General features: G+C 46.5%; 2 protein-coding genes and 1 pseudogene across 2 annotated transcripts; 1 reads left to right on the forward strand and 2 right to left on the reverse strand.

Moving 5' to 3' along the window:
• Positions 1 to 11,545: 11,545 nt before the first annotated feature.
• Positions 11,546 to 43,185, forward strand: OTUD3 (OTU deubiquitinase 3). Its single transcript, XM_056122809.1, has 8 exons — positions 11,546 to 11,853; positions 21,436 to 21,584; positions 27,842 to 27,954; positions 30,735 to 30,857; positions 38,513 to 38,644; positions 39,296 to 39,392; positions 41,880 to 42,064; positions 42,875 to 43,185. Exons 1-8 carry the CDS (start codon positions 11,630 to 11,632, stop codon positions 43,049 to 43,051), a joined length of 1,200 nt encoding a protein of 399 aa, XP_055978784.1. The 5' UTR covers positions 11,546 to 11,629; the 3' UTR covers positions 43,052 to 43,185.
• Positions 20,256 to 20,356, reverse strand: LOC130032189 (uncharacterized; annotated as a pseudogene).
• Positions 43,186 to 61,475: 18,290 nt separating the features above from the next.
• PLA2G2E (phospholipase A2 group IIE) lies at positions 61,476 to 64,462 on the reverse strand. The gene is made up of 4 exons (XM_056122924.1): positions 64,423 to 64,462; positions 63,538 to 63,676; positions 63,329 to 63,435; positions 61,476 to 61,624 (listed from the first exon to the last, which is right to left on the reverse strand). The coding sequence occupies exons 1-4, from the start codon at positions 64,460 to 64,462 to the stop codon at positions 61,476 to 61,478; spliced, it is 435 nt and encodes a 144-aa protein (XP_055978899.1).
• Between the last annotated feature and the right edge of the window lie 6,581 nt (positions 64,463 to 71,043).

Consider the following 71,043-nt stretch of genomic DNA (forward strand, 5'->3'; position numbering starts at 1 on the left):
ATTGCAGAGCTTCTGAACTGTATAGATAGAGGAGAAGAGAATAAACCAACAGTGGGACACAGTGGGTGTGTCCCTTCAGTCTTCCCAAGAGGGGGTCAAGGGCAGGTTCTAGGTTCACAGAAAAGGGCTGGCAGCTCTCTAGAGTCTATAAATAAGTGGACCCAGTCACCCACATGATGACCATCTCACATTTCTGATGCCACAGCAATGCTGATGTCATAGCTCTAAGCAGAAGTATCACCAGGGGGAAGAAATTGTTGTTTTTTTGTAAAAACCTGGATTCCTACTCTTCCAGCTTCTTTTGGCAATCCCAGGCAGGGGTGATGGCAGGTAGCTCCCCCATGACTAATACTAATGAAGATGCTAAGATAATGTCAAAAGTGACAAAGCTGGCATGAAGCAAAAGTAGAGTCTATCCTGGAGATGAGAGAGTTGTTCTTTTCCCCTCCATAAGAAGCAATTCTAGCCTTGGCATTGTGAAGTCTGGAGCTGAAGGAAGTGTTAGAGAACAGAATCAGAGGAAAGAACCAGAAAAAGATCCCCAAATTGTATAATATGTGATCTCTGGCACATGGAAACCAAGTGTGGAAGGGCAACACAACTAAAATATGTGCCACCAAGGAGGTGACCTTGGACATTACAACCACAACAAAGAGAAGGGGAAGGTTTTCTTCTTGTTTGTGTTTGGGGCCACACCCAGAGGTTACTCAGGGCTAATTCCTGGCTCTGTGCCCAGGGATCACTTTTGGCGGGTCTCAGAGGACCATATGTAGTGCCAGGATCAAACCTGGGTCACCACAGGCAAAGCAAGCTCCCTACATCCTGTACTATTTATTCTCTTTGTAAGTTAAAAATGGCTAGGCATCTGCCCGGAGGGGAAAGGGTGTTGCCCCATTCGCCCTCTCCTCTCTGGAAAGAAAGATGGCGGCTGCATGGGAGCCTGGTGGAGAGCAGATCTGAGCCGGTGGTGGGGGCACGATGGATACCTCATGGGACGGGGAGCGCTCCAGCCCGTCCTTCACGCCCGACCGAGGTCACCAGTTGCCCCCCATGAGCGGCTCTCCGGCACGGCCACGGCCCCAGAAGCACAGAGACCAATCTCTTAATTATCTGACTCTCATTAGAAATACTTGCAGGGTTAATAAATAAAATAGCAGAAATTCAAAACTGCGTGGCCGCAATAGCGGCCACGCAACATCATTTAATTCTTGAACCCAGCTGTAGAAAGCAGATCATTTCACAATGCTTTTTCAACATGGCTGAGTTTGGGGGGGGGGGTAAAGTCTAAATAATAATGGTGCAACTTTTATCAAAACAATGAAGCTAGTCAAAGTAGACAGAGTGTTAACTAGAATTCATCTACCCCACAGACATTGGGGGGGGGTTGGGGGGGTTTATTGGGGTTCTTCGTGGTGAAAAATAAGTATTGGTAAAGGGAATTGTGATTGATATTTGCATGACTGAGACCTAAACTTGAAAGCTTTGTAATTTTTCCCACAGCAATTCAATAAATAAATAGATAAATTAAAAAAAATGACTAGGCATCAGTCATCTCTTTTGGTTCAACCCAATTTAACAAAATGGCTACAACGATGTGTTTAGGAATGGAATTATAGGTGATTTTAAATTTATTTTCTTTTTAATAAAATAAGAATAAGGATCTTCTTAAATATTCTCTTGAACCTGTTGCATATTTCATACCAGAAAGTGTCTTTGTGTATTGTCTGAGGGAGAAGGGAGAGTCTTCTTGCTGCGTCATAGCATAGTGCGCTGCCCTCCCCCCACTCTCCCTACACCTGCACAGCCCCTTTACCTGTGCCACAGGGTGGGTCTGGCACAGGTGCTGAAGGTGTGGTTGTAGGTACTTTTTGCAGGATGACTAAAGCAACACTCTGTGGCCAATTATAATCTCTGGCACAGAGACACCAAACAAGGCAAAAGCATGTTATGGAGCTGTAAAGATCAACCTGTGCCTCAGGAACGAGTAAAATCATTGAGTGAGAACAAGCACTGCCCCCAGGAATAGGAGTGCCTTGTCCCCGTTCCCACCCCCCATTGAGAAGATGTGGAACTCAGCTGAGGGATGTATGAAAACAGATGCTGACATCTTTAATGCCCCCTGTGAGAGGTGGAAATGTTCTGTTTAGTTGCTAAATCCGAAACGAAAAGGAAGGACACGATGCATTTTATAGATATAAATAATTCAGTATGTATTGAATATATTTCCATTTGATAGCCTCTTTGGGGAAAGTGGAGAGAATGGGCAGTGATGGGATAGGAAATGGTGGGACATGGAGCGAGGAAAGATCTCATAGCTACTGAATCAGAAACCTGTGAGCATCAGGATTGCAGCAGCTCAGAACAACTCTGAAGGCAGGGCCGTTTGCATTTTTTTCACTGATGAAGTATGATGGAGTTCAGAAGTATGACGGAAAGCACTCTTGGTCACAAGGTTGGAAACAGCAGAAATAGGATTTGGACTAAATTCAACCTGAATGCTCCAACATTCTTTAGTTTTGTCCAACAAGCTAGGAGGTGAACAAAAAGGGGCACCCCAAATCCAGAGAAAGAGGGTGAAGCAAGAAGGGGGGAGGGGGGACAGACACAGACTCATAATGGAGTCAAACATTGTCATCAGCAGGAGCCACAGATGGCAAGAGACAAAGGAGTGACAGAGTGCACATGAACATATGGACTCTTGGATGCAGAAACACTGATTGACCAAGGGCGGGATTGGGGAGAGAGAGAGAGAGAGAGAGAGAGAGAGAGAGAGAGAGAGAGAGAGAGAGAGAGAGAGAAAGACAGACAGAACAGACAGACACAGAGAGAGACAGAGAGAGAGAGACAGAGAGAGAGAGACAGAGAAAGACAGAGAGAGACAGAGAGAGAGACAGAGAGAGAGAGACAGAGAGAGACAGAGAGAGACAGACACAGAGACACACAGAGAGAGAGAGATCCAGAGAGAAGACTTCCTGCATAACATACTTCCCTGGCCTACTAGAAGACCACACAGAAGAGAAACCATGGGTGCCAGAGGAACAGTACAGCCAATAAGGTGCCTCCCTTGCCAGAAGAAAGCCCTGAGTGCTAGGTGTGCCTCAGCCCCAAACATACAAGCAAATAAAGAAACAGAAGAAAAACCATGGTAAATGTTTCCAACCTTATGCACAAATGATGAAGCTAAAGGTCTGGCTTGGTGTCAGAGGCTCCCCACCTTGAACTCGTCCTTCACAGACTCGCTGAGCACTCACCCTGGTCAACTGCACTTACAGAGTGTGTCTATGTGGTGAAATGATGTTCTTTGTCTTGGAGATTTGATTGCCTCCATGCAGCCTCTATTTCCCCCCAAAATAAGTACATGCCATTAATTCAGGCTTAGTATATATCGTCGATGGTATCTTGCACATGGCTGAGTTGATATTCAATTTTGGTTTTGTCTTGTCTTCACAAAAAGGGAAAAATTTACAGCAATGCAAGTTTGATTCAAAGGTGTTGGGCTGGGGCTGGAGCGATAGCACAGAAGATAGGGCATTTGCCTTGCATACAACTGACCAGGGTTCGATTCCCAGCATCCCATATGGTCCCCCAAGCATGGCCAGGAGTAATCCTGAGTGCAGAGCTAGGAGGAACCCCTGAGCATCGGCAGGTGTGACCTACAAAGAAAAAAAAAAAGGTGTCGGGCAAGAGAAACAAATATGCAAGATGCCAAGAGCTCTAAAGGACTTTGGAAATGCCTACTCCACAGGAAGAGCAATCTGCTTATTCCAATCTCCTTATGTGCTAGCTGACAAAGGAGTTCCCCCAGAGATCTCTGGTATTCTATTAGAAGGAAAGACTACTGGGGCCACAGAGTTAGTACTGTGGGTACGGTGATAGACTTTCATGCAGCTGACCTGGGTTCAATCCCCAGTACTACCTATGGTTTCCTGGGATCAGTGCCAAGAATAAGCCCTGAGATCAACTGGATATGCCCACAAAACAAAATAGAAATACTATATTTTGGAATAATTTTATTAATTTTAATTGTAGTCATGATAACAGTTATATCACTCTCATTCAAAAATATTTAATAGAGATAAGGGCATTTTCACTCTTTTTCTCTCTCCTTACTCTTATCAATTTGATATCTATCTTTCCAGACTATTTAAACATACATGTATGGCTGAAGAAAAATGACAGTTTGACTTTTTGTCTTGATTTAATGCTGTGTTTCACATAAAGGCTACTTCCTTTTCATTCTACCATGTCTAGGAGAATCAACAACTTGAGTCCATCTACATTAGAGGTACCCAAGTATATTTGGCCTATTGCCTCCTCTTCAGGAAATAAAATTACTCAGCACCCTCTGGAAATCTGCCATCCTTAGACAAACAAACAGAAAGTCTCCCCACCCCATGCTCCCCTCATCTAGGGCCAGTTTTGCCCACTTAGGGAAAGACTGATCTGGAGATACCTAATTTTCTCCACCACTTACTTTTCAACTATTGTGCAATATTTAATAAATGGCAGTTTCATGGTTTAAGAAGCCATTTTCCTTGCTGAGGTTATTTTTTTCTTTTTCTTTTGGTGTTTGGGCCATACCCAGCACTGCTCAGGGTTTACTCCTGGCTATCACTGTGGCCGCTCCTATTGATGAGATTAAAAAATTACTTTTTATTGAAATAAATTCAGTTAAATGTGAAGGGAGAAAAAGAGAAGGATCTGTGTTCAAAAAGGAACATGGGCTTCTCTACTCTCTGTGTGTGTGTATGTGTGTGAGAGAGAGTGTGCATGCATGTGTGTATATATTTCGTATTTTGGGCCACACCGGTGGTTATCAGGGCTTATTCCTGGCTCTGTGTTCAGGGATCACTCCTGGTGAGGTTTGGGGACCTAATGTGGTACCGGGGATTGAATGTGGGTTGGCCGTGTCCCAGGCAAGTGTTCTACTGGCTGTACTCTCTTTGAGGCCATGGATATTTACATCATTGTTAATTATTTACATATTCACTAATATGCTTTCAACTTTGGTGGACTTACCCTATGCACACAGCAAGATTTGGTTTAGGATGAATAAAGAGATGTGGTAGCTCTGGGTCACTAGCCCTTAAACACGTAACCAGAGAGACACAGGAATAGCTCAATAGTAAAGCTGAGCTATTGCAAGCTGGAGAGTGTGAGCTGGATTCCTGGTCCTACCCCACATGCACTAAGCCTGTAACTCCAGCAGCTCTGCACTAGAGCAAAGCATATCTTCTTCGGTCTACCATAACCAAGTGTATGAGCACTGTAATCCCATGCATGCATGCAATCACAACTAAACAGGAAGGAAAGGGGAATTAAAAAATAAACAAAAATGTAATCAGATACAGTACAAATAGCCCTACATGGCTGCACACGTTTTCCTCCCAGGACCCAATAGCGGTGGGTGAGAGTTTTTGTTTCCTCATGTCTTATAGTTGCATTTAAAAAAAAAACTTAACTAGTCTCACGTTAATAAAAAGACAAACAAACAATAACCTAATTGGTACAATCTACTTCACAATGACATTTGGTATATATTTTAATTAGCTTTGGGGAAGCTGGGAAGGTAATCAATTCACAAGAACTCCTTTTCGTTGACGCTTAGACATAATTTAGAAGCAATATTGATCAGCGTTCAAAAAGAGACATCGTCTAACACAGGCTTCCGCTGAGAGTCAAGAAACCAGCTTGTTCAACATTCTAAGCAGGAGCTGAAAGGTCAAGGGCTTAAGCAAAAAAAAAAAAAAAGTTTAACCAGAAAGGCTGGTGTTTGCATTTCTGTCTGCACTTTCACTTATTCTTCATTTTCGCCTGCTTTGTGGTGCCAACTTCTTTCCTGGTTGCAGTGTCAGTCTTTGCCCCTGATCGCACCAGCTTTCCTCAGAGGGATGCTTCAAATGTCTTCATTAAGTTCAAGCACCTTTATTAAGCTGGCACCAACTGAAGGACAGGGGATTTACATTTTATTTTATTTCTTTATTTATTTGTTTTTTGGTCACTTGGTGATGCTCAGGGGTTTCTCCTAGCAGTGCACTCAGGAATTTCTCCTGGTGATACTTGGGTGACCATATGGGATGCCAGGGATTGAACCTGGGTTGGCCATGTGCAAGGCAAATGACCTACCTGTTATACTATTGCTCCAGCCCCTACATTTAAATTTAATCTGGATAACTCTTCCTCCCATTCTTGTCTTTTTTTTTTTTAAGTTAAAGTACTTTCAGGAATATATTTTCTCAAGTAAAGGAGGTGTACTGCAAAACTGTAGCATGGAGGGACTGGAGCAATAGTACAGAGGGTAGGATGTTTGCCTTGCATGCACTAGGTTGCTAGAGGTCCCACACATGCATGCAAATGTGCATTACGTGGGATCAGAGTGATAGTATAGCATAGAGGGCATTTGCCTTGCACACAGCAGACCTGGGTTCCATCCTGGGCATCCCATATGGTCCTCCAAGAACTGCCAGGAGTAATTCCTGTGTGCAGAGCCAGGAGTAACCCCTGAGCATCGCCAGATGTGACCTAAAAAGCTAAAAACAAAAACAAAACAGTAGCATGGGGGAAAAATGTAGATATGAAACAAATCATATGATTAATTTTTTTTTTAAATATAGGAGTTAGGAGTACTGCTATTTATTCAGCCATTGATTAAGCTGATTGAAGTGGGCATGAACTCCACCCATTCTTGTCTTTTGGGTGGTTTTAGGTACACAAGTACACACAGTAGTTTTAGGTACAATTTAACACTTGTTATTATTATTACTATTTTATTTGGCCTTCACAGAACAACCACCAACTGGGAGCTCTTTGGCTCTATTACGGCAACATGGGAAGATGCCGTCATTGACAACATTGATGAGGAATACGATCGAATGATTCAGCACCTCCATGATTGTGCAAGGAATGCCAAGAGAGAGATAACCACAAAAAACCGTCTTTCTTCGAACACTCTTGAACTTATTCGCCAACGTGGCTTGGCACGTGCCTCAGGCAACCACAAGCGAACGTCCGAACTGGCAAAACAGTGCAGAGAATCCATCAAGGATGACCTCAAAAACAGGAGAGCAGCAGTACTGGTAGATGCAGCAGAAGCTGGAAAAAACATTCGTAATGCCCGCCTGTCCTTCACCAACTACAAAACCAAGATGAATGCCCTCCGACATCATGATGGATCTATCACATCTTCCAGAAGGGCAATGGAGAAGATTATTCATGACTTCTACTCAGATCTCTTTAATAGCCACATCCACTTGCCCACATACCACATACCACATGATGGATATGTCGTTCCCAATGTTCTCCCTTCCGAAATCCAACATGCCATCTCGTCGGTAAAGAAACAAAGAGTACCTGGCCCAGACAAGATCAGACCTGAACACCTGAAGAACTTACCATCAGTACTCATCAATACATTGGCTCGACTCTTCACACGCTACCTGTCTGAATGCAAGTTTCCATCCCAATGGAAAACCAGCAGGACTGTACTACTATACAAGAAGGGGGACATCCACGACATTGGCAACTATCGCCCAATCTGCCTATTGTCTGTCATCTACAAACTATTCACTCGAGTCATCCTGAATAGGATTAGCAGAACACTAGATGAAGGACAACCATGTGAACAAGCTGGATTCCGAAAAGGATTCAGTACCACCGACCATATCCACACAATAACCAAGCTCATTGAGGTATCTCGGGAGTTCAAGATGCCGCTCTGTCTAACGTTCATTGATTTAAAGAAGGCCTTTGATTCTGTTGAGACGGAAGCGGTCATGGAAGCCCTAGCCAATCAGGGCATACAAACTCAATACATCAGGATCCTTCGTGAGCTCTATTGCGGATTCACTACCAAGATCTCACCATTCTACAAAGAAGTAATCATCCATATCAAGAGAGGGGTTTGGCAGGGTGATACCATTTCACCAAAACTCTTCAGTGCCACCCTTGAGAACATCATGCGATGACTGGAATGGGAAAACATGGGAGTGAAGATAAATGGTCGGCAACTACACCACCTCCGCTTTGCTGATGACATCGTTCTAATAACACCAAACATCAACCAAGCGGCACAAATGCTGAACGACTTTGACCGTGAATGTGGAAAGGTCAGACTACAGCTGAATCTTACGAAGACAATGTTTATGAGAAACAGCCTTGTTCCTGACGCTCCATTCGCTCTCAACGGAACCACCATCTCCGAATGCAACAGTTATATATACCTAGGTCGAGAAATCAACATGATGAATGACCTGGCACCTGAGTTGTGCAGGAGGAAGAGAGCGACTTGGAATGCCTTCAAGAGCATTGAAGAAATAACTAAAAGGACAAAGAACCTCCAGCTACGAGCACATCTCTTTGATTCCACTATTCTTCCTGCATTAACATATGCCTCAGAGACCTGGACCCTACGAAAACAGGATGAGAACGCTATTCGGGTCTCTCAAAGAGGAATCAAAAGAGCTATGCTTGGAATATCACGATTCACTCAAATGAGAGATAGAATCCGGAGTTCTGATCTTCGTCAACGCTCAAGAATCAGGGACGCTGTCTCATTTGCCAAGACATCAAAAATCAGATGGGCTGGACATGTAATGAGGTTTACAGACAACCGCTGGACTAGAGCCATTACTGATTGGATTCCACGAGACATCAAAAGATCACGTGGACGCCCACCTATAAGATGGTCAGACTTCTTCGTCAAGACCCTAAATGATCGGTTTGAGGCTCTACATGTTCCTAAAATGAACAGAAACCATTGGGCTACGCTAGCACGCAACGGGGATGAATGGAGACGTTACTGGCACCAGCTCGAATAAATCGATGAATAACGGGGATTAAGTGATTAAGTGATTAAGTGATTCACTGTTTACTTTGTAATGGGAATTACAAAATTCCCATTTTACTGATGAGAAGAAGAGAACTGGGGCAGTTCAGCAAACTTACCCAAGACTACAGTGGCAGATTCGGACCAGAACAAGACATGTTATCTCCAGGGGATTTTCCACTCATAACATGGCTTCCCAACTTTACTAAATACAAACAAAGCAGTCATTGCAGGATTTGCAATGTCAGCAGGTAGGGCATTTGCCTTGCACGCAGCCAACGTGGCCTAGCCGAGATCAATTTCTCTGCCCCTCTCGGAGAGCCCGGCAAGCTACCGAGAGTATCTCACCCGCATGGCAAAGCCTGGCAAGCTACCCGTGACGTATTTGATATGCCAAACACAGTAACAACAAAGTCTCACAATGGAGACGTTACTGGGCCTGCTCGAGAAAATTGATGAACAATGGGAGAACAGTGACAGTGACAGTGACAGTGCAAGAAAAGGAGGAGCCAGGCAAAATCCATGCTTGCTCTTGCTCTTCTTGAGAAGTAGAGAATAAAAGAAGGGTCTATAGAGGGAAAATTGCAGACATTTCAGTGGAGTGTGAGAAATCTTCCCTAACAATCCTTATTCTGTTTTGTGAACCTTTTGGCACTGAATTTGTCTTTCCATTCAGTTTTTCTTCCCTTCCATCCCAATCCCGGCCATCACTCTCACCTTTGGCTATCTACTAATTGACATCCTTATTTCACCCGTTCTTCCCACTAGAATCAAAACCAGGGTTAGCCCTGGTTCTCAGGAAACCTTTAGCAACTAAGCCAAGTAGGCTTTAAAGGGATGATGAGGGAGATCGAGAAGGACAGGATTAAAGACATGGATATATTAGTTTTTTGGGGGGTTGGGTGATACCCAGCAATGCTCAGGGACTATTCCTAGCTCTTTGATTAGAAGTAAATCATGGCAGGGATAGGGGGACCACATGCAGCACCAGGGATGAATCAGGGTTGGCCGCACTGTCCATGGCTAAAGGTCTCAGTTTAACCTTTATAATGGGCTTGAGCTGGGCCTTTTTCCTATTTTCCACCTAATACCTCTAGAGCTGTATTGCCATCAAGTTGTACTTCTTCCAGTATCTCAAAACTTAGCTTTGTTTTTGGTTTTTTATGGGCTACACCTGATGATGCTGTGGGTTACTCCTGGCTTTGCACCCAGGAATCACTCCTGGCAGAGCAGAGGGGACCATACAGGATGCAGTGGATTCAACCTGGGTCAGTTGCGTGCAAGGCAAGCACGCTGTATTATCTCCCTGGCTCTTTAAGACCAAGCTCTGATATTATTATACAAGTTCCTTTGCTCTGAATGTTATTAATTTGACCAAACACATCTCATCCTTTGAGCGTCAGCTTAAAACTCAATTCTTCTGGGAAGACTTTTATGCATTGTTTACACCACTTTTCCCCTCCACTTTTTCACCTTGATAGTACGTGTCATGCAGCATTATAACTGCTGTGCTCTTGCCTTTGTATCTCAGTGGAATATGGACTTTCTGGGAATCATCATTAGGCTTGGCTCAGTTTAGTTTTTCACCTGGCATCTCGCACAGGATCTGGTGAGAATGATAAAGCAAAGAGAAATGTTCATGCTGATGGAAACTGAGTTAGTAGTTGGTACTGCCAAAGGGAAATTTGTAGGTAAGGATAGGAAATACGAGCATTTAGGGCAATAATAACATTAGGAACGTTACCAGGGATGGTAAAAGAGAAGGAGAGAGGGCCAAGAGAAAGAAAACACATGAGGGTTCCCATAGAGCCGAGAGGAGCCAGGATGAGGGAGATGAGGGCACTGCTGGTAGTGACAAAATTATTGATGGCGTCTCCAGAGTAGGTGGGTGATAGGAAACCCCTTGACCTGGTTTGACTAGGAATGTCTCCTTTTAAAAATAGTTAGCCCTGGTTCTCAGAAAACCTGTAGCAACTAGGCAAACTAGGCTGTAAGAGGACGGTGAGGGAGATTGAGAAGGACAGGATTAAATAAAGTGTGTGGGTTTTGAATACAGAGCAAATCTGGCTTCTTGGTTGTGTGATCTTGAAGTGACTAAAACTCCGAGATTCAGTTTCCTGTAATATGGGGGTAATTAAACAAGAATGAGACAGGTGAAAGTTTCTATCCCAACTACTGCAAGGTTCACAACTTTAAAATTACAATACTTTTTTAGTTTCCACTGGGACATGGAAACCAAACCTTCATCACATCCTCTATTCCTCCTCGTCCTCCTCCTCCTCCTCTTTCTTGTCCTCGCCCTCTTCTCCTCCTCCCCCGCCTCCTCCTCCTTCCTTTGGCCTCCTCCTCCTCCTCCCCATCTTCCCTTCCTCCTCTTCCTCCTCCACCTTCTCTGCCTCTGATTTCCCCCTACACCTTTTCCAGTTTTCCTGACCCTGGTCCCACCTGCTCCGCGCATAGTGCACCACCCGCCGCTAGGGGGAAGAAAGGAACAGGGACAGAGACAGATGGGTGCTCGTCTAGCTCTCCCAGACCGGCTCTCTATGATGCGCGGGTGCCCGCGCCCCGCCCCTTTTCACCCCGCCCCCTCATCGCCCCGCCCCTCGCCGCCCGCCCCGCCCCGCCCGCCCGCCCGCCCCGCCCCGGGCGGTCACGTGGGCGGGGCGCGGGCGCAGGCGCGGTGGCCGCGTCGCCGTCGCCGGCCGGGTCCCCTCGGTGCGGCGCTTGCCTGTTTCCCCCGCAGAGGCGGCCGCCCGGCGCGCTGCGGCGTTGGGGGCTGCGGCTGCGGGCCGGGGCGCGGGGACCATGTCCCGGAAGCAGGCGGCCAAGGGCCGGCCGGGCAGCGGCCGCGGGAAGGCCGAGAGCGAGCGCAAGCGGGACGAGCGGGCGGCGCGCCGGGCCCTGGCCAAGGAGCGGCGGAACCGAGCCGAGCCCGGCGGCGGCGGCGGCGGCGGCGAGGAGGAGTTCGTCAGCTTCGCCAACCAGCTGCAGGCCCTGGGGCTGAAGCTGCGGGAGGTGCCGGGGGACGGGTGAGGCGGGCCGGGGAGCGCGGGCGGCGGGCTCTCGGCCGCCCCCCCCCCCCCCAGTTCATTCATCCCCGCGCCGCGCCGCGCCGGGGGGCCCGGGGGGCGGCCCCGCACACGCAGGCCGCGCGGAGGAGGTGGTAGCGCGGTGCCCGGGAGGGGTCCCCGCATTCCGGCCGAGACCCGCTGGCATGCCTGGGTGGACCGGGTCACTCCCCAGAGCAGGACAGCGCGCGGCTGTCACCAGGACCGTAGGACAGTTCCCGAGACGTGCAAGCCCGCTTCGCCCCTCCACCCCCCCCCCCGCACCCCTTGGCGATTGCTTTGCCACCTTTGGGTCTTTCCTCATGGGTGCTACCCTCCCCGCAACCCCGTTTCCACTTGGGGAATTCGCTCTGCGAGCGCTGCTTGTTGCTGGCGCTGCAGGCAACTAACTCCTCTGGCTTCTCGTGTCCACGCGCCTCGGTTTCCCCGGTGTACGCGGGAGCGCTCTCCCTGGCTGGGCACGGAAATCTGCATTCAGCTTTTCTCTGCTTGTGTTTGGAGACACGGGGTAAACAGAAACGGGGAGAGCGAGACAGTGTTTAAGAGGGAAAGGGAAAATGGAGCCAGCGGGGCGTAGTGGGGAGATGCTAACGGGAAGGGGACCAATTAGCACCCCTCATTCGCTGGGGGGTAGGCAAGAGGGGGTCTCGTGTCCAGGAGGTGCCCCTCTGGCGGGCGGACACTGTCTTCACCCAGCACCAGTCTGGCTTCTGCTCTTCCTCTCTATGGGTGCTCAGCTTAGACATGGTGGGAGTAGGCGGATGCCCAAGACCCTAAGAGTTGCCCTAGCTAAAAGGCTCAGGGAAGAGGGAAGAAAATGCTTTGTCCTTTTCACACTAGGCTGAAGTCCCTTCGGGCTTGTTGATCTTCGTTTAGGAACTGGTCTTAATTTGCCTCCTGCACCTTTCCTGTGGGCACCAGCCCTGTGTTTCCAGCAGTTTGGATGTAGACCTTGATTGTGTTTTCTTCACACCTTTAGTTACCAGACACAGAAGGTATTCAGGAAAGTTTACTGATGGATTTGCTTTTCATTGGTATTAGTGATGAATGAAAACAAACGAACAAACAAACAAACAAAAACAAAACACAGGGAGGCCAGGGAAGCTCCTCGAAGATCTTCTCTGGGCAGCGCCCCTTAGTAGCCACTTTAGTTGAGGGCTGGCTTTTAGCCTAATATGTTAAGCCGCCAAGTAGAGATTTCTGAACTCTTCAGGGCTTTGCTTAACCTAATCAAATGCAACGCCAGTCATAAAAACACAGCGGGTAGGGCGTTCGCCTTACAAGCGGCCAACATGGCCGACCCGAGTTCGATTCCTCCGCCCCTCTCGGAGAGCCCGGCAAGCTACCGAGAGTATTCGATATGCCAGACACAGTAACAACAAAGTCTCCAATGGAGACGTTACTGGGCCCGCTCGAGCAAATCGACGATCAACAGGAGGGCCTTTACCTTTTACCTTTTTACTAGTTGAATACAGTGGGTTGGGGTGGTGCTATTTTCTGCAAATAGTTGGATTGCTTCTCTCTGCTGTTTTGGGCATGGAATCCTTGAGGTCAGAGTGCCAAGGAAAGCGAAGTACTTAACCAAAGGTTTATCGTAAGCAGGAATCACCACACAGAGGGCATTGGGGTTCTGCTGCTACCCTGACCTCCTTCATTGGTCAAGTGCTGGAATAACATCAGTAAAGGTAAAGGCCCTCCCGTTGATCGTCGATTTGCTCGAGCGGGCCCAGTAACGTCTCCATTGGAGACTTTGTTGTTACTGTGTCTGGCATATCGAATACTCTCGGTAGCTTGCCGGGCTCTCCGAGAGGGGCGGAGGAATCGAACTCGGGTCGGCCATGTTGGCCGGGTGTAAGGCGAACGCCCTACCCGCTGTGCTATCGCTCCATGACTTAGATATTAAGAATTCCCAACTCAGTAGGAGAAAAAGTGTGCATCTCTGAAACGCTGGTCTCTTCGTCTACATCAGAGGTTCCCAAACTTATTTGTTCTACCATCCTCACCCTCTTTTCAGAAAAAAAAAAATCTGCTCCCTTCTCTGGAAATCTACCTTTAAGTGAACAAACCAAAAGTGTCCCCTAGTTGCAACCAGAGGCTCTTCTCAATACCACCAAGATGGTCTGTCCCACTTTGGGAAATGCTACTCTACATTCTTAAAAGTACTGAGGACTACAAAGAGCTTTTATTTATGTGGATTATCACTATTGTATTTGCTATATTAGAAGGCAAAGCAGACCTCCCCCTTCCAAGAAGGCAAAGCAGACCCCCCCCCCCCACTCCTTCCAAGAATACATAAACACATTCTATTAGCTATCAGATAACTTCTGGTTGGGGCCAGAGAGACAGTACAGTGGGTAGGATGCTGGTTTGATCCCCGCATCCTGTGTGGTCCCAGTACTGTTGGGCATGATCCCTGAGTGCAGAGCTAGGAGTAAGCCCAGAGAACTGCCCAGTATGGTCCAAGAAACCCCCAAAACAAAAATCAGACAACTTCTGGAAAACTTCACGCTATACTTGTGAGAGTAAAAAGTCAACATCTTGGTTTTAGTCCACAAATATCCAGAGCCCTTTCTCTTCTCTCCCTCCTCCCCCCCCCCCCCCACACATACACTCACACTGAGTCACACTTTGAGAATTGATAATATATCCAATAGCAGTGCAGTTTGATACAGTCATAGTGACAGTGACTGTAATGGTAACAGAGAGAGATGGCCAGTGCTGAGTGCCAGGGTGACTCTTTCAGCCCCTGTGCTATAAAAGCAATCCAACGATTTGCAGAAAATAGCACCACCCCAACCCACTGTATAGGTGCTTCCCTTTCAGATTGGCTCATGCAGGACCTATAGGAGTATAGCACGAGAATATTCCAGGCTTAGTAGTAGAGCAGCTGAAGGCCGAGGAGCACGTTCTTTTATGAGACATCAGCGAGATAATTTCGGAGGGTCCAGGATAGAAGTCAGGGGCTGCCTTGCTGGGATGCGCGTGCTTCTCCCTGCCGAGGTCCCCGTGTTGGACAGTGTTAGCTAACAGGTAATTCCTCTTGCGCGGGCTCTGTCAGGCGAACCTGGTCACGGATTCTTCCCATGAACAGCATGAGGTCAGCTGTGTGGTTCAGCCCTCTTGAGTATTGTGATCCTTTCGGATTTTGTGATCACGGCCTTGATCACTGTGGCAGGTGGCGTTTCCCAGGTAGGTGGTGGCTTGGCAGGTACCTATCAACAGGTTCTTTTATTTGCTTATATTAATGAGCACTCTGGTATTTCCTTTTATGTTAATATCATAAATAGCTGCTATTTGCCATATGTCTCTCTTCCACTCTGGTTGATTATGAGACTAAGTAACTTGAGGTAGCATCTTGCTCTCTAGGCATATTCAGCATTGGCAGTGGTGCACCATCTCTGCCATTCTGGCACCTCCTGGGTGCTTGGGGATGGTCTTACTGGTGTCTTCAAATGTAGCCTTTCCATGAGTTCAGTTTAGCAGAGATGAGTCAGGGATGAACTTTCATCGTATTTGTCACATAGTGGGGGGGGGGGGGGGGGCGGGGCTACAATACATTGGATTGACTTTCAGAACAAAAAAGAGTTTAACCTTGGTATTGTCCTTTAAAACATGGTTGGTTGTATTGTGCCAAGAATCTCTTAAACAGTACTGCATTAGCATTTCTTTGAACAATATCTAGTTGTATCTTATTAAGTAATGCAGCCCTAAATTACATTACTGATCAGTAACATTCTCAAATTGACCTCAAAGAATCACGGGTTTTGCTAGTTATCTCTCCCCCAGCATCCCCAGCATGTTATTTTCTTTTTTTTTTTTAAGGGTTTTTTTTTTTTTTGTAATCATAGGCTTTTAAAGAAGGCTGTTCATGTATCATTTAATGTAATTATCCATTACTACATGTATCACATTAACTGCAACTCTATCTTTTGTATCTAGTTCAGTGGTTTTCAACTCTGCTGTTGCAACAGACTCATGTGGGGAACTTTGGCCCAGAAGGAGCCTGAACTCTTCCCTTGATCAGCTATCCCAGACAGAATCCCAGGCAGTGTGGCTTTATGTTTGATAGCTTTAAAATGCCCATATTTGAGTACTGCTGGTTAAGAGCCTGCAGTCAGTTTTTCCCTGACTGTGGCCCCTCTGTGACCTGGCTTCCTTCCTGTGCCCCATCCCCCAACACCCTGTCCTTCTGATTGACTCCCTAGTCTTCTGCCATGACCCTCCATTTGCTCGATGTTCACTTGTGGTTCCCTTGGAGTATCCTGGAGTACCCATGTGACCCTCAGTTAAGAAACACTTCTAGGGCACTGCTGTCCAATAGCAGTAGAATTGGAGGGGCTAAAAAGAATGGGGGTGAGCTGCTTGTGGTTGCTGAGATCCTGGTTCAGATCTCCACGTCATATCTGGTCTCCCAAGCACTGCCAGGAGTGGTTGACCCCTGAGCACCACCAGGTGTGCCCATCCCCTTCTCCACCCAAAATAGGAAAAATAGGAAAAAATTGTACGGGTTGGGAGATAGTATAGTGGGTTGGACACTTGTCTTGTGTGGCAGACTTGGATTTAATCCCCGGCATCCCATATAGTTCTTCAAGCACTGCCAGGAGTAACTCCTGAGAGCAGAGTCAGGAGTAACCCCTGGCATTGCTGGGTGTGTCCTTAGAACAAACACTCTTCCCCCCCCCAAAAAAAAATTGGAGCATATAAGAAAATTTTCTGGGAGCCACATTAAAATATGAAAAGAGTTCAGCAAAACTGATTTAATATAATAGCTTGTACTATTTTTAGTACTAGAGATCACAGATCATCCTGTTATTGGTCGATTGCCTCGAGCAGGCCCCAGTAACGTCTCCTTCATCCTGGCCCTGAGGTTATATTCAAGGCTCTTTAGGAGAAGGAGACCCATCATTGTTACTGGTATTTGGCATATTGGGTACGCCACGGGGAGTTTGCCAGACTCTGCCGTGTGGGCAGGCGACATTCGGTAGCCTGCCAGTTTGTCAAAGTAGGAATGAGATGTCATAATAAGATGTCGCACAGCCGCGAATGCGGTTCCGGGAGCTGGTTTTTATAGTCTCAGAGTCTTGGCCGCTGATGGGATTACACGGCGCCAGGGGGCCAGTTGGTGGGTGTGACCCCCGCCTACTGGAATTTGGAGGATCTGGGTGGAGGATGCTTGACTCCAATCCGAGTAGGCTTGGAGATCTCGGCCCCGGAACCCACGTGGCTTTGTCCCTCTGCCGGTACCTTCGGGTGTGTGGAGAGTGGTCTCAGCATGGTGGTGGCTGGTCCTGGAGGTCTTCGGCTGCCAGGGTCCTGGCCAGGGCGGGGAGGAAAGCTCAACCCGCTCCCCTCCAAGGGTACTACATCTGTGTAAATTTTAGTGAGATGTTTTAATGTTTAAGTCTGTTCAAGTGATAGAGCATATGCCTTTTGTATGTGAAGCCATGGGCTCAGCTCCTGACATGATTAAAAAAAATGGTATTTTAAAAATCCAGTGTTGTACACTGACAACACTTCACTATGGAGTAAGCACGTTTCAGAGTTCTTAGTAGTCATATGTAGCTAGTGAACATGATACCATACTGCACAGATTTAGGCAGTTCCCGAGATCTGCCGATAAAGAAAATTGATAAAATCTTGAGCCTGTGGAGTCTTTCTCTCTCTCTCTAGACTATTTCCTTTTGTTTGCCAAAATCTGTATCTAGTTCCTGTGTTTTGGTTCAGTTGTGTTGTGCAAATAAAGCACCCTTTCTCCATGACCATCTATCTAGTTGGAGGTAGCTTCCTTTCAGCCTCATGGAAGCACATCACCATTAACTATTTGTATTTTTTACACCACCAAGTTTAAAGCCACATGACTCCTTTTTCTTTTTTTGTTTTTGGATCCCACCTGGTTCTGGTGCAGGGTTCACCCTGGGTAGTGCTCTGGGGACTGTGTGCTGGAGATGGAACCCAGGCCTTCAGCTTGCAGAGCCTGTGCAGTGGCACTAACTTCCTGGCTCAAATCATGCCATCTCTTATATTTGATGGTTTTTGTTTTTTTGCAGTGGTGGGTATTGAAATCAGGACCTCACACATGCAAAGTGAGTGCTCTCTGGCCGAGCCCTATCCCAGACTAAAGCCAGTCTCACGTGAATATGTTTGTCATTACCAGAATGTCCTGTGCTCTAACTATGGCCTGACCTCAGAGAATAGGAGCTGCTCCCCACCGCTGCCCGCCCCCCCCGCCCTTTATGCACATTTACTGTCATTATAGCATCTCAGGAGCCCATTACCTTTTTTTTTTTCCCCTGTATAACTCAAAATATCATCTCATACTAAACTATCAAAAACCAAGTCCCTTTCATCTACTTATGTAGTAACTAGTTGTTTTTGTGAACTCACGAAAGATCAGAACTGATATATATATATATATATATGTATATATATGTATGTATGTATCTCTGTAGTGCAGTGGTTCCCAAGTGGGGATGGGTTTGTCCTCTCCCAGGGGACATTCAGCAGTAGTTGGCGACGTTTTTTGCTTGTCACAGCTGCTAGGCAGGTGGTTGTGGTGATGGCAGCATCCAGTGGTCAAAGCCACAGATGCCTTGATGTGGACAGGATGACCCCCACAACAAAGAATTGTCCCCAGGTGTCACAGTGTGCTGCAGTGTCATGGCAGAGCGTATGGACTCGGGAAACAGCCTGTATCTCCTCACGGTCCTTGGGGCACTGGTTGCCTTGTTCTCACAGGTATCCTGCCAAGTGCTCTCACTGGCTCCCCAAGGGGACCTAGGTTGGCTGCAGTGTTTGTTCACATTCCCTGTGTCACTAACTTGTAGCTCTGTCAAAAAGGAAAATAATTTGTGTATCTTGCATGTTACTTTTTTTTTTCATTTTGACTTCTTTTAGTGAGTTTAAGGAAAAATTGGAGGTATGGCAAGTTATATTAAAATAAGTTTAACAATTACACCCAATTTCACTTCGTAGAGGTAACTGTGTCCACCATTCAGATGCTGGGTTTGAGTCCTGAGTCACGCTACTTGAAAGAATTGTGAGCACTAGACACATTTAATACACAGTATGTTTGAGAATTGTCCCGAGCACACTGGAAAAGCTGTTTAAATAGTTGCTCTGGTGTTTTTTTTCTTTGCATACTTTTGCTGTGTGTTTCTGCAGATGAACGTAGTTGAACTTTATACGTAGTATAAAAATGCAGTTTTATATCTCCTTTTTGACCTACAGAAAGAAAGAACATTTTCTGTATATAACATCTATATACAGAAATGTTATACATTTATATAACATTTCAAAGAAAACATGTTATAACAAATTTTCAGAAAGCATGTTACCTCCTGTAGAACAAAGACCTTGAGTTTCTGCATATAAAAATTTAATGTAAAATGCGCCTAATGTAGAATACAGCTAAATGTGAAAGGACCAAACACATAAATCATGCCTCCTCCTTGGGCAGATTTGAGAATGTGGTGACAGATGCTAAAGGCCTAAGGAAAGTTGGAGGGAACCTTAACATTGAGAATGTTGTGTTCATAATTTCCTTTCCCCTTGAAAACAGACTGCCCGTGTTTAATTTTAGCAATAGGTACCTCAGATGAATGTATAAAGCTATTTAAATTCCTTCTAGAATCTTGCGCCAGACTGATGGAGTTTATTGTTTTCCTATCTTTCAAGTTCTCACCCTTCCCTCCAAAAAATAAAGTTCAGAGGCCAGGGAGATAATGTAAGACTTAAACCAGTGACTTGCATGTGGAGACCCGAGTTTGATCCCTGACACTGCATGGCCCCATGAGCACTGCCCTTTTGCCCCACTGAGTGTGGCTCTAGTGGCCCTCACCATGGCAGAGTCCAAGCAGCATGCTTCTCCAGGCTGCAGCCTTGCACCCCCCAGCCTGCACAGCTTGACTGAGTTTGGGTGGGATGGCCCTTGAGCTCCAGAAGCACAGTTTGGAGGTGATTCTGCCCTCTCTCCCCAAAACCAGTTTAAATCCCCGTGAGACGAGATGCCTAACCTCTAATGCCGTCCCTCCCTTATTTTATGGGCTTTATTTAAGCATAGGGACCTTCATCATCCAACTTTGCTCCTGAAAAAGCATGGGGTTGGAGAGAGTGATAGGGCGCTTGCCATGCACGTAGCTGACCTGGCTTGGATCCCCAAGTGTCCCATACACTCCCCTGTGCACCACCAGGAATAATTCCTGAGTGCAGAGCCAGGAATAACCCTTGAGGATCACAGGGGTTGTAGGACCCCAAATAAACAAACAAACAAACAAACAAACAAGCAGCCTTTCCATCCACTGTTCTTCTTGGTTACCAATCTTTTGTGTCTCTCTTCAGCAATGGTGAGGCAGATACCTTTTCCTAAAAATATAGAACGCTTCGTGAATTTGTGTGTCATCCTTGCGTGGGGGGCCATACTGATCTCTGTATTGTTCCAATTTTAGTATATATGCTGCCAAAGCCAGGACTCTGTAACTTTCTATGGAAAATCTCACTCTTTTAAGTTGAAAAACAGAAACCTCTTTCTCCTCCAGGCCTGCATTTCAACAGTTAGGGGAGCGGTGTATCATCGATTTCATTTGGAAAAAATAAAGTTTCAGTGTGGAGTTGGCCACCATTTGGCTTCCGATAGATATCTTTTCCTTAGTTTCGAGGATCCTATGTTGTTTTTGACTTATTTTAGTTTCTGGGTTCTGTGCATGTGTTACAGTTTGGAAAGACTTTGAGGGATTTGGATACGGAACTTGAAGTTTATTAACTGCATTAAGAGTTTTAGGTACAAAACAAAAAAGTGTTTGGCGTTTGCAATGACCAGTGGTGTGGTGACTCCTGGGTGAGAGGTGAGGAGCTGAGGAAGAAAGTGTCACTGCATAGTGCAGCTTGGTTCGTTCTCTAGGCACTTCATTCACGTGGCTTTCTCCACTTTGTCCAAATGACGAAGTTGGACATTGAGTTGAATTATTTATATTGGGAACTTGACAAATTGTTATCTTCTGGGTAGCCTTTGTTGGGTGAGTAATCAGTTAGCTGGGCAGCTGTTGTGAGATTTGTTTCAGAGAAGAGGCTGTAGCTATGATTAATCATTTGGAAGGGGATCTGGGAATCCTAGCCTGTATGTGTGGAATAGCCTCTAGTCACTGGACCCAGTTTTCAGGTGGTGCTCACCAGCTTCCCTTGTTGAGTTGGCTGAGGCCCAGGCAAGTTGACGGCCCTTCCTGAAACAGCCAGCTCTGAGTGTCCTTGTTTGATGCCCCTCAGGAAGGTACTGTGGTTGAACATATGCCTTTCTGTCCAGTACCTGGACAGTTAGGGTTGAGACTTTATCTCACTAGGACATGCTCGCTTTTCCACAATCGCTCGCCACTATGACTTCACCGTGAAGCGTCATTGTTTTTCAGATGAACCAAGTAGTTTATTTTGTGTGTGGTGCTGGGATCACACTCAGGGTCTCACACATGCAAGGCATACACACAGCTGCTGAGCCACATCCCGAGCCCCAAGTTCATTTTCAAAAGGTCTTGACCAACGTTTGTGTTTTGATAGCAATTGCCTGTTCAGAGCTCTTGGTGATCAGTTGGAGGGACACTCACGAAATCATCTCAAGCACCGACAAGAGACAGTGGACTACATGATAAAGCAGCGGGAAGATTTTGAACCCTTTGTAGAAGATGACATTCCTTTTGAAAAGCATGGTAGGTTAATCGTGGGACACTGGATCCTCTAGGAGTAATGCATTGTGTGCTGAAATCAAGCAGCCCCAGTTTTCTAGCCCAAGATTTGGTTAAGTAATTTAACAGCATTCATTTATTCAGCAAATATTTATTTGCCTGCTTTGTAATAGTTAGCATAGCTGGCAGTTGGGAATCAACACTTTATATGGATATGCCCTTAATTAAAATGTTTTTATTTAACCTAAAAAACTGATCATGGCTTTTTTAGCCAGTGGAGAGAAAAGCAGGCTATAAAATAGTTTGCCATAGATTGATTTTTTTTGGGGGGGGGGGTTTGTGTGTGTGGTGGTGTTGGTTTTGATGGGCAGAGTTGGCCCACACCCATCTGCCCATCTGTGCTCAGGGCTTACCCCTGATTCTGGTCATGGCCACACCACCTTGAATGCTCCCAATCTTGTCTGATTCGGCACTCAGGAACTACTAGTTGGTGGGTCTTGGGGGCCCATGTATGGTGCCAGGGATTGAGCCTGAGTCAGCCATGCTCAAGGCAGAAACCCACTATACAATCTCGCTGGTCCTAGATTAATCTTATTTTTAAAAGGATCAGAACACAAAAACAGTAAAAATCTAAAAAGAAACATTTAGTGGTTAATTCTTTGCTCTGCTTAATTTTCACAAACCATTCTTTGAATATGAGAGGGGATGATACAAGCACCCAATTTATAAAATTTTAAATATGTGTTAAATTAGTTAATACAATTTAAATATACTTTGGGTTGGGGGATTGGGCTACACCCAACAGTGCTCAGGGGCTACTCCTGGCTCAGTATTTGGGGGTCACTCTGGGTGGTGCTACTTGGGACACAGATGGTGCCAGGTGTGGAAGCCAGACCTCCTGCATTCAAGCATACACTAACTCCTTGAGCTATTGTCCTGGCCCTAAAGTAAATTCTTTATAGGTGTTAGCCATTTGAGGATTTGGGACTATGAATATCGGTTATTTATTAAGAGGTTGCCCAGATAAGATGTTAAATTTTACCTTTTTATTTGGGGGGAGGGATTGGGCCACACCCAGAGTGCTCAGACTTCTCCTTGCTTTGTGCTCAGGAGGGGCCCGTGGCAGTTCTCGTGGGACCATTGCTGTACCGAGGATCAACCTGGGGTCAGCTGTGTGCAAGGCAAGCGCCTTAACCCTTGTACTGTCCCACAGGCCTTACGAGTATTTTAAATGATCTTCTGTAGATTGATTTATTTTGCCTCCCAAACAGTGCTTAGGGAGTCTGGAGACTATTTCTGGTGAGACTTGACCCACTGACCCGAGGGTGCTGGGGACCAAACTAGGGTCCTTGTGACTGCATGGCATGTACCCTTATCCCTGAGTTATTTTCTGAGCTTCCCATTTTTCAAATGGTCATGTGCTATTTTATAATCAAAAGTCATTTTGTTTTTCTTAATTTAGGGGCAGGAGCGATACCACAGTGGTAGGGCATTTGCCTTGCACGTGGTCGGCCTGGCCGAGCTGGGTTCGATTCCTCCGCCCCTCTCAGAGAGCCCGGCAAGCTACCGAGAGTATCTCGCCTGCATGGCAAAGCCTGGCAAGCTACCCGTGACATATTCAATATGCCAAACACAGTAACAAGAAGTCTCACAATGGGGACGTTACTGGGCCCGCTCGAGCAAATCGATGAACAACGGGAGGACAGTGACAGTGACAGTAATTTAATTTATAAATGCACATATATATAAGCTTCCCCCACCACATTTAATTTTTTTGTTGTTGTTGTTTTTGATCCATACCTGTGGTGCTTGGGGACTCCTCCTAGTCTATTGCCTGAGGATGGATCCCAGTGGTGCTCAGGGGACCACATGCTGGGGATCCAGCCTCTAACATGCCATGCTTGCACACTATCCAGTTGAGTTATCTCCCAGCCCAACTTTTCTTTTTTAGATCATTGTATTTTTCATATGCAGTTGTAAGAAGTAATACAGAGAGCTCTTGCCTAAACTTTACTCACTAATAGTCATGTAAATTTCTTCACAAAGACCCCAATTCAACCTGTTTTGTGTTTTTAGTCTTTTTTATTTTAGGCTCTGTGATATTTGACTTGTTTCTTAATTGGTACAGTCTAGAAAGGACTGTATTGAGCGCTTAAGCTTAATTTTGACAAATCTTCACTGGGATCTGCTGTCCTAGGCATTATATATTTATATATTTTCGGAGAGCCCGGCAAGCTACCGAGAGTATTCGATATGCCAGACACAGTAACAACAAAGTCTCCAATGGAGACGTTACTGGGCCCGCTCGAGCAAATCGATGATCAACGGGAGGGCCTTTACCTTTACCTTAAATTTTCATAACTATGTATTTATGTGTTACAAATAACACTTCATCACAGGACCCACAGTCTTTTCTTACCAGGAAAGATTGTTCCTGTGTTTTAGGGTGCTAGTTCTGGAAATCTTGTTGAGAGTGGATGAGCAAAGAAAGAGAAAAAGACTGAGAAGGGAGAGAAGTTAGAAGGTTCTTCTCAGTGGAAAAGGGTTTCTCCCAAGGCATCTGTTGGGGAAAATGAGGGAGATCCACAGGGCATAACTGATGCTGGATCATAACATAATTGACAGGACTCATTGGGGCGGAAGGAGGAGGAAGAGGGAATGAATACTGTGGCCCTTCTGCTTGGGGAGTGACTTGGTCGCTCTCCTGTCAACAGCACAACTGGCAGTAGGAGGAGGCTGCCTAAGAAGGATGGCAGTGATCCCACAGCTTCTTATTCCTAGGAAAACTCAATTTGTGAGTGAACACTGAAAGAAACAAAGTGGTCAAAGAATAGCTTGTATCCTTTGGGAATTGGATGGTCTGTTTCCTTGTATCACTTCTTGCCTAACTGTTGGATACAATTTACCAGATGATTAGCAGATGATAAATTTGGATAGGGTATGTGCCATCTGCCTTTGGATCAAGTGCATGCTTAGTTTGTGGTTTGAAATTCTGCTTTGACCATCTTCAGTGAAAGGTTGTCCGGTAGCTACTGGGATATGGCCAGAGAAGAGACTCAAAGTCACCTGCCAGCATGATGATCATTTTAGTTTCTTTTTGGAGACGGGTGCGGGGTGAGGTGGGGGCACATTGCGTGATGTGCAGGTCTTACTCTCGGCTGTGTTAAGGGATTATTCCTGGTAGGGCTCAGGGGACCATGTGTGGATATTGAACCCAGGTCCATATAGCTGTGCTGCCCCACTGTATTATTTCTCTAGACTGTGATAGACATTTTAGATGTACAATGGGAAGATACTTTCTTGGATTGTGATTTGACCTAGGGCAGAGCTGTCTAAGAATTTGTGCCTCAACAGAGTGAGAAGTGGTGGCCCCCTGTCTATCATCTAGAAGAAGCCTGCATGTTCTGGGTTTTGTTTTGTTTTTACATTAGTATTTATTTTGTTGTGTTTTGTTGTTTATAATCTGCACCTGGCAGTGCTCCGGGGTTACTCCTAGCTCTACACTCAGCAATTATTGCTGGTGGAGGTTGGGGGACCATATGGGATGCCAGGGATTGAACTCACTGCATTAGCGTGGAATGCAAGCGCCCTACCCACTGTGAAGTCCATGCATACTTTGTCTTCAGCTGAAGATAGGCTTAACATATACCCCACTCATAGTCATGTGTCTCCAATGCCAGTCTTACACTGTGAGACTCTTATTTATTTTGTGTTATGGGGCACATCCATCAATTCTCAAGGATTACTTCTGACACTGCACTCAGGAATCACTTCTGTAGGTGCTTAGGGGACCACATGGGATGCTTAGAATCGAATTTGGGTCAGTTGCATGCAAGACAAATGCTCTACCCTCTGACCCCTACACTGTGAGATTCTTGACGACTGGGTTTGTGCTTGTTCCATAGTACAGCATTGGTAGACACTGGTGGTGAGGTATTTGTTGAATAACCAAATGAGTGGCTCAGTTTATTCTTCAGGACCTGGTTACCCTCATAACTGGATGTATCCTTGAAAGATAATTTTTCTCTTTTAAATTGTGACTTTTACCCAGTTGTACAAATTTTCAGATCAGAATTACGAATATTCTTACAATTTTAAAATAAAAGAATTTTATTGAGGGAGGAGAGAAATTGGGGATCTCTCTATATCTCGATGTTGCTAGAATGGAGTGGTGTGGCTTACTGTGAAATCGACATCATGCACAGACTTGGGGTGTGGCAGCCCTGAAGTGGAATGCCAGACCCGAGTATCCTAAATGCCTCTTTTCCCTCCCCGCTCAGACCCAGCCCTTTATTAAGTCTGGTTACTTATTTCTTCCTCAGTGTTTTCTCTCATTGTGCGGATCAGACCAACAAATCTGTCTGCTTAGGTCACCTCAGTACCCGTTGCTGAAGTGTGCGAACCTTCCAGCTCCTTCAGTTTCCCACCTTGCAGGCAGAGCGCTGATTTAAGTGAATGTTTCTTTATCCTTACCTGAACCCTAGCAGTAGCCTCCCCATAGACCTCAGGATAAATTTCAAACATCTTGTGATTTTCTTCTTTCTCTGCCTTCGTCTCTTGCCTTTTCCTGTTCCATTTTCTTGTTTCCCACCCCACTACTGTTGTTCCCAGTTCCTCTCACACTGTATTGCCTATAAGGGCATCCTTCTGTCCCTCCCTCCCCTTCCTTCCTCCTGTTCTTGCTCCCTGTTTCCAGCTTGAAACATCATTCATTCCTCTTGTGCCTAGTTTCAGCTTGCCCCCAGGGAACCGGCTTAGTCCTTACACCTTCCTTTTCTCTCCCTGCAACCCGACTGGCTATAATTTTCTGACCAAGGGGCAAGGCTTGGGTGTAGTGTTCCACAGGACTACAAGGTAGAGCTTTTCCAAGGTCCCTCTCCGGTGTGACGGTGACTGGAAGGGCTGACATGACTCACTAGTTGTAGTTTATTGCTAGGAGAGGCTGTAGATCAGAAGTAGAGGAAGTTATGCAACACACAGAGAATCTTCATTGTGAGTCGGGTAGTTTACACAGATGTCAGTGTCCAGAATTTTTATTAGGGCTTTATTATGTTGATGCTGTTTGTTTGCTTCAGTGTATGAACTCTCTTGAGCTCCTCTGTCCTCCCAGGTGACTCTTACTTACATCTATGGTTAGAGAGGGCCACCTTTGGTCACCTCCTGAGCGTAAACTATCTTTGTGGCTTATGAGCCTGGCATGATGATCACTTAGATGCCATACGCCTGCAGGAGACATAGGCCAAGCCTTGTGGGGCCAGGGCAAATTCTTGATTACAGGTCCCTTTCCTGCAGTACTTACACATATGTATTCTAATTTCCTGGCTGCCTCCTACTGAGGGCAGTCTGCCTGCCGTGACTGGCTGCGTGAAGCACTGTTCAGGGGCCACAGTCTCGGGTTGGGCTGGTGGGCTAAATCTCAGCTCCACTGCCTATTGGCTCTGTGGCCTTGGTATAGATTATAAGCTAAACTTTGCCTCTGTTTACTCAGCTGTGAGATGGTATGCTTGATAGTGCCGTTTGAGCATTGTTACTGTATAGGCTTAATAACGACAATCTTTTTTATTATTATTTTGGCCACACCTAGTGATTTTTTTTTTTTATTAGTGAAACACCATGAGGTACAGTTGTAGATTTACAATTTTTTGTGCTTGGGTTTCGATTATACAATGATCAGATACCCATCCCTCCACCAGTGCCCATTTTCCACCACCATGGATAATATCCCCCCCACCCCCATCCCCCCATCCCCCCTGCCTCTGTGGCAGGGCAATCCCCTGTGTTCTCTCTCTCCTTTTGGGTGTTGTGGTCTGCAACACCTAGTGATGTTTAAGGCTTACTCCTGGATCTGTGCTCAGGGATCACTCTTGGTGGGACCTGGGGAACTTTATTGGGTGCTGGGAATCATCCAGCCCCAATCTTAATAATGATAATTAAGTGGATCAGTGTTGGGCAGATAATGAACACTCATTAATGCACATCATTACACTTCTGGTGGTTGTAGTTACTTTTCCAGTGTCTTTGGTAGAGTTAGACATATGGGAAGCATTCGGTAAATATTAAGTAAATGTATTCTGTGTGCGTGGTTAGTCCTTTTCTGAATTTCTGAGTAGCAGTCTCTTCGTGCTGCTTAACTAGTCAAATTCCTAGATTCTGACAAAGCTAATGGACTTTTCAGATATACTCACTTGTTTTTCATTATTTGGAACAAAATAAATACCAGAACATGTTTGCATTTGGATTGTCTCTTTATAAAGGCTTCACTTTTTTCTGTTTTCATACAGTGGCCAGTTTGGCAAAGCCGGGTACATTTGCTGGCAATGATGCAATTGTAGCCTTTGCAAGAAATCATCAGTTGAATGTGGTGATTCATCAACTAAATGCCCCTTTATGGCAGGTAGGTCACCAATTGAAGACTTTATATTTTAAGTAATTTATAAATTAGCTTTGGGGTTGTCCTAAGATGTTGGGACATAAACTATATAATTGACCTATGATATTGAACCTGATAAACTAAAACATGATTTGTATGTCACAGGGTAATTTAGATTTCATGCTTAACTAAAAATGGGAAGCTTCTTGTGGCTTGGGGTTAAATGATTGCGCTTTATAAAATGGAATCTGAAGTAAAATGGAATCTGAAGTACATTTTTCTTGTTTCTTAACTAGAGAAGTAAAACATGTTAACTGCAGGAAATGGAAAATTTGCCAAAGTCCACAAAGGCAAATAAAAATCCCCTGTTGAGACTAGGGCTGTAGCTCAGTGGGCTGGAGTGTGTCCTCCTTATGCCAGGCTCCCTGGTTCAGTCCCCAGTGCTTGGCCTCCCGTGTGCCACTGTGAGTAGCCCTGGCGACCCCCAGTATCGGTGGGGAGCCCACGGCCCCCAGATTTACCCATTCACTCTGCCTGGAGTTGATTACTGTTAATATTTTAGTGTGTATCCCTGTAATTTATATGTACTTTTAAGTAGAAAACTTTCACATATAACTAGGAAGAGATATAGCATGATACCTTTATGCACATTTGAAATACATTTGTACACTTGTAGACATATCAATGTGTAAATGTATAATATTCCTGTATATAAAGGCTTTTTGTAATTAAAAATCATTTTTCATATATTATCTAATAGTTTTCTTCCTGGATTACTTATTCCTAACATTTACTCATTTAGAAAGTCAACCTCTTTGGGCCAGAGTGATAGTATAGTTTGTAGGGCACTTCCTTGCATATAGCCCACATGGGTTTGTTCCTTGGCACCACATGTAGTCCCCTAACCCACTAGTCATGATCCCTGAGCACAGAGCCAGGAGCAAGCCCTGAGTCCACCCACCGCCCCTCTCCCCCTGCTCCAGATAGTCAGATTTTTAGAGATATACAGACACAAAATTCACACCTAAGTGAATGGTTCTGTGAGTTTTAACTCATAATTCTTTTTTGTTTGATTTTTGGCCCACACCTGATGGTGTTCAGGGCATACTCCTGGCTCTGTGCTGAGGGATCACTCTGCCAGGCTTGGGAGGACCCATATAGAGTGCTGGGGATTGGACCCAGGTTGGCTGTGTGTGTGCCAGACAAGCACCCTTCCTGCTGTACTTTTGCTCCGACCCCTCCCTAGTATTCTGGCTGGGAGTTAGATGGTGTACTCTCCATTATGTCTGTATCAAAACCAGACTGTACTCTGAGATCAAGATACTCTTCTCGAAGAAATCCTACATACTTCCGACTTCCGGTTCCATATGGGACTCGCTCATTTCATGGCTTCTGCTGTGTCTTTGGATCCCAAGCCCTGTTTACATTGCAAATCGTATCTTCCTGACTCTGGCTTTGCAAAACAGCCTGTGGGAGGTGCTAATAGGGTGGGCGGTTTAACCGAGATGGCAGCTGGGCTATTCTCAGGGATAGATTCAGAATGATGCGAGTGTCTTCTGAGGAGGGGGTGTATTTTGAGGGTCTTGCATCTGTGTTGGTGACCCTGGAGAGCACCAGTCCCTGTTGGGCTGTGCCACAGGGTTGCAGCCACCAGGGCTGTGCAGGGGGAAGGGAGGCCACGGCTGTTTCAGGATCATGGGGGGAGGCAGGTTTCTCATTTGTTTCACTAATGGTTTTCAGCATGTGGCTGATGGAAAAATGGGATCTTTGTTTCAACAACAGGGGATTTACTCTGAAGCTACTGAAGCAGATGTATCAAGCTGTTTTCCCCACTCCTGTAAAGGTTTTTTTTTTTTTTTAGGAAAGGCCCTCTCAACCCTGTATTTGTAATTTCGCACTTTTTCCCCCCCTGGCAGAGAGGGCTTCCAAATTGTGTGTGTGTGTATGTGTGTTTTCATTGTTCATGGTTCATAGTATGAATCCTGGTGCTTAGCGCACCTCACCCACCACCAAAGTTCCATTTTCCCAGTGCTTCTGTTCTTGGGCCCTGCTACCTGTTATACCCCACCCCCTACCCCTCAACACACACTGCCACATTAGTTCTAAGGTTTGCTTTCATTGGACAGCATATATTCCCTTGCTTTTTTTCTTTGGAGGCCACATCTGAGTAAGCTCATCTGGTATTTGTCTTCCTCCTTCTGACTTACTCTACTTAACCTGACACGATTTAGTTCTGTCTGTGTTGTAGCAAGATGCATGATTTCTTCTTTTCTTAGAACTGAATTGTATTCCACAGTGTATAAAAACTACCCTTTCTTGATGTGCTTAGCCTTTGATAGGCACACGGTTAGTAGTTCTGCTCCCAAGAATACAAAAACACTAATTTGAAAAGACCTGTCCTTGTGTCTACTGCGGTTCTGTTGATAGTGGCTAAGGTCTGCGCACAGCCCACATGCTTGAGCTTTTGGTCCAGTGTCTCTGCACCTGCTTTTGGGCTTTCCCTTCTTGGGTAGGTGGGCTGTGTGTTACCAGGACCCTTGAAACCACGCTGCTTCTACTTCCTTGTAAATCTTGCCTTGGATTTTAAGTATCTGTTTTCGTTGGAATGAATTTCCTTACAGTCATCTGTTAAGCACCAAGAAACTTTTGTACATGGTCATGAGAAAAACTAGTTCAGAACTTGTTGAGGACGTGTTCCGGTCATCTTCCCACAACGTGTCTCCGTAGCCCTCCTGACTGGCCTCCCTGGACAAACCAGGCGATGCTGCTCTCCCAGGAGCTGACCTCTCCCTTTCTGCCTGCAGATCCGCGGTACAGAGAAAAGCTATGGGCGGGAGTTACACATTGCCTATCGGTACGGAGAGCACTATGACAGCGTCCGGAGGATCAATGACAACTCAGAAGCCCCGGCGCATCTCCAGACCGACGTGAGTGGTACCCCCACTTTCTTCTCCCTCTGCGAGTTGTGTGCTCTGGCGCTGAGAAAGCAGTGTTGTTTGCTGTGGTGGTTTGGGAGCCTCAGTGAGAGGATCACCAGCAAGTAAACTTGCTAGTCACTGTGGTGCTTTTCCCTATAGCTGGTAGCTATGATTACATGGTTATCATTTATGCAGTGCTTAAAGTATTTGGTTAAAGGTCCCTTCTCCCTCACACTGAGGAATGTCAGCTTTAATTAATTTTCTAAGCTGGGTTATCAGTGGCTTACACTGCTATAGAGTTTCATGACCTTATCTTCACGTCTCTGTATATAAGACATACCACACTCCCACTAAAGTTCCGGTGTCATCTTACTATCCGAACAACCCCCATACTCATCTCTCCGACATCTCTTCCCTCTCCCCTCTGGTAACCACTACATGTATCTTTGTATTTTTTGCCAATCAGTTGGCTTAATGTTTATTTCAAACGCGAGAGACCATTTGATGATCATCTTTCACATCCTTATTTCCTTCAGCACGATCCCCCGTGTTCAATTTGTTTGGTCCCAAAAGGCACAGTTTCACCTTTTAAAAACAAATGCCAGCGTGGTGTTTCCCTGAGCATGTACCACAGCTTCTTGGTCCCGTCATCTGTTGCTAGGCATTAAATTGATTCCGTGTTTTGACTTTGTGTGTAACATAGGGTTGTGGATTTTTTTTTGGGTGTGTGTGTGTGTAAGATTTTCACTCGTGTTTGATAAAGACTGGATTTTCTGAGTCATGTTACTCACATTTAACACACACACACACACGCACACATATATATTTATATGTATACACTTTTTTTGCTTTTTGGGTCACACCCAGTGATGCTCAGGGGTTACTCCTGGCTCTGCACTCTGGAATCTCTCCTGGTGGTGCTCGGGGGCCCATGTGGGATGCTGGGAATCGAACCTAGGTTGACCGTGTGCAAGGCAAATGCCCTACCCACTGGGCTATCACTCCAGCCCGCATTTAAGAATTTTTAAGGAATTGCCATACTGTTTTCCACTGAGCAACTTACATTCCCACTAACGGTGTAACTGCAGTTTCTTTTTCTCCTAACTAAACTTGTTTCTAGCCTTTCGGATTGTGGTTTTGATTAGCATTCTCCTAATAAAAAGTGATGTTGAACATTTTTCACATGTCTATGGGTCATCGCTGGGTCATCTCTGGAGAGGTGTCTGTTGAGGTCATTCGACCACTTTTTAAAAATTTGGGTTGTTTGCATTTTTTCATTGAGTTGTCTGAGGTTTTCATTGGGTTGTTTTTGGTTTGGAGGCCTTACCCAGTGGTGCCTGGTCACTGCTCCTGCTCAGCTCAGTGCTCAGGGGTTAGTCCCAGCAGTGCCCAGGGCACCGTGAGCTGCTAGGGCCTGAACCTAGAGCTTCTGCATGAATCTGAGTCCCCCCCGTTGAACAATCTGCCAACCCTGAGTTTTGTTAGTTGCTTATTTGGATACCAACCCCATGTTGGATATATAATGTACAAAAATCTTCCAGTTGCAAATTTTCCTTGTTCTTTTGGTAGTTTCTTTTGCTGCATAAATAATTTGGTTTGTTTTGGAGCTGCAGTGAAGTATCCAGGGCTTCACCTATTTATTAAGATTATCTTTTTTGCCCTAACATAGGACCTGTCCTTGTCTGGACATAATTTTAGTTCCTTTTTGGGTAGTTTTAAAATAAATTAAGCTTTATTATTTATAATGTTATAGAGATAAAAGCACAATGTCTAAATATACAAAATGAAAAGTATGTATGCAATTTACCTCTCAGCATTGTCTTTATTTTTATTTGATCATGATTTGGTTTCAGTCTTACAATTTTCCAGCACTGGTTCTTTCACCAGTGCACATTTTCTACCATCAGTGTCTCCAGTGTTCCTCCCGCCCCCACCCCAGCCCCACCTGCCTCTATGAAGGCACTTCTCTTCTACTTTTCTTCTTTCTCTCTCTCCCTTCTCTCCTCTCCCCCCTCTTCCCTTTTGGGCATTATGGTTTGCAATACATACAGATACTGAAAAGTTATCTTGTATATCCCTTTACCTACTTTCAACTCTCTAGTTACTGTTTTGTTATTAGAGCTTTTGTTTTCTGCTTTTTAAACTAAGTATTATGGGGACTGGAGAGATAACACTGAGGATGGGGTGTTTGTCTTGCAAGCAGTCAACCTAGATTTGATCCCCAACCTCCCATGTGGTCACTTAAGCGTCACTGAAATTGATTCCTGAGCCCAGACATCCAAGTTGCAGTGAACTGTTAGATTTCATCTTTCCTTGGAGCTGAGTAGTATTCCATTGTGTTCATATACAATTTCTTAATACAGTGTACAGAAATTGGACACTTGGGTTCTTGCCACATCTTGGCTATTTTGAATAGCACTGCACTGAACTTTGGCATGAAACTCTCTTTGGATGAATGTTTTTGTGTTTTTAGGGGTAGATACCAAGAAGTAGAATCTTTGGGTCCTCCGGAAGCTCTAATCTCAACTTTTTGAGAAGTCTTTATACTGTGTTCCATAGGGGCCGACCCAGAGAACATTCCCACCTACAGAGGATCGTCTTCCTTTTTATCATGTCCCTACATTGTTTCCAGTCTTTTGATGTGTGCCATTCTCACAAGTGTGTGCTGCTACCTCGTATCATCTGATTTGCATTTCCCTGATAATGTGTGCTGAAGAACACCTTTTCACGACTCCACACCTGGTGGTTTGCGTGGGTAGGGTGGGGGGGCTTTACCCTTGAGAGCATGTGCTTTCTGCTTCCTGGAGGTGTTGAGGGGCCCATGCAGTGAAGGGCATTAAAACCAGAGGCCTTCAAATGACAGAAATGTGTTCTAGACTACCTCCCTGGCCCCTGCACATTTGATTTGAGGAAGTATCTTTTCAACTCCTCCCCACTTTTGGACGCAGTTGTTTGTTGTTTCGTGCGTGCTTTATGTATCTTAAATATGAGCCCTTTGTTAGATGTGTGGTGAGCAAGTATATTCTCCCACATGATTAGAAATCAAAAGTTTAAAACTTTGGGGAACTGGAGCAGTAGTACAGTGGGCATAGCACTTGCCTTGCGTGTGCTGCCAGCCTGGGTTAGGTCCCTGGTACCCCGTGTGGTTCTCTAAGCTGTCAGGAGTGATTTCTCAGCTCAGAGCCAGTACTAAATAAGCCCTGAACACCATTGGATGTGTCCCAAACACACACACACAACGTTTAGAGCTTTGTCGGTTTGTTAGGGGAAACAAATCATTTTCTTAGCAGGTTCATTTTGTTTTTTTCTCCTGTTCTTGCATATTTTTCTGTGTTGAACACTTATTTGCATTTGTATGAGCTGGATTAATTTCTTTTTTTAAAAATTTTAAATAATTTATTTATTTATTGAATCACTGTGGGAAAAGTTACAGAGCTTTCAGGTTTAGGTCTCAGTCATGTAAATATCAAACACATTTCCCTTCACCAATACTTTTTACCACAAACCCCAATAGAACCCCACCTCCCACCCCTCCCAATTCCTGTGAGGCAGATGAGTTCTAGTTAACACTCTATCTACTTTGACTAGATTCATTGTTTCGATAAAAGATGCACCATTATTATTTAGATTTTACCCCCCCCCCCAAATCAGACATGCTGAAAAAACATTGTGAAATGATTTGCTTTCTACAGCTGGGTTCAAGAATTCACGGCCGCGTGGTTTTGGATTTCTGCTATTTTACTTATTAACCCTGGAATTATTTCTACTAAAAGTCAGATAATTAAGAGATTGGTTTCTGTGCTCTGGAGTTGTGGCCGTGCCAGAGAGCCGCTCGTGGGGGGCAACTGGTGACCTCGGCAGGGCGTGAAGGACGGGCCGGAACGCCCCCCTTCCCGTGAGGTTTTTGTTGCCCCTGACCCCCGGCTCATACCTGCTGTCCACAAGGCTCCCGTGCGGTCGCCATCTTTCTTTCCAGAGAGCTGGATTAATTTCTTTTGCCTGTTTTTTCACCATTAATTTTTCCTAATGAAGTCCAGGAGATCTTTATGGGCATGGTTTTGTTTGTGATGTAGATTAAAAATATTTTTTATCACTGCCTGTCATCTGAATTTTTATTCTTTTCCCTGTGGTCTTCTACAGCCAAAGGGTTTTAGATATTTATGTAATTCAATTTATCAGATGTTCTCAGTGTTTTCAGAATGTAGAAACTAGGAAAATACTGATGGCTATTTATACCAAACCCTAAATGGTGGCCCTTGAATTTTCAGGGTTTCCTGAAGAGTTCTACAGAATCCACTTGAAATTTCCTCTTTTTCGTTTTGTTTTCACTGAGAATCAACTGGGGAAACATTTGAATCGGTGTTTCTTCTCAGACTACATATTTTGTTGGAAGAGATGATCCTTAATTCTTCATGGCCATGTATAGGTATAATTTAGTATGAAATGGCTTTAATTAGTTGATGGCAAATATTAAAAAATTATCAGATGTTCTTAACTGTCCCTGAGGGTTTGGAGTTATTTAGGAAGGTCTGACTGGGGAACACTCTGAGGTTGTATTTTTGTTTGTTCTGTTTTGTTTTGGAGCCATACCTGGCGGTGCTCAGGCTTACTCCTGGCTCTGTGCTCAGGGATCACTCCTGGAAGGCTCGAGTGACACATGGGGTGCTGGGGATTGAACCCAAGTTTACCATGTACAAGGCAACCTGTTCTGGCCTTGAGGTTGTATTTTGATGGTTTCCCATTATTTATGTTTTTACGGTTTTATTAAAGGAAATTGATGAGGCCAGAGAGCTCAGTAGGCTGAGAACGTGCTTTGTATGCAGACGACCAGGATTCAGTCCCTGGCACTGCATAGTCTCCTGAACTCTACAGTAGAAATGACCCACCCCCACCCCCAGCTCTTCCGTGCCAGGAGTAGCCACTGAGTACCCCTGAATGTGACCTAAAATAAGAAAACAAGCAAGAAAAGTAATGGAAGGAAATGAAGATTTGGCTCAAGTGGCCTTGGGTATGCGAAGAGTGTGGCCTTGCATAGAGAAAGCCCTTGGTTTGATCTGCATTTGGTGGGTGACCCCTGAGGCCCCACCACTGCCCGTTCTCATGTTGGCCCCCATTCCTCCTGGGTCCCAGCATTGCAGTATGAGGCTACCAAGCTTACCTTAATGGCAACACCAATACAGAGCTGTGCTGTCTAGATACATTATCTCTTTGGAATTTATACTCATACAAGGCTGTTGAGAGTATGGATCCCAAAGTGGGACTTTTCTATTGGTTACCTCATTTGATCCATACCATTTCTTACTCATAAATATTTTTTGCACTGATTTCATTACAATATTGAGGTGTTCTGGGGCTACTCCTGGCAGTGCTGGCGTGGTTATTTCTAGTGCAGCTCAGGGATCATTGAGGATTGAACGCGGGCTTCCCATATGCAGAGCTTACCTATCCCTTTGAGCCTTTTTCTTGGCCCTAGGTGTTTGATTTTTATTTCCAAAACACTCTGCAGTGACAATGGTGGAAGTAATAGCCTTTATAGTTTTTCCTAGTTTAATGGAAACGAAGCAGCATTCTATGGAATTATAGTGGCTATTTAATCAAAGCCACACTGTGAAATCTTTAAGTGGTTTCCAATTATAAACCACTGTTAGTTGTGCTGTGAAGAGTACTTTTATACTCTTTTATATAAATGCAAGACTCTTGGTAAACATTACCAAATTGTTAGGATATAATTTCATCATGGTTAAAATTTTAAGGAATACTATATATGTTGCTGGATACCATGCCTACTTTTACATTTGGGAAGTAGAACTGTCCTTCCCCTTTTCTATCCTCACTGTGGTAGTACAAGGAACAGAGGGAGCAGAAGCAAGTGATGAGCACTCACAGAGGGATACTTTCAGCTTTCCTGATTGAGGTTTTGGGTCGTAAAGGCATCACAGACACTGGATGAACTCTCTGGGTTGCAGAACTTGGGTTGGCAGGTGTCCGTGAGGTGTGTGGGGGATATGCGTGAGGTTAATAGAATCTTGCTTACTCGAAATCACACGAAAGCTTGCTGATAATAAGCTCGACCCAGGGAACCAGATGAGAGTTGGATGAAAATGAAGCAAAAGCTCCTTGGATACCTGTTACTTAGCACAAGGCTCTGGACATCACAAGGCTCTGGACATCACTTGATCACCATCCCGTTACTCATGGATTTGCTCAAGCGGGCACCAGTAACATCTCCATTTGTCCCTGTCGCGTGCTGGTGTAGTCCAATGGCGTCTGATCACTCCAGGAACACGAAGCGCCTCAAACTGTCTGACCATCTCGAAGGTGGGCGGCCATACAATCTTTTGATGTCCTGTGGAATTGGTTTAGTCCAGTGGTGGTCTCCAAATCGTATTACGTGTCCAGTCCATCTGATTTTTGATGCCTTGGCAAATGAGACAGTGTCCCTGATTATCGATCGTCGACAGAGGCCGGAACTCTGGATTCCTTCTCTTGCTTGAGTGAAGCATAGCTTCCAAGCATAGCTCTTTTGATTCCTCTTTGGGAGACCCGAATTTCGTAGGGCCCAGCTTCTGAGGTGTATGCAGGAAGAACGGTAGAGTTGAAGAGATGTGCCTGGAGCTGGAGGTTCTTCGTCCTCTTAACAATTTCTTCGACGCTCTTGAAGGCGTTTCATGCCGCTCTCTTCCTCTTGCTCAGCACAGGTGCCAGGTCATTTGTCATGTTGATTTCTCGACCTAGGTATACACATAACTGCTGCATTCAGAGATGTTCATTCCGTTGAGAGTGAATGGAATGTCAGGAACGAGTTCCTATCTCACCAACATTGTCTTCGTGAGATTCAGCTGCAGTCTGACCTTTCCACACTCATGGTCGAAGTCTGACCAGCATTTGTGTCGCTTGGGTAATGTTTGGTGTTATTAGAATGATGTCATCAGCAAAGTGGATGTGGTGTAGTGGCCGACCGTCTGTCTTCACTCCCATTCCTTCCCATTCCAGTTGTCGCATGATGTTCTCGAGGGTGGCACTGAAGAGTTTTGGTGAAATGATATCACCCTACCGAACCCCTCTCTTTACGTCGATGATCACATCCTTGTAGAATGGTGAGATCCTGGTAGCGAATCCATAATACAGCTCGTGGAGGATCCTGATGAATTGAGTTTGAACGCCTGTTTGGCTCTGGACATCAACTGAGACAAATTCATGTGGTCTGAAATAGCAGTCACTGACAGAGTGCTGGCATATAGAAACAGTAGGAACTTTAATATCTTTTTTTGTGTTTGTCTTGGCCACACACGGCAGTGCTCTGGAACCCCTCTTGGCTCTGAGCTCAGGGGTCACTCCTGGAAGTGCTGGGGGATTATATGCAGTGCAGGCAATCCAACTTGGAGTGAGCTGTGTGCAAAGCAAGCACCTTTAACCCTTGTGCTCTCCCGCTTGCCTTTAATCCTGTCTTACTGAGGAGCTCATACCATGTCTTGGGCCTTTCTTTTTAAGAAATCTCAGTCTGAAATATAGCACGAAACAGCCTACTCACTGGTATTTCTTCAGGACTTTTTTTGGGATCTTTAGGTATTTTTGAGAGTGGAGTGTCTTCTTGTGTTTGAGGATCTGATTATTGCTGAAATTTGCTGAAGTGCCATGATTATCACGCTCTGTATTTCCTTTAGTTTCAGATGCTTCATCAGGATGAATCAAATAAAAGAGAGAAGATGAAGACAAAGAGCGTTGACTTTGAAGGTGATCTGAGAGATGAAGTAGGAGATGCTGTTCAGAAAGTTTACAGTGCAACTGGATGTTCAGTTAGTATTTATCATGCGATAATGATTTATCCCTAGGGATTGTTGTGCCTGGTATATCTGCTTATTTTGTGTTAATTACTTTAGCATGCCAAAACTGATTTATATTTGTAATTGATCTGATCAGGGTCTGTCAGAGCAATGAGAGATATCTCTTCATTCTCTTCTTGTTTGTTAGACTATACCTTGTTACTGCTCCAAGTCCTAAGGAAGTATCTGAATTTATTTGTTTCTGACAAGTGTTTGTACTAGGGACTTATAAGAGAATTTATATTAAATACTTCAGGTAACTAGGGGCTGGAGTGATAGCACAGCGGGTAGGGTGTTTGCCTTGTACGCATTCAACCTGGGTTCGATTCCCAGCATCCCATATGGTCCCCCAAGCACGGCCAGGAGTAATTCCTGAGTGCATGAACCAGGAGTAACCCCTGTGCATCACTGGGTGTGACCCAAAAAAGCAAAAAAAAAAAAAAAAAAAAAAAACTTCAGGTAACCAACCTTATGGAAAGTCTAAACACTTTTAAAATGGAAAAGGTTTTGAAACCTTTCATTAAGTCTTAACTATTACATCATTTTGTTTATCAAATCGTTGAAGTAGAGATAGGTCGAAAAGTATACCCAAGAGCCTTGAACTGTTTTTTGTCTCTTGGATAGGATTTTAATTTGATCGTCCAGAACTTGGAAGCTGAAAATTATAATATTGAATCTGCAATAATTGCCATGCATCAGATGAACCAGGGGAAAAGAAATAGTAAGTACATTATTGATATTTATAAGCTTTTAAAATGTAGTGGTGGTTTTCCAAATACTTTCTTTTAATCAAGCCACAGATATTAAATTACATGGTTAAAAGTGTCCAGTAATTTTTTTATTGAGCACCTTCTATATGCAGGCATTTTTACTGAGTTATAGCCCAGAAGGGAGGGGTAGAGTGGAGATAAATAAGTCACTAGTATAAAAATGCACACGGGAGTGGGTGCACAGGTTGGGATGGGCAGTGTTGGGGAGACCAGCCTTTTAGAAGCATGCCTCATAGAGCCAAGATGATAACAGAAATAGAATAGAGAGCATAAACACCTCATTTTATTTTTATTTATTTTAGCACAGCGGGTAGGGTGTTCGCCTTACAAGCGGCCAACATGGCCGACCCGAGTTCGATTCCTCCGCCCCTCTCGGAGAGTCCAGCAAGCTACCGAGAGTATTCGATATGCCAGACACAGTAACAACAAAGTCTCCAATGGAGACATTACTGGGCCCGCTCGAGCAAATTGACGATCAACGGGAGGGCCTTTACCTTTACCTTTTTATTAGTGAGACATCATGAGGTACAGTTGTAGACTTACAAATTTTTGTGCTTGGGTTTCAATTATACAATGATCAAATACCCATCCCTCCATCAGTGCCCATTTCCCACCACCACGGATCCCAGTATCCCACCCCCCCATCCCACCCTGCCTCTGTGGCAGGGCATTCCCTTTTGTTCTCTCTCTGTCTTATTGGGTGTTGTGGTTTGCAAAAGAGGCAATGGGTGACAATCATGTTTGGTTTATAGTCTTACTTTCAGCATGCTTCTCCCATCCTGGGAGGATCCTCCCAACACCCTTTATTTGGTGCTCCCTTCTCCCCTAGCATGTGTGGCTGGCCTCCAAGCCATGGAGTAAAATTTCTGGTACTAATCTCGGTCATTCTTGGGTGTTAGTCTCCTATTTTGTTACTTTATGTTCCCCAGATGAATGCAATCTTTCTATGTCTATCCCTTTCTTTCTGAGTCATTTCGCTTAACATGATACTTTCCATGTAGTACCACTTGTATGTAAATTTCATGACTTCGTCTTTTCTAACGCCACGGGGAGCTTGCCAGACTCTGCCCATGTGGGCAGGATACTCTCGGTAGCTTGCTAGGCTCACCAAGAGGCATAGATGAGTAGGAAGTGTTAAATAATGTGTTAAAATATGAAAATTAAAATTAAAATAAAAAATATGAGTAACATATTATCAAACAGGCATAGCAAACAATGGCACCAAGCAAAAATTTAAAATTGTAGTCCCTAATTAAATAGCTTTATAATATAGTAATACACAAGGCATTAATCCGAGTTAGGAGGAAGAGCAGCATGAAGTATGGTATTATAAACAGATTGAACTGAGTGATAAGGCACCTGTGAACCTCCTTCTCTTCACATCACACCTATTTTTTTCCTCTGCTTCAGTAGCGGTAGCTTCTCAAACTTCATTCCTCTGCCACAAATCTAAATTATGGAGGATGCAAGATGTAGCTTTGGTCATCTTTTTTTTTTTAATTTATTTTCTTAATGGATCACCGTGGGATACAGTTACAGACTTACAAGTTTTCATCTGGCCCGCATGGCAAAGCCTGGCAAGCTAACCGTGACATATTAGATACACCAAAAAACAGTAACAAGTCTCACAATGGAGATGTTACTGGTGCCCGCTCGAGCAAATCGATGAACAGTGGGAGGACAGTGCTACTATACCTTATTAGACCTGAGTAACTTAGTCTTTATAATGCTGGAATGGCCCTATCCAGACTCTTGACTGTCTGCTGTTGTGTCTATCAGGCATGGGACAAAGAGACAAGGGGTTTCTGCATTTTAACTTTGTCATTAAACATTTTAACTAAATTTCCTCCTTCCCTCACTACCCCCCCCCCCCCCCCGTGCCCCCTACTGTTTTGACTGTATTGAAATTTACCCTGGGCCAGAGCGATAGTATAGCGGGTAGGGCATTTGCCTTGCATGCGGCCAACCTGAGTTCAATCCTCGGCATCCCTTATGGTCCCCCAAGCACCGGCAGGAGTAATTCCTGAGTGCAGAGCCAGGAGTAACCCCTGAGCAATGCTGGGTGTCATCTGGAGTGCAAAAAAAAAAAAAAAAAGGAAAGACATTTATCCCACGGAAATTTGCTATCCAGATAAGAGATTCTCTGGGTACCCAGGTCATTTTTATAGTATTTTAGCAACTATCATGTTGTCGATCTTGTTTCTCAGTTCTTTTTTTTTTTTCTGCTTTTTTTTGGGTCACACCCGGCGATGCCCAGGGGTTACTCCTGGCTTTGTACGCAGGAATTACTCCTGGCAGTTCTCAGGGGACCATATGGAATGCTGGGATTCGAACCCAGAATTCTGGGTTGGCCGTGTGCAAGGCAAAGACCCTACCCGCTGTGCTATCACTCCAGCCCCATTGTTTCTCGGTTTCAGTAAAACATATTTCTTTGGCAGGTGCAGAGGAGAATGTGGATCCCAGTGGCCGAGTGCTGAAGCAGTGCAATCCCTTATGGGAGGAGGGTGGCAGTGGCGCCAAACTCTTTGGAAATCAGGCCTTAAGTGAATGCCGGACTGAAAACAATAAGGTGCGGACCAGCCCCAGTGAGGAAAACAAGGCAAACAAGAATCAGCTCCAAAAGGTACGAAAGACGGACTGGAAGGCCGTCAGTGGTGCTGCTGAAATGCAGTGGGAGTGGGAGGAGAACTAGGGACGTATCCTGGTTTATGAGTTTCTTTTGATTCCTGAAAAGTAGCTGTGGTAGAAAATATGAGGCTCACACAAGAGTTTGTGAAGCAACGTGAAGACCGTGCCTTTTCTTCTCATGTTGCACAGTGTCCATGGAAAGAGGCACCCCCAGCGTGGCATTTTGTGTGTGACTGTGATGGCCAGCCTCTTCTCTGGGTGCAAATGCCTCGTCTCCATCCGTTAGAAAAATCCCAGCCTTTGTTTTTGTAGATAATCATCGTCTGCAGTGAACAGATAGATTGTCAAGTGCTCCCCCAAAAGCTATATATGGTCCTAGTATATAGCAGCAGTTCATTTTACTAAATTTGGAATTAATTTAAAGACTTTCACCAAGAAGTTCAGGGCTCCCAATGCAGCGTACTGTGCCAAGCCACTGGCAGAGGCAAAGATGCACTGACTTCTGAGGATTTTGTTAGACTGGCCTGGCGCACATCATTATATACAAATAGAAAGGTAGCCGGTGTCATGTTTGCATATTGCTGGGCAAGGTTATGCTTCTGTAATTTATTTGGAGTTGGCCTATGAAAAGGCTGGAATAATTTTTTTTTCAACTAGCTCATTCTGGGAATGTAAAATTAAAAGTAAATTTGAACACTTAATGAAAATGAATTATTCTTGCGCTGGTCCTTGCGTTTTCCCATTGTTGTTGAAAGGCGGTGGAATCTGCCATGCCGGCAGCTCACCCAGGACTCGGTTCTTTCAGATCACAAACAGACAGAAGAGAGAGCAGCAGCGACTGGAGAAGAAGAAACGCCAGGAGGAGCGGCATCGCCACAAAGCTCTGGAGAGCAGGAGTAGCCCCCGGGACAACAACAGGAGTGAAGCCGACGTGAACACGCAGGTCACCTTGGTGAAGACCTTTGCTGCTCTCAACATCTGACTCTGGCCCCCTGGGAGTTGAGAGAAATGAATGAACAATGGGGAGCTGCGTACAGAGGCCACTGTTTCCAGTGAGGCCACCCTTTGCAGATGAAACACAACCCTCAGAACCTACACACACATACACACACACACACACACACACACACACACACACTTAGTTTCCTTCCAGCTGCCTCCTCTTTCTGTTCAAAGTTTTGTTAATTATATATATATTTTTTGTTTTCTGGAAGAACAGCAAAGCCATTCATGTTCTGAATTAAAATACTGAGTTGATTTCGTGGTGGGTAGGGTTAGGACAGGAAAAAAAAACAACTTTGAGATATGTTTCCTCCCCCCTCCCCCCGCCCCACTCCCCCAACTCATATCTTCTCCCTCCCTCCCCCTTCCCCTCCCCCGAAAAAAATCAGAGTTTAGTCACCTTGGGATCTTTCCATAATACTTGGAATGAGTTTTGGGTAATTGTTTATAAAATAGTTTAGATTGAATAAGAAATTTTGAATGATAGATTGAATAAGAAATTCTGAATGATACATTTTTTTTAATTTCATTTTCAAACATGTCATTAGTATACAGGATAGTTTATAAACATTCTCCAACTCAGGAACATGTTTTGAATTAACTTTCTTCTAATCCAAGTTAATCAGAAGATAATCGAGGAAGTGTTTTTCCAGAGTAATTGGAGATGGCGGTTGTGGCCTATAGTCACGGTGGAAATTCAAACAGCTACAGTTCTCTCCTTCCTAATTCTGATGTTATTTCAGACAGGATACAGGTGTTGTTAGTGGTTGGTATTCAGCCTTCTGATAAATGCACTGACTTTTGGCAAGACCTGAATTTGACTGAACTGTGTGGTGGTAGTTTTGAGTTTTGCGTTCTTGTTTCTTGACAAAGGGAAGATGGTATGTTGCTGCTTCTGATTCAGTACTGGAATTCTGATCATATGGAAGGAGAATTCATACATGGAAATGGAATAATCAAAACATTACTCAGGTTTTGCCTAGGAAGGTTGTTGGGGAGAATGTCTGGAATAATATCTAAAGTTTTTATGTTCACAGCTGAAATGACCATTTTCTTTCTTACTGTTGTAGATTTAGAAAGATGGCTTGAGAGAAATAAAAGGTAGCATTACCTACTGCTAAATGTTTTTAGGTTAGTGAAAATGATGCACTTTCTTTATTAAAACTTAAGCTTTCTGTGTGGTTTGATGCTGGAAAAACTATGGCATCCTTCTTATGTTGTCAGTGACTTAGGTTGAATTGTTGGGCAGAAGGCATACTATTTGTTTTTTTGTCTGAGGCCTTTTGAATGATACCACACACAGTTCTGAAATGACAGGTTCAGGTTGTGGATGGATGTCATTCCTAAAACGGGTGGATGTAAGTTTTAAAATGGATGCAAGTGGCTATTCTTGGTCAGTCTCTACCACACTGAGACAAATACAGATTCTGAGTCAGAAGTTAAATTGTTATTTCCCCAACCCCTCTCAAGTATAAAATGATACAAGTTCCAAGGCAAAGGGAAAACTCCTAAAAAAAAAAAGTTCTGGATATCTAGATGTATCTTTGTCTAGACTGGCCCTGGTTTTATTGCACTGTCTTTATCAAGCAGGGGTTTGTTCTCTTCAGTTTTAATGATGTGTATTAATTTTCTGTTTGTTTGACTCTGGTGACTTTTTTTGGTGGAGCACCACTAGTCTCTTGGAATTCCTCCCAGGACATTGCGGTTTGGGTTTCTTCCTAGTACAGTACATTGTTTATGTAGCAGATTTAGAAAGTGCATGGCGTTTTTTGTTGTTGCAGAGTCCTGACTTTGAGGCCCTCGTCTTCAGTCCTGACCGGGGAAGAGTCCCTATTGCCTTACAGTCTCCATGGGAGTGAGGGCCATTACGTTAGGGGCTCCTGCTCTCTTGATTGTCATCTTGGTACAGACTCCTCACTGTCACTGGGCTTCTTGGCAGGGACTCTCTTTCCTGCCTCTTTCCTGCCTGCTTTGTACCAAGAAGTGCAGGAGACGTGGTCCTCTCAGAAAGGTCAAGGTTGGATTCCAGAAATTCCGCAAAATTAGGAGTCAGAAATAGCTTGGGGACAAATGGACAGACATAGTAGAATTTCTTAATTTATGTGGTAAATGAAGGCATTCCCGCTAGGCTTTAGAAGTGTAGATGCTGCTAAAAAGTTCTTAAAGAATATTAGGCACTTTTCATTTATAAATTATCTGATTCAGATGGTAGATTTAAGGGTTTCAAAAACTAATCAGATGTCTTCAGAAAATTTCTTTTATTACCAGTTCATAATTTTGGTCTGTGTTTAGTATGTAAATTTTTAGGATTGGGGCCCATGAAGCCAGCTTTAGTGATGTAATCAGCTAAGGTTTTTTTTTTTTCCCCCCACCATCTCAGTTTCAGGCAGTATAAGGTAGATCAGTAAATGTGATTGCCTTAGTAGGCATTTTACAGTTACTTTCTTGGCAGCCCAAGTGCAGGTGCAGTATGTTTAGGCCTGGGATGAGTATTTTCAGTAGCCGTTTCCTAGTAAGTAGTTCTTAGTGCACTCCACATTAGGAAGTGCATCTCGCTTCACTTCTGGGTTACATTGTGGCTAGTCTAAGTTTATGTTTCTTGGAATTGTATGGGTAGCTTTTAATGAGGCCAGGAGAAAGGGGATGAGTTCAATATCTGCTTATTAGTTTTATAAACTACATATAAAAGTTTTATGGATTTTAAAAAAGAAGATTTTTTTTAAAAGGTTAAAATAAATAAAACTTCAGTGGCAACAGCTTTATACTACAGAGGTAGATGTATTTAAACAACATAGGAACCAAAACTTATAAATACTAGTGTTGCCACCAGGAGATATTAGAGAGATAGAAAGTTTATGTGTATTTAATTTTTCAATAACAGGAGCATGAGCTTTCAGGAGTAAAGTTTGGCTGAGGAATTGCGGCAGAAAGAACCCTAAATGTTCACTGAGATTGTCTGTAGTTTCTTTCATGCTTTCCGAAAACATCTCCAAACCCATTTTTATTCGAGGGCTTGTGAATTGGGATCTTACTGTGGAGCACCTAGAACTGGGCTCAGGGGCCCCCTGTATAGACATTGCTCCTGCCCCGCCTCCCCAGGGGACTTGGACAGAGGGAAGAGTCTGGCCTGGGCTGCCAGGAGCTGCCTCCCCTGCGTGGGGCGTTCACAGATCAAGTGGGAAGTTATCGGATGGACTTTCAACACCGAATGAGACCAGTGGAGGGTCATGTTGTCATCGTGCAGTTTCTCTGGTTCTGGCAAACTCTCGGCTCTGCCTGGGTTTTACTGGGTTGCTGGGGAATGCGATCAGTTTACCTCTGTGAAGCAGACGAGCAGCTCAGATAGCCAGTCGGCGTGGGTTCCCGGTCGGAGCTGACTGAAAGGGTCTCTCTGGGTGGCCTGGGAATGGTGCTGCGTGAATTCAGCATGTCTTCAGCGGGCCTTGCCTGGGCCTGACTCCTCCTCTGGGTGGATGCGTAGCTCCTGATGCCCCCCTCCCCCTTTTTTTTTCCTTTTACCTCAAAGACTCTGTTTGTTGCAAACCTGTAGGCAGCCTGCTGCCGTTTCGTCTGTCTGTGAGTCTCCCTATCCGCCCCTCATTCATCCCAGCTTTCAGAGCAGGTTTTGCTGAACTCCAGGGCCTTCAGATCATTGTTCGGGGCAATTTCAGAATGATACTTTTTACAGGGTCTGCTTCCCTGGCTCTCGAGCCAAAGATGCGTTTCCTCTGACATTGGTGAAATGAAGCTGTGAGCGGCAGTTTTCACATCCAGCCAGTCTGCTGCCAGGGGAGAGGGAAATGGAGTACCTGTTCCACCCAGAGTGCTTCTTCCGTGTGGACCTCATGGTGTGTACCACACACACATGTACTGGGCCCAGCAGACTACCTGGGCCTGTTCTGTCCCGAGGTGTGATGCCCAGTGAAAACCCCAGGCTCCCAACTCCTTCTTCTAAGGAGTTAGCTTCTGGAGTCTCTCTCTGTCCTGCTTAGGGCTACTTTGTAGCTTGATTAAAACATCTCACAGTCTTGCAAAATTACTCAAGAAAAGGCTGGTACCAGTAAAGAATGTATTTCAATAGAAGTATGGTCCGCATGGTGATTGTATTTTAAGCCGGACATACCTGTGGTCCAAGACTTCCGCCCGTGTGCTGATGGAATGGCTGGTCTGCCCCAGTCCCCCGTGTGTCCACATCCAACTCCCTGCTGCCAGCCGTCTGTGACAGAGTACCCGAGCCCCACCATGAACCTCACCTGTGGCCCGAGCCCCTGGCAGGTCCTTATGCCCCATGGAGAGATCCAGGGGTGGGACTCTTCCCCTTTTTGGCCCTGTGGTTGGTTTTCCCAGATGGAAAGGGCCTTGGTCTTCCTTCTTCCGTCCCAGCATCCTTCACCAAAACTGAACTCTGTGAGAAGGAGAAGAAAGCCTGAGTCTGAGTTCAGGCCTCCATGTTCCTCGTGCTGGTGTCGGAGTGCTGGTGAGCGCCATCCCCTTCATGACGGAGGGCCAGTGTGTCTGCCCTGGGAGCAGCAGGGACCCTCCCAGGCTCAGGAACCCGCTCTTCCCCCCCCCCCCCCCCCAAATTGCACTATACTTGTTCTAGCTTCAGTCTGGAGATATCTAAGACCTCCATGGGGTCATGATTCATAGACTTAGCGAGTCTTGCCTTATACCTATGGAGCGTGTCGGGGAGAGACGAAGCCGTTGTCTCATGTCCATAGTTCATTCCCTCTGTGTTGTTCATTTCCTCAGATTGTAATGAACCATTTTATTAATATGAACCATTTTATTTTTTATTTACCAAAGTACTGTACTTGGCTATTTGCAGTGTTTTAAAAACCAAATGTTTCTTTTGTTTGTTTGTTTGTTTGTTTTTAATCTTCAATACTTGGTGCAATAGAAGCTGCAAAGATGTGCCACTTTATCTATGAAATGGAGTTTTGTATACCAATAAATTCTAGTTTAAAGACAAAGGTTCCAGATGTTTTTGTCACTGTTGACCCTGTTCAGGTACCCGAGACCAAAAGAACATGCTGGGAGAGAAGTAGAAAGTCTTTTTGGGAGACCATTCCCTGGCAGTTATGTGGTGGTGGTCCCAGAAGGGTCAGGGTGCTCACACTAGACTTAGCACATGGGCAGAGCTGCCCTTCCTGTCTGAACTCTCAAGATTTCTGTGTGAGGGGCATGGCTCGGTGGTCAAACACATGCCTGATATGAGACTGTTTCATCCCCTGCACTACAAGAAAAACAGAAAATCAAACAAGGGCCCGAGAAACATGGCCCGCCTGATTCACCCAAGCACTGCCAGGAGTGACCCCTGAGCACATCTAGGACGAAGCTCCAAGCACTCCTGGACGTGGCCCACCCTTCAGACAAAGATTTGCGAGCTAGCTAAAAACATCTTTGCTATTTGCAGGTGTCTAACAGGACCAGCTGTTTTGGCTGCCACCTGGGGCTTCCAGGGCTTTGAGGGTGGAGTGATTCATTGCAGGACAAGCTTCCTGAGACCCTGGGCAGTAGTGATGGGAACAGGGAGTCCCCTAGAGGAGCTCCTCAGGAGAGGAAGAGGGCAGTGACAGCAGAGGGCGGGACCCTGAGCATGCCCAGCAGGGCCACAGTCTCACAATTTAGGCTTTCTTGTGTTCTTATATTTGCACTTACTGCCTTTGAATTGGCTCCGTGGTATCAGAAACCAGAGGCTTCTGGTAGCACCCTGGATGAAAAGAAAGAATACCCTGCTGCTGGCAAGGAGCTACACATTAGCCACTCCTCGTGTGACTTTTGCCTCCACCCTTCACTGAGACACCTCTGGGTGCACCAACACCGCTTTCTTGAGTCTGTGAGGTGTTCTTCCCTCCCCCCCACCCCCTCTCTCCCAGTTACAGACCCTCTTACCCAGCTGATTATTATTATTATTTTTTAAGTAATGTAGGAGTCCTGCTCTTTGTTCAGCCATTGATTAAGCTGATTGAATTGGGCATGAGCTCCACATTACTTTTTATTTTATTGTATCACAGTGAGATAGAGTTACAAAGCTTTCATGTTTGAAATTCAGCCATACGATGATGGAACACCCATCCCTCCACCAGTGCACATTTTCCACCACCGATGTCCCAAGTATCCACACACACCCCTACCCCTCGCCCCTGCCCCATCCCATTCCTCACCTTGCCTCTAGGGCAGACAATTTCCCCAATACTCTCTAATTTGGGGCATTATGTTTTGCTAGAATTTTCCCACCACCATTCAAGCCTACCTGCCAGGGGCAGATGCTAGATAATTTATTTTCCATTGCTCATTTTGAATATCATGAAAGCTCGCGCAGTCACAACTGTAAATGTGAATTTCTAGATTGTAAATGATCGGGTTCCAGAAACATCTCTGTATGGCACTAATCCATTTTGGGATTCAGTTGGGAGTCTCTGGGCCAGGTCTGTTGTTGGTGCACTAAGATGACATCCAGAGGCAAATTGTGGGCATCACAGCCAGTCTTCTCAGCAGGCGGGGACCCAGGGAGGGATAGTCTGGGTCCTCTGCTGCCACGCGGCCTGGGGATTTAGTCCTAAACCCACATACCTGGGCCTTGCTTGTGGAAGCTCTTGGTCACTGGGATTCCAGCTGAGATTCTTCTGAAAGATCCTGCTAGGACTAAAGTGATCTGATGGCTTCCTTAATTTTATCCTTGTAGCAATTCATCTGGAACCACACGCTACCTAGTAGGCTGGGTTATGTTGGAGGAGCTTCCTGCCTGGGTCCAGGGACCTGTATTGTCCCTTAGTTTGTGAGGTTGGATGATCCTGTAAGAACAGAGAAATGTTCTCAGACCAGGTAGTAAATAGAACAGGTAAAATTTCTATTTTCTTGTAGGCTGCAACAGTGCTTTCTGTGACCACAAGTTTATGATGCCAAAGGTTGGAATATAATGGGGAGAGAGGCTACTTTGGTCTCTCTTCTTGGTTTCTTGTATTTCCCAAGGGAAAGCTAGGTTGAAAATCCAGGTTTAGTTATTTATTCTTCACATATCACCCCAAGACCTTCCCCTTGATGCATGGAAAATATGTGTGTGGCTCAAGATGCAAGAAAGATGATTATAAAGTGCTCTGCTCCAACCTGCTTCTCTTTGAAGTGCTGAACAAAGTGGCTCCTTTGGATCGTAGGAATACATAGTAGTTATCATAGAAATTTAGAACTTTGTTTTTTGGTTGAAAGGACCAATGCCACTCTTGCCACTGAAAGATTCTGGTTTGAGGGGGCTGGAGCAATAGCACAGCGGGTAGGGTGTTTGCCTTGCACGTGGCCGACCCGGGTTCAATTCCCAGCATCCCATAATGTCCCCTGAGCACTGCCAGGGGTGATTCTTGAGTGCATGAGCCAGGAGTAGCCCCTGTGCATCGCCGAAACCAAAAAAAAAAAAAAAAGGAAGATTCTGGTTTGATAGAAGGAAACATTTTCCACCTTAGAGAAAATTGTGTGAGCCTCCATATGGTAGAAAAACTTACATATCAAGACACTCAGTTTAGTGGTTAAGTGCCTGCCTTGTGTGAAACCACAGGCTCTGTCCTTTGCAATGCCCACATTGTCATGGACCTGGCAGTACTGTCTGTGGTTCCCCCGTGCCACAATAATTGCAACCCTGGCAAGCACTGTGGCTAAAGAGTGTGACCACCACAACCAAGTGTGTGACATGCTCCAACCCTCTCCCCAGCATTGCCATGAGTAGGAAAGTGATAAAGTAAGGAAAAAAGATAACTCTGTTTTTATCCCGTTTATTCATCCAACCAAACAGTTGAGTCCAGCCATCATTTACTGAGCTCATGCTATGTGTGTCAGAGGTGGAGCCTGTCCTCAAAAAGCCCCCAGTCTAAGGCTGGAGAGGTGGTATGGCAGGTGAGGTGGGCACCCCAGGTTCTATCCCTGGCGCTTGATATGGTCCACTGAGCTTACTAGGACTGATCCCTAAGCAGAGAACCAGGAGTAATCCTCAAGCATCTCGGTGTGGCCCCAAAATAAAGAGCTCCCAGTCTAGGAGCAAGAGGGGACATAGATTTCTGACCCAGAGAGCTCACCTGCCAAAAAAGGATATGCTGACAGGCGGCAGAATACAAAGAAAAAACAAGGAAGGCTTGATGGGGGAGGTGACATTTGCAGGTACTAGGCATAAAAGCAGAGAGATGGAAGTAGGAAGTAAAAGCAGTGAGCACGAGCCAGCCCTTAAAGTGGACTTTCCCGAGTGTGAGGATAGAATTTCTGAAGGGTAGTGTGTTTAGAGAAAGACAGAACTTCCTACACTGCTTGCTGGGGCCTTTGGTACTGGAGCACGGTCACAGTGCTGCCAAGTCAGTCCTGAAGATGGTGTCATGTGCCATTGTGCCCATGTTGTGCAGTGTCAGGAGTTCACCGCCTGTCAACGTTGACTTTAGGACATGTGACAGGGACCAGGCTAGGTGCTGTGCATCATCTCTCCAGGTTTGCCCACTGCCTCTGTGGGGCATCAGCTCTGAAGATTAATGATGCTCAAACACATGCCACTTAAAAAGAACACTCAGAGTTGTGAGTCACAGGGATATTCAATTCTGGATAAAATTTATCAAATGCATGATCCTACTTCCTTGAAACCATGCTAATTATATTACATCTTTAGTCGAGTGTATTTTTCTTGGGAAAGGGCCTGATGAGCAGTGCAAAGGGCCCAGGAGCTACCTGCACTGATTCTTGGCCAGCTAGACCATTCACTTGATGCTGGGACCTGAGGGTCTGCTCCTGCTTGGGCCCTGACGTGGAGCCTGGGTGAAGCACATGCAGTGCTTCTGCCCCAATCCCAGTACCATCTCCCTGACTCCTGTAAACACGTCTTTAACATCTACTGGGCAAGGGACTGAAGAACCTTTGGTTCTGTTACTCAGATCACAGCTTGGTCACTTCATGTGCTGTGGGATAATGAATGTCTTTTGCAGGTTGGTGACAACAGCCATCTGAGATTTCCCACATCCAGCAAGGAGCCAGTAAAATCATTTATATAAAATCTTATTGAGGAAGAAAAGCTGCCACAGCACTGCACCTGGTCAGCCAGATCTCCAGGCCCAGATCACTGGAGCCTAGCTGGGATGGGGCAGCCAAGTCTCTGCCCTGTTGGAGGCCCAGTGCTCCACCCACCACACCTGCTTCCACTTGCATTTCAATAACCATTTGGGGCAGGAGATATAGTGGTTAGGGTGCTTGCCTTGCAGTGTGGCTGACCTGGGTTCGATTCCTAGCACCCCATAATAGGTTCCCCTTGAGTCTGCCAGGAATGATCCCTGAGTGTGGAGCCCAGAAGCAAGCCCTGGGTGTGGCCCCCACACAAAGTAATAAACGAATGGCCCTTCCTCGCCCTCAGTCTCACAGAGAAATTGCTGTGGTGGGCCTAGTGGAAGGCCTGTCAGAGACACCATGCTGCTGAACCGTTCTAGGGACAGCTGCTGGAGCATGTGGCTGCATATGTGGCCGCATATGTGGCCACAAGGCATCTCTAAAGGTCACAGTCCTATAGAAAGACTGCACTCATCTGGGGAATATAAAGTAACAGAATGGGAGACAAACACCCAAAAATAGTTGAGATAGGTACCAGGAGGTCTACTCCACAGCTTGGAAGATGGCAGCACATGCTGGGGAAAAGGCAGCTTAGAGAAGGGAACACCAAGTAAAGGATGTTTGGAGGATTTGCTCAGGATGCAAGATGCCTGCTGAAAGTAGACTATAGACAAAACATGATGGCCACTCAATACCTTTATTGCAAACCACATCTCCCTAAAGGAAAGAGAGAGCAAAAGGGAATGCCCTGCCACAAAGGCGGAGTGGGATGGGGGGGATCGGGTAGGGGGGCGGGAGGGCTACTGGGATCATTGGTGGTGGAGAATGGGCACTGGTGGAGGGATGGGTACTCGATCATTGTATAACTGAAACCCAAGCACGAAAGTTTGTAAGTCTACAACTGTACCTCATGGTGTTTCACTAATAAAAAAATAAATAAATAAAGGTCACAGTCATGACAGCCCAGTAGGCACATAGGAAATGAGACGGGATACTTGTGTAGAAGCTCACTAAGGTCAGTGAGCAAAAACAATAGCACAGAGGGCTCAACCAGCACCTAACAGCTCAGCAAATCCTCAATGACTTCAGTAACACAGTTATGAGAAATATGTTGTAGCAAGCAATATAAAGTTATTTTGTATCTGCTAAGGGGACAGGCCAGGGGGAGGGCAGGTGGGCAACTTGGGACACTGGTAGAGGGAATGTCACATTGATGGTGGGATTGGTGTTGGAATATTGAACACCTGAAATGATGTGTTATCAACTACTATGTAAATCACGGCATTTAAATAAAGTTTCAAACTGGAGGTGGGAAAAGCTTATTGAAGGAAAGAATAAACCTTAGGCAGTATTCTGTTTTTTTTTTTTTTCAGTGATGATTCAGCAAAGAACCTCGAAGCAGCGGATGAATGACCATGAAGGATTTTGTAGGGAGATTGCCAGGGGTCTCCTCCTGGCAATTCTTGGGGCTAAGGATGCAGAGCTACTCAGACCTTGGAGTACCAGGATTATTTGGGACACCCTGGAGGTGCCTGGAGGCCTTTCAGTGCTACTCCCAGCAATGATCTCAGGACAATGTGCCTTACTCTTCCCGAGTATTCTCTCCAGGCCTGTGACTGTGAGATCAGAATTGGACGGAAATGAACTTGGGAATGCCAATGTAACTGGAATGTTGAATCACTTATTCAGGAAGTCATTTAATTGGATACTTTGTTTTTTTTTTTTTCATTTTTCAGATTAGATTTATTAAAAAATTTTATTGAATCACCGTGAAATAGTTACAAGCTTTCATGTTTGGATTACATTCACACAATGATCAGACACCCATCCCTCCACCAGTGCACATTCCTCACCACCAATATCCCCAGTATACCTCTCCCTCTTTCCCGACTTCTCCCTGCCTCCATTCCATTGTGTAGATATACCAAAGTTTCTTTAACCAGTCATCTGTTCTAGGGCACTTGGGTTGTTTCCAGATTTTGGCTATTGTGAACAGTGCTGCAATGAACATTATAGGTACAGATGTCATTTCTACTGTGCTTTTTTGCATCATAGGGATATATTCCCAGAAGTGGTATTGCAGGGTCATATGGAAGCTCAATTTCTAGTTTTTGAAGGACTGTCCATATTGTTTTCCAGAAAGGCTGGACGAGTAGGCATTCCCACCAACAGTGAAAGAGTGTCCCTTTTTCCCCACATCCACGCCAGCACTGGTTGTTTTTGTTCTTTTGAATGTGTACCAGTCTCTGTTGGTGTGAGATGATATCTCATTGTTGTTTTAATTTGCATCTCCCTGATGGCTAGCAATGTGGAGCACTTTTCATGTGCCTTTTGGCCATTTGTATTTCTTTTTTGAGGAAACGTCTGTTCATTTCTGCTCCCCATTTTTTGATGGGGTTGGAGGTTTTTTTCTTGTACAATTATACTAGTATCTTGTACATATCCTGGATATCAATCCCTTATCAGATGGGTATTGGGTAAATATTCTTTCTCATTCTGTGGGCTCTTTCTGTATTTTGGTCACTGTTTCTTTTGAAGTGCAGAAGCTTTTTAGTTTGATTAGTAGTCCCATTTGTTTATGTTTGCTTCCACTTGCATGGTCAGTGTTGTTTCATCCTTAAAGATGTTTTTAGCTTCAATGTCGTGGAGAGTTCTGCCTACATTTTCCTCTATGTACCTTATGGATTCATGTCTGATATTGAGGTCTTTGGTAAATCTACACAATGGAATACTACGCAGCTGTCAGGAGAGATGAAGTCATGAACTTTGCTTGTAAATGGATAGACATGGAGAGTATCATGCTAAGTGAAATGAGTCAGAAAGAGAGGGACATACATAGAAGAACTGCACTCATTTGTGGAGCATAAAACAACATAACAGGAAGCTGACACCTAAGGATAGTAGAAACATAGGACAGATAGATTGCTCCATAGCTGGACGCCTGCCTCATGAGCAGAGGGGAGGAGGCAGCTGGAATAGAGAAGGGATCACTAAGAAAAAGATGGCTGGAGGAATCGGTCGGGATGGGAAATGTGTGCAGAAAGTAGATAAAGGACCAAATGTGATAACCTCTCAGGGTCTATATTGCAAACCTTAATGTCCAAAAGTAGAGAGAGCTTATGGGGAATCATGTCTGCCATGGAGGCAGGGGGAAGGTGGGAAAGGAGGGGGTATACCGGGGATATTGGTGGTGAAGAATATGCACTGGTGGAGGGATGGGTGTTTGATCGTTGTGTGATTGTAACCCAAACATGAAAGCTTATAACTATCTCACGGTGATTCAATAAAATTATTTAAAAAAAAAAGAAAAAAAGAAATGACATCTGTACCTATATGTTCACTGAAGCACTGTTCACAATAGCCAAAATCTGGAAACAACCCAAGTGCCCTAGAACAGATGACTGGTTAACTGGACACTTTGTTAATACCTTTTGTTAGGGGCTAACTGGAAATAGAAGGAAGCACTCAGCAAATCCCTTCTTTCAAATTGGAGAAGTAAGCTATGAAACGTTTGGGTTACAGTCTGTCTCTTCAGCATCGATGTAGTCCTGGGACCTCATTCTATTTTTTTTAAATTTATTTATATATTGAATCACTGTGGGAACAGTTACAAAGCTTTCAGGTTTAAGTCTTGGTCATGCAAATATCAAACACATTTCCCTTTACCAATACTTATTTTTCACCACCAAGAACCCCAATAACCCCCCCTCCCAACCCTCCCAATTCATGTGAGGCAGATGAATTCTAGTTAACACTCTATCTACTTTGACTAGATTCATTGTTTCGACAAAAGATGCACCATTATTATTTAGAGTTTACACCACCAAATCAGACATGCTGAAAAAGGCATTGTGAAATAATTTGTTTTCTACAGCTGGTCACAAGAATCAAACTATGTCATGCGGCCACTTGGATTTCTGGTATTTTACTTATTAACCCTGGAAGTATTTCTGCTGAGAGTCAGATAGTTATGAGATTGGTTTCTGTGCTCTGGAGCCATGGCCAAGCTGGAGAGCCGCTCGTGAGGGGCAATTGGTGACCTCGGTAGGGCATGAAGGACGAGCCGGGAATGCCCCCCTTCCCATGAGGTTTCAGTTGCCCCATCACGACCAGCTCATACCTGGCTTTCCACAAAGCTCCCAAGTGGCTGCCATCTTTCTTTCCAAAGGGAAAAAGGCGGAAGGGCTCAACACCCTTTCCCGTCCGGGCAGGCATGGTGGCGTGGATTAAGGCATAGTCCATTCACTTTTCTGCTGCAAGCTGCTGGGCTCTGCATTAAGTCCTTGTGCCTCTGGAGCCATGGCTGTGCCGGAGAGCCGCTCGTGGGGGTCAATTCTTACCTTGGTAGGGCATGAAGGACGAGCCGGGAACGCCCCCCATTCTATTCTTAAATTCACCGATTCTTTCATTCCATGAACCAATAAACACAAAACACTTAGTGCTTGGTAAATGCCCCGTACTTAATGTTAGCTAGTTTTGTTATTGTGACAGCCGTTCAGTCATTCACAGAACTCAAATGTGGGGAATGTGCTAAGCATTGTTTTGTGTGTTTCCACACACGCCTACCTCGCCGCAGCCAACTGTCAGGGAACCGTCATAGTTTGATTTAACAAATGCTGAAACAGACTGGCCATCTATCAATGGGCTTTAAATTTTAATGTGTGCACAAGTCACCTGGAGGGTCTAGTGAGCCTCCGCATTCTGACTCAGCAGGCAGGGTTTGGCTCCAAGATCCTGCATTTCTAACCAGCCCCCTCATGATGCCAGGCTTTGAGACCCCGCACAGATCCCTGCTGCTAAGTGGCAGAGCCAATGTCTGTATCTGGAACCTCTGGTTCTGAGTTCAGGTTCTTGTTTTTGACCCTTTCCTCAAGTCTGCAGCTGGAGAAAAAGGTCTGTGCTCCATCAATATGCATGCATACCACAGAGGATTTATTTCTCAGATATTTATTGATCCCCAAGGAAATAGGCTACACCAGGTTCTTGTTCTTAAGTTCAAGAGGTTTTATTTTATTTTTTTTTTGGTCACATGGGTGTGGAAGGTCCCCAGGTACTTGTCTCTTTGGTCCCTACATCCTTTATGCTTGGGTCATATCCTCTCACCTTGTCTCCCAAGTCTTATGCCAAGGCACCATCCTTTTAAGATGGTGGTAGAGATGTATTTATTTACTTAGCAACCTGATTATTGAAAAGGAAATGGGACCATTTCCTGAGCTCAGAAGTTCCTCCTTTCCCATGAGGGCAAATTCTGGTTTAAGTCAAATTTAGCTTTCTGCCTGCTAATCCAACGAAATAACACAAGAGGGCGCTTCAGGACCACTTATCCCAGTGCATGCAATTCCCTTCCCCAACCCTCCACCCTCCACCCTGGCCCCAGCTTTTGCTTAAAAATTTTTTTCTTTCAATTTTTATTGAGACCGTAATTACAAGGCTGTTTATAACAGAGTTGTTTCAGGCAAACAATGTTCGACACCAATCCCACCAACAGTGACCCCCCCTCCCTCCACCAATGTTCCCAAGGTTCCTCCTACTCCTTAATCTGCCCCTCTTGGCAGGCATATATCAAATTAATTTCATGTTACTTGTGCAACAAAACTTTTTAAAATGGCAAATGGATTTATCGGAAAATAATTCAACAAAAATAAATTCGTGGCGGTTGATTACTAAGCAATTTTAACCAATGTAAGATGTTAACTCATTATTGAAAAATGTATAAAATCACTTAGCAAGCTAGGAGTATACATACCTTTCTTAAACTAGTAGAGGATAACTATATGCACTGTTAATTAATGCTATACTTAAGTTTGTCCTGTTATCTAGAGAAGCTCTATTTATTTATTTATTTATTACATTACTGTTACATTAAAATTTAAAAAAAATTTTTTTGGGGGGGTTTGAGCCACATCTGGTGATGTTCAGGGCTTACTCCTGGCTCTGCCCTCAGGGATCATTGCTGGTGGTGCTCAGAGGACCATGTGTGGTTCTTTGATTCAAACGTGGGTTGGCCATGTGCAAAGCTAGCATCTTACCCACTGTACAATCTCTCCAGCCCCAGAGAAGCTTTTTTAATGCTTCTCATAAAACTGGTTTCAGAGATATTAATTCCCTAAGCTGTTGCCTGTCCATGAAGCTTGTGTAGTTTCTTCAAATCTGAATGACAATCTAGTTGAATAGAGTATTTTTTGTGAGATGTTGATTTTGTTGAGCTTTTGTTGTACTCTGTTCCTCCATATTCTTCTGGCTTGCAGGGTTTCATTTGGTAGTTCTGCTGTACATCTTAAGAGCTTTCCTTTTTATATAAAGTCTTTTTTTTTATCTTTCTGCATTTAGTATTCTGTCTCTAGTTGGATTTTGTCATTTTAAGAACAATGTGTCTTGGAGTTTTCCTAGTTGAGTCTATTTTTGCTGGGATCCTTTGGGCCTCTTGAATCTTGTTGCCTGTAATCCTCATTTCTGGGAAGTTCTTATTGATAATTCTTTAATTATTATTTCATCACATTTTCCTTCCTTTTCTTCAGGGACTCTGATGATTCTTATTATCTTTCTTCTTGAACTCATCTTGTAGTTCTCAGGGGTGCAGTTCCATTTCTTTTCAGACTACTTTCCACCTTCTGCTATTTCCTAGTGGTTCCCTCTTCTCATCTTGGAACTCCTCAATATTTTCCTCAGCTTCCCTAATTCTGCTATTCAGAACATTTTTTTTCTCTTTGGGTCACATCCAGTGATGCACAGGGGTTACTCCTGGCTCTACACTCAGGAATTACTCCTGGCGGTGCTCAGGGGACCATATCGGATGCTGGGAATCAAAACCGGGCTGGCTGCGTGCAAGGCAAATGCCCTACCCACTGTGCTATGGCTCCAGCCCTATTCAGAGCATCTTTTGACTTTTTAAAATATGTTCTTCATTTCTGTCATTTGGTGATACTCATTGAGCTTGGGGGATTTCTACATGTTTTCTCCGTTGTTTTTCTAGTGTTCTTGCTGTGCTGGGGGTGAATCTTTGTAGTTAGACATGCTGGAGGATGCTGAGGGATTCAGGCTGCTCTCTGTCTTTTCTGCCTGGAAGGGGGGAGCCGCAGGCAGGTGGAAGGTCAGGACAGAGCCGTAGAGTGGGCCTGTCTATACGGTGCAGAAGGTGTGGGGGCTGCTGGAAGCTAACTGGGAGGGGGGGTGCTCTGCCTCCTGTTAGACCCAGTGATGTCAGCCTGGGGCAAGCCTCCCCTGGGGTGGTGGAGCAGCAGGCCTTAAAGGGCCCTCCAGTTTTTGTTTTAAAAGTTGGTATTCTGGTGATATTTTCTCCCTACAGTGCAGGATAAATAGAACCCAGAGCCTTACACACATGCAAGGCAAAGTGTCCTATGGCTGAGCTACAGTTTTCCAGTTTGGGTGCCATACAGTTTGGTAGTACTAGGAGTTACTCACAACTCTGTGTTCTGGGTTATTCCTCAGGTACATAGGGAACCATGTGGTACTGGGGTTTGAACCTAGGGCTGCAGCATGCAAAACGGGTGCCACCATCTTTTGCACCATCTCAGGCCATTAGTCCATTGATGATTTATTTCTTTTTCCAATTTTTGACCTCACCTGGTTGTGCTCAGGACTTACTCCTGGCTCTGTGCTAAGGGATCATTTGTGGCAGCGCTCAGGAGATCATATGTTAGCACTGGGGGTCAAACCTGGCAAGTACCTCACTCAGTGTACTATCTCTTGGGCCCAACTATTGGTTCTTTACTGAGAGAATTTGAGTATGTTACAACAGCAAAGCATGCATACCTTTAACTTTTATTTTCTTTTTTTAGTTTTGGGGTCACACTCAGCAGTGTTTGGGGGATACTCCCAGCTCTGGATTACTCCTTGTGGTCCTTGGAGGACCATGTGGTGATGGGCCTCCTGCATGCAAAGCAGGCACTCACCTCACTGAGCCATAATTTCTCCAGTCCTATTTTTTTTGATAGCACAGAATAACTTCACCTTTGAACATGTATGAAGACCATCCCTTTTATTTCTTCATGCTTTCCTTTTCTCTACTCTCGAAGTTCCTGCATATCCCATGAAATAGACAACGAACAGTCATTGCATGTCTGCTGTGAGCTTAGCCTTGTGCAATATCTTTATTATACGTCGCATCTCACTGAGTAGGCTCATCAAACTTGGGAAGATCTCATCAGCAGATTGTAGATAGTAGAGTTATTACACCTTTATTCAGGAGTAGAATCTTCTGGAGCACATCACATGGCTTTGAGGTATTCATTCCGCCTAGTGGGAATCCTTTGGTGCATTACATTCTCTCTGGCCCCAGGGTTATTCCATGATGTTGAAAGCTTTCTTTTCTGTGTCAGGAGTCTGGCCCTGCCCAGGCACCTGCCCTGGTCATTCTGGGTTATTCACGTTGACAATCAGAGGGCCAGAAGGTCAGTGGCCAGTCAGATTCTAAGCAGAAATGAACTTCCACTGAGACGGAGGAGGGGATTCCTTGGCTAGAACCTCTCTTCTCTCTGGTCCCTGGATGCCTGTCAATCAAAGGCAGCACTTGGATAAGATGATCTAGAGCTTCTTTTCAATCTTAGCTGTATGGAGGACTTGAAATCCTCCTGATAATGTAGTGGGGATCATTTTGATTGGTGTTTTAGTTTTTTCTTTTGTTTTTGTTTTTAAGGCTAAACCTGGTGGTGCTCAGTACTTACTCCTAGTTCGGCATTCAGGGATCACTCCTGGCAGAGCTTAAGGGACCACATCTAGTGCTGGGAATTGAACCTCATGCAACACAAGTACCTTTAACCCCTCTGTTGTCTTTCTGGCCCCTTGGTTGGTGTTTTTCATGCTTCTCACATGTCTCCATTTGGCTCACATATTTCTTTCAGAGAGACTGCCATTTGCCTTGGGGAGGGTTGTAGAATGTTAATGGAGTCATAAAAGTTACTGGCATGGCAAATTAAGAGGATGATGTTATCAGGGGCCATCCGTGTGGAATCGGCATCCCCTGTATCCCAATATAACACATAGCTGGTGCTCAAAAAACAAGAGAGTGACTCTGTAGACCAATCCTTCAGTGGTAGATCTGCAAATTGAAGAGTCCTCGAATTAACAGGAAATACCATTCACAAAAGGAAGTTGGGAGCAGGGTTGGGTCAGAGTTCCTGGTCAGGGCTGAAGATCGGGGCTTCCAGAGGCCCTGCTTGTGCTCAGAGGGTGTTGTGTCTACAGGGACCAGCAACAGTATCAGCCCCAGTGAGGGAGCTCTTGAGAGGAAGAAGAGGTTGGCAGATGAAATTTCCAGAGTCAGGGTCTTTGGTGCCAACACCCCCCCAGCCTGTGTGGCAGCAGCTGGAGGCCAGTCAGCCTCTGCAGGGTGGGGTGGGCCCGGTGCACAGTCTGTTGGGGTAATTGGCATATTTGCGGTTGTAGGTCCTCAGGTGGCGACGAAAGCAGAGCGCTGCTGTCCTGTCACACTCGCAGGTCTGACGCTGGCAGGCGGTCTTACCCCCTAGGTGGGAGACAGGGCAAGTCAGGGTCGGGGTGGGCAGCCCAGGCCTCAGCTCTGCTGCAGGAAGGAACTGCACCCGTGCGACCTTCAGCCCCATTCTGCTGGAAGTCCCTTCTAAGGGAGATGCTTGCGGGTGAGTGAGAAGCAGGGAACTCCCTGTCTGGGGGACTCTTCCCATCCCCATATGAATGCTGGGGATCGAATCCAGGTTGGCCGCATGGAAGGCAAATGCCCTACCTACTCTGCTACCTCTCCCACCTCCCAGCATAAGTCTTGCTGATGGGCTTTAACTTGCAAGCACGGAGGAAAGCTCAGAACCACAGTGCTCCCATCCCTGTGGCCTGGGCCCAGACCTCAGAGCAGTTAGTGCCCAGATCAGAGGCCACTGGGACTGGAGCAAGACCTTTGGGGCCTGGGCCTGTCTTCAACAGACAGACGCCACTTTCCGGAAGTTACCCCAGCACCCTTCACCTGCGGGCCTAGACCCAGCCTGGGGTAAAAGCTGCTATCAGGCACAAGGGCCCAAGAGTTGCTTCTACTCTCTGCCTCTGCCACCCCAAATGCTCCAAAAGGACATACATGTCACAGCTCAACATCTGCCAGGACCACTCATGGTCTCCCCGAAGTCAGCCTCTACACTTCACTAAGCCTCCGCTGGGCCTGGAATTGGAAGGTGCTGTTGCCCTTGGGAAATGAGGGGAAGCCCTCTGTTAAGTGGGGAGGGGCACAGTGGCTACCAAGTGCTATGAGGCTTGCACATAACCACACTGTTGTTCAAAGGACCCCCTCAACATCAGCCCTCCTCTCCCTGCCCCAGCCTGGAGGGAGCCCCCGAAGATGTGACGCTCACTAGGGGCCCAGGCCGCCTTGAGGAGTGGATGCCGCCACCAGTGGCTCTGGTCGGGCCTTGCTCCTCCCCCTGGGAGAACTTAGAGGTCCGAGGTGAGCCTCTTACAAGCCTCGTCCTTCCTTCCCAGCGCTCCAGTTGGCCTGTGGCCTCCTCCCAGCTGTCCCTGTGGCCAGAAGCTGTGCTGTGGACCTGGGCAGGGGCTGTGAGGAGGCTCTGTGTGGGGACCTGGTGAGGAGGGCTTCTGGGGACTCTGGGCTTGTTCAAGCGGGCCAGATAGGCCCTGTCCCAGAGCTTGCTGCCCCCTGGAAGATACAGCTTTGGGAATGTGGACTTGGGAAGCTCCATCTCTCTTTGGCTCTGTGCTGGGGGCTTTAACCTGCAAGCTCGGAACCACAGTGCTCCCATCCCTGTGGCCCGGGCCCAGACCTCAGAGCAACTAGTGCCCAGACCAGAGGCCACTGGGACTGGAGCAAGACCTTTGGGGCCTGGGCCTGTCTTTAACAGGCAGACACCACTTTCTGGCAGTGACCCCAGCACCCGTTCAACTGCGGGCCCAGACCCAGCCTGGGGTAAAAGCTGCTATCAGGCACAAGGGCCCAAGAGCTGCGCCCTTGTGCTGGGGGTTTTCCCTGCACCTCATGCTGGGTGGGCGTGTGAGTGGGGTTCAATTCTGAGGCTCTGGGTGGGGCTGGAGGGAGGAGGTGCCTGGGGCTAGGGCAGGAGCCCAAGGGGTCTCTGGTGTTCCTGGACAGGAAGTCAAATGGGTGCCTGGGCAGAGGGACAGGCCACTCCAGGAGTCCACGGTGGTGGGCCTCTCCTCCAGCCCCCGTCTGGAGGGGGGACAGGTCACTCACCGCAGAAGATGTTGCACTTGCTGGTGGAGAAGAGGTAGCGCTCCAGCTTGGGCTCGCAGCCCAGCTTCTGCAGCCGCCCATAGCAGCAGTCGTGCGCGTGGCAGCACCTGCGTGACAGGCCTGCTGGGCACGGGGAGCCAGCCCGCCCCCCTCCTCCCCCTCCCGGGCTCCTCCCCCAGGGCGGGCCTTCTGCCCGGCCACCCCCTCACCAGTCTGTGGGGTCCACCGGCCAGTGCGAGCCGCCGATGCCGCAGTAGCAGCCGTAGTCGTTGTACTGCAGCGCCGACTTGCCCGTCATCCGCTCAATCATCACCCCGAACTGGACCAGGTTCCCGCCAGCCGGGGCCACTTCGGGGGAAGGAGGGCGAGGCCGCGGGAGTCCTGGGACCCGCCCTCCCAGCCAGCTTTCCCGGAGGTCCCCTCAAGTCTGGGTCAAGACATCTCCCAGTGTCTCTGCTCCCCACCCCGCTCCCCTCTCCAATCGTGCCCACCCTGGATGGCGTCCAGATCTCCGGCCGCCTGGACCTCCAGTCTGTGCCCACGGTGCCAGCGTGCCCAGCCCTCTCCCTCAGCAGTCTCCCAAACATACGCCCTACCTCCCACTCCCGGGTTCTCTCCAGGTGGGTTCTGATCCTTTCCACAAGGGTAAGCCCACCCCCAGGGACCCTCTGTCGCTGCCCAGTCTCAGAAGATGCCTCCTAGGCCCCCTTCTTCTAGGTCCTACCAATACAGGCACAGGTGGGGGTGCTGCCCCCCCTTCCCCGTGCAGGTTGGAGCCCAGGACCACTTTGGTTAGGGAGTGGGGGTGGGTGCAGACCCTCCCCCAGCCTTCCCCCACCCCAACTGCTGGCTCTTTCTCCTAGGCCTGAATGTGCTGCCCTCAGGAAACACTCCCCTTCCTCTTCCCCCTCTCCCCCCACCCCTAGCTCCGTCCCTAGCAAGTCCTCTGTTTTCTGACCCTGTGGCCAGGGCCAGCAGGGGGGCCTGGGACTCACCAGAGAGCTGGTTCCCGGGGCCCTTCCTAGGGACATCTGGAAAGCCCTGCATTCCCAGCTGGGGTCAGGGTCAGGTAAAAGGTCGTGAGGGTCACTTACCCAGGAGGCACAAGAAGGTCAGAAGAGGGGGTGGTTTCATGCTGGGGAGGGGAGGTGCCTGGGGGCTCTGAGCCAGGTTCCAAGAGGGCCAGCAGGGGTGCTTCTGATCCCAGGGCACCTCCCCAATTAGTTAAATACCCGGGTCCTGTCCACTCCCCATCATTAACCCTCGAATGCCCAGTGATGCAACTTTGCTTCCAGGCCTGGCACTTTGGCCAAGTCTCCAGGGGAGGGGCCAGCCTGGGCCGTGGGCTCGGCTTCCAGGCAGCCTTGGGGGTTGGGGGATCTGTGCTTCTCTCTTCCCCCCTCACTTTGGTCACCATCTGCTATCCCCTGATTGCTGACAGGGTCTACTGAGCTGACCGGCTCCCCAGGTGTAGTGGCTTGCTCCCCTCATCCCATGGGGCCCAAGGGGGTGAGAAACTTAGTTCACCAGGCCTGGGGCCCCAGTGCCAGTGGGCATATGGTCCATGCCACTGGCCCCTGCAGTATGTCCTCTGCCTGCTGTCTTGCTCTCGCAGTCTCCTTGTCATCTGCAGGGAGAACCACATGACCCCAGGCAGGGCACTTTTCTGGGTCTGGGAACCTTTTGCCCAAGAACCTATAAGACTTGGAACTGGAGAGATAGTACATGTGCTATCTTGCATGTGCCTGACTTGGGTTCAACCTCCAGAATCTCGTATGATTCCCCCCAGCCTTGCCAGGAGTGATCCCTGAACACAGTCAGGAGTCAGCCCTGAGCACGGCTGGGTGCGGCCCCCAAACAAAACAAAAGAGCCTATGAGCTGAGCCTGGGAAGTCAGCCAACTGAGCCTAGAGGTTGTTCTTTCCTGCTCTCTCCTACATGCTCCCAGGTCTGGCTTTGATCTTCCCCCAGTTCTTGGGCAGGGGGGCAGCCCCCCGACCTGACATGCCCCTCGGGGTCGGCTGCAGTCCTCATGGTTAGATCTAAACCTTAGGCCTTTAGACTTTGGAACCCGGCTGGCACCCTCGGGATGGAGGCGAGGCGGAAGACCCTCCTGCCCGGTGTGGCCTGCCTCTTTCATGGTTGGGAATATCCATGGATCACTGGTCACAGCGGCCCTCGTGAATCCCTCCCCTGAGTCCACCTGGGCAGAACGGGAGGCCAGGGAGCCATGAACTGCCCATGACCTCCTCCTGCCCTGCCCTCCCTGTTCCTGGTTTGCGACTGGGGCGACTAGATCAGCTGCTTCCATCAACGTCCAGGGCTGGGCGGCGCTGAAGCCGTGGAATCCTGGTCCCACCGTGGACTCCCTGACTGTGGGCAGGTCTTTGTCAGAGCCTCAGTTGTCCTGTCCATATTTGGGGCTGCAGAAATCGTACAAGGGTCAAGGTGTTTGCCTTGAATACAGCTGACCAGAGTTTGACTCCCCCTCCCCCCACTTCTTCTCCCAGCACTTCTGAACAAAGGTACCTGCAGATCTGGAGAGCCCAGAACATGCCAGAGTGTCCTGTGTCACCCGTAACAATGCAGGACCCGAGCAGCACCACATTCTCAGGTCCTTGCATTGAGCCACTGGCGCCGTTGATCAGGAATTGCCAGGAAGGACTCCTGAGTCTCTTAAGTGCCACCTGGGAGGCCCCCTGCTCACCACTGCAAGAAGACAAAGTAAAAGAACAAAGAAGTCACCTGCCCTTGCCCCTTGCCCCTTCCCAGGAGGTAGCAGCTCAGATGCGCCTCATGGTGCCCACACTGGGTCCTGGCTTTGTACCCGCATGGGCCAAGACCTTCCCAGCAAGACCTCCACGTGCCAGCGGTGCCACCGCCTGCCTATTCTACAATAGATAAACTGGGACACCCGCTGAAGCCCATGGAGATGGCACTGGGACCCAGGCAGCCTGAAGGGCAAGTATAATGCTTGGAACCCATCTTTTAGAGAACTCTTTGATCTCTTTCCAATCAGGGGAGACAAGTGGCTATAATCCAGCCTGGGTTCTATTTCTGTGCATATACGTGAGGTCTTAATGTTTGATTTTTATCTATCTATTTATCTATCTATCTATCTATCTATCTATCTATCTATGAGTGTGTGTGTGTGGGGGGGGAGGTAGGGAAATGGTCCATGCAAGCGAAAGCATCAGGGCCCATAAGGACAGTGAAGCTGCGGGAACTTGAGCCCCGCTTTGGGGAACTAAATTGGGATTTGGTGGAGAGAGGAGGCTGGTTTCCGAGCAGACAGGAAGGATTCCAGGCCCCATGCCTGATCCCCGGGCACAGGTCCCTGTGGGTGTCACCTTAGAGTGGGAAGGGGAGTGGTGGCAGGGATTCAGGGATGAAGGGGTTTTTCCATCTGTAAAGTCAGGAAAGCACCGAGAACTGCCCTGATCTGGAATTCCTTCCAACCTAGGCTTTGCTCACCTCACTGGGTGGCGAAGAGGATGGGGCAGAGGGGGAGTAAAAGGGGCCAGAGCGTTGAGTTCCCCCGGCCCGGATCACCCAACCACCAGGCTTGGGTGGGGCGGGACTGGAAGGGGGGGCGCTCCCCATGGCTCACCCTCGCCTTTTGATTTTAATGAGGGCAGCTCCAGCAAGCCCCTGGCGGCGGCCCTGGGTCATGAGAGCCCAAACAGTGAGTCACTGAGGAGCTACCTCCTAAACACCTGAAAATTAGCTTTGATTCCCAGGGAGATTTGGCCCACGGCCCTTTCCTGCAGCAGCAGAGGGGTGTGGCCCAGGAAGGGCCAGATCTCGGCAGAGTGCCGTGGGCCCCTGCCAGCCCTGTCCACCAGGGTCAGCAAAAAGAGGATGTGGAAGGGGCAGAGCTAGGCAGACCTCCAGGAGGTGTGCAGGGAGGGGGCGCTGGGAGGCGCGTGCCAGGCTCCCAGGAGGTGTGGTGGCGGGGTTGTTCCCCACCAGTGGCATCGCGTGGCTGAATGTGTCAGCTCTCAGTATCGGTATCAGCAGGACCAGGGCTGGAGTGTTGTTAGCTGCCGCCACTTAGTTTGAGATGACTGTGGCAGTTTTGTCACCTCCCCGAGCCAAGCTTCATCATCCATAAATCGGGGCTAATTAGATTTATCTTTTCGAGTTTGGGATGGGATGAAAAGGAAGCAGAAGTGGGGACACTTGGTGGAGCCATGCCCATGGGCGGAAGCCATAAACATCCTTCCCTCCTTTCTTTCCTCCTTCTCAGGTCCAGGGGAGCCAGCCCACACCTCTGCTGGGAATAGTACTGCTCCGCTGCCTGGCTGGGTGCTGGCTGGGACTTTCAGGAGCCTCCTGACCCCAGGGACATATGGGAGCTTCAGGGGGGAGAGGGGTTGGCAGAGAGATGGGTGAGGGGCACAGGGCCTTGTCCCAGCATTGTTTTTTCCTCTGTGGCTCTAAGTATGTCCCTTGTGGCTTAGAAGTCCTCATTACCGTCATCATCTGTTGTCACTGGAACAAGAAAAACGGCAATACCAGCAAACCAGCCTCTTCCTGAAGAGCTTTGCCAGGATTTCACAGGCTGTGCCGAGCCGTCTGTGGGTGCTGGGAATATGGAGCCCAGAGCCCAGAACTTGGCCTACTTCCTGCCCACCAGATCACTTGCTGCCCAGGGAGACAGACATTAGTAACCACCGTGAACGGAAGCGTACAGAATGTTTCGTGAGACTAGGAGTGGTGACAGCTGATCTGGGCAGGAGGGGAATGAGGGTTTCTCCAGGGAAGAAATGATTTCACAGGGGTCTCAAGGAATGACGATGTAGGAGGGTCTTGGAGAGCCTTTACATGTGGGCACAGCTTGGGCAAAGGCTTTGGGGTCTGAGGAACATGTGCCCAGGAGGCCGGGGTCTGGGGTGATGGGGAACAGATCCCAGCTTCCCTCCTCCAGGAAGGCTTCACTATACCTGCTGGCAGACAGCCCAGCAGGCAGAATGGGGCAGAGAGCAGGATATCCCAGGACAATGCAGTACTGTATGAGGGGTCCATCCCAAGAGGCCAGGGGACCCCACTCCCCACTGCAATCACACCTCGGCTGGCTCTCCTCTTTGTGCTGGAGAGTAGAGAATGAATGAGTCTCTGGTGTGGCCTGCCATGGCTTTTATAAAGTGGCCACTGGCTGGTAAAAACACAGCTGTACTTTGTTGGTCTTTATCCAGGGGACTCTAGGAAACCTGTGAGTGTTAGAAACAAGGAGGTGGCCACTCCTCTGTGTGGCTGGATGGGGGACCCTGGCAGGAAGGTTATGGGCAGCATATGCGTGCTTAGAAAGGAAGGATTAGGGCAGACCAGCAAGGCCTGTTCACAGGTGTCACCTGCCCAGCCTGGCAGGGCTCTCAGGATGGGCCAGTATCCTGGCCACCACCACCTTCACTGAACCCCATGGGTACAGTGGTCACAGGCCAGGGGTGCAGGTAGGGGAGAAAGATAAAGAAAGAAACAGCATGTTGTCGTCCCTCAAGGACTCACAGGCTGGGACCCAGAGCAGGCAGAGGGAAGGGAGAGCTACGATGCATAAAGGTGTCCTGTGAGTGTCTGGGGTGGGTGAGGGGGGAATGTAAGGGTCTACCCAACACCCGTGTTCTGATGGAGGCCAAGCTGTGCGCTCTGGGCTCAGGCTGCCAGGCTTTGTCAGTGGCTAAATGGGTACTTGTGGGCAAAAGGCCCCCATTTTCCTGAGCAATGTCTGATAATACTCCCTCTCATCACCCTGTGGAGACAGTTAAAATAATACCTGCAAAGTGCTTATGAGAGGAAGCTGGACTTGCACTGTTGTTGCTGTTCATACCAGGAATATTGGCTAGACAGAACCCAGGGGTCTCATCTACAGAGACCCCTCCTGCCAAGATCCCCTTTCTTTCTCGCAGGCCTTCAGAACCTCTTGGGATTGGCAGTGGTCAGGTTCGCCCCTTAACTTTTTGGTATTTCTGCGGGGTATTTTGAGGGGTCTTGGGCTGGAAAATAGCCCAGAGTCTCAGATTGTGTGTCTAAATATTGCGAAGTTACCCAATTCAAGCTGACAAACACTTTGTAGGTGCTGTTTTAAAATCTATTTTGTAGCTGAAGAAAAGTTTTACAAAGTTTTTTTTTCTTCTGTTCTTGGGCCACATTTGATGGTGCTCAGTGCTTATTCCTGACTCTGTGCTCAGGGATCACTCCTGGTGGTCCCAGAGGACCACACGAGGTGCCAGGGACCATACTTGGGTCATGCCCTACCCACCATACTATCTCTCCATCACAGAAAAGTTAAAATTCTTTTAATGAATACATTTAAAAATATTTTTCTGAGTTATTAAAATAAGTAGACAAAATATAAATTATAGAAAATGAACACAGCATTTTGAAAGAAAGTTATTTGAGTGCAGTTAATATTTTTGGGTAGGGAAAGTCCCCCAGATGGTGCTCAGGAGACCCGAGGGCCATTCCTAGTAGAACTTCCCACTGGGGTGGCAGTTGAAAGAAGGTCTGAGGATGCGATGCCACAAGCACCCCATGGTGCTAGGCTGTACCCGTCAGTGCTGGAGGCCACGTGCACTGGGGAATCGAAGTGGGGCCGATGTCTGCCTGGCATGTACTCTCTGCTGTACTGTATCCCCGGCTCTTATAGTTGACTCTTAAGATGTTTAATATCTATAATCACATCTTGTTAAATATTCAATTTTTTAAAATATCTGCAATTCTCACACCTCAATGTTAGCTACTTGCCAGTGTTGAGTTGCTATAATGACTCACCGCTGTGGACCATGTGGTTGTGTATTTATGAGTAATATGCATTGTTTGGTATCACCAGGAGTTTCCTAATGTCATTGCGTGACTGTGTGTGTGTGTGTGTCTATGTGCATTTGTGTATATATGTGTGTTTATGTGTCTGGACACTTGTACACATGTCTGTGTGTGCATGTCAGTGTTGTGCATCTGTGTGTAGGTCTGTGTGATGTGGGCGTGTGTCTGTGCCTCTGTGTGGGTATGCATATATGTGCCAGTATGTCCATCGATGTGTGTCTCTGATATTGTGGGGGTCTCATCCACCATTTGTCAACTGGAAGCCATATGGTTCCCAGGATATTCCAAAGGGATGCACATGAAAATCATATCCATGGTAGGGCATGAGAAAGAGGGGCCAACAGTAGGGCAGGGGCACAGGAAGGAAACAGGTCAAAAAACGGCCATGGTGGGAACAAAGCTGAGAATACCGGACTAGAGCAGGGCTGAGGGGAGGACTTCCATTACCCTGTGTGGTGTGGGCTGTGATTACCACCATGCATTGTGCCAACACCTAAATGCTTGGAGGCTTCCCACTGAACCCTTGCCCCACCTCCATGAAGTGGACACTGGGGACTCTGTTCTGTGTTTGCTCTTACAGAGTCCCTGACTCTCCAGTTTACAAGGTGGGACAGCCTGAGGTTGTGGCTCCATGCTGTCCTCTACTGGTCATCTAGAGACCAGCCTGGTTGATACCTGCCTCTCATGACTGCCAGAGGCCCCATGTCTGATGCTGGTGTCTAGTTCTAGGGATGCCCTGAAGCTGACCTTTGCTGCCTCCTCTGACCATTTTTTTTTTTTTAGATTTTTGTTAGTGAAGCACCATGAGGTACAGTTGTAGACTTACAAATTTTTGTGCTTGGGTTTCAGTTACACAATGATAGAATACCCATCACTCCACCAGTGCCCACTCT

Source organism: Sorex fumeus, unplaced genomic scaffold (assembly GCF_029834395.1).
Source record: "Sorex fumeus unplaced genomic scaffold, SorFum_2.1 ptg000047l, whole genome shotgun sequence".
Taxonomy (NCBI): domain Eukaryota; kingdom Metazoa; phylum Chordata; class Mammalia; order Eulipotyphla; family Soricidae; genus Sorex; species Sorex fumeus.

Coding starts and splice junctions, on each gene's coding strand:
- OTUD3 (XM_056122809.1), top strand. CDS start 11,630: ATGTCCCGGAAGCAGGCGGCCAAGGGCCGGCCGGGCAGCGGCCGCGGG. Junction 11,854..21,435: donor CGGGAGGTGCCGGGGGACGG/GTGAGGCGGGCC, acceptor GTGTTTTGATAG/CAATTGCCTGTTCAGAGCTC. Junction 27,955..30,734: donor TAAATGCCCCTTTATGGCAG/GTAGGTCACCAA, acceptor TTCTGCCTGCAG/ATCCGCGGTACAGAGAAAAG.
- PLA2G2E (XM_056122924.1), bottom strand. CDS start 64,462: ATGAAACCACCCCCTCTTCTGACCTTCTTGTGCCTCCTGG. Junction 63,677..64,422: donor GACCTTCTTGTGCCTCCTGG/GTAAGTGACCCT, acceptor CTTCCCCCGAAG/TGGCCCCGGCTGGCGGGAAC. Junction 61,625..63,328: donor CAAGTGCAACATCTTCTGCG/GTGAGTGACCTG, acceptor TCTCCCACCTAG/GGGGTAAGACCGCCTGCCAG.